Raw genomic sequence first — 72,089 nt, 5'->3', positions numbered from 1 at the left:
ATCTGGGCCAAAAGAGGGTTTTATTTCCCAGGTGGGGCACTGTTGTAGCTGTACCTGTCAACAAGGCACTTAACTGGAAAATGAAAAGCCTAGCAGAATCTCCCTGGGAAGGGGTGTCTGCTAAATAAATAATAATGCATCTGCCAGTTGGCAGAAGCCGGAAAAAACAGCCATTCATTATTGTTGTGCAAATCCACTCACCCACTTTCAGGGTTTACACTTTGCACTCAACACTACCCTCTCTGCACCCCTGCTTACTTTCCTGGTCAACTTTTGGCAGTGTGGCTGTGTAGCCTATTAGACACACACACACACACACACATGCACACTTCTGAAACAAACACACCTTGCTCACTAACATACTCACCTACACATATACATTCTTCATACACACACATAGCCCACCCCCTGTGTCAATGCTCCTACACCACATTCTACACAATTAATATTGGCCAGCACACTGACTTTCTTACATGGTATACAGCTTGTTAATGCTAATATGTGTGGGTTGGAGAAAATATACTTGTTATTTTAAGACGGGCCAGCAATGGACCTCAGGGCACAACAGAACAGGAAAAATACATTAATTTGATGTCTTTCAAGGGAAAAATTATGGTAGTCAGGTGGATTGGCTCTGTACTGTCAGGTTCCAAAGTCAACACTCACACTACTAATTGGTTCCAGGTGTGATGGGAAATTGTAAAGAAGGGGCACCCCCAGCTCGCCCAACACACACACATGCATGTACACACAGACACACACACTCACACACAGCAAGTAATTTTCTTTTTCTTTTTTATTTAATTTTTTTTTTCCATACATTGATACATACAACACTGATTGCCCAGAAAAAAAAAGAAAAGAAAAAAAAGAAATAAGTCAGCAAGTCATTTTCAAATTGCTTACCTATATATAAGTACTTTGATGCAGGGACACCAAGAGAAGCTCAGCAATTTACTAAGGTCTATAAATACTCTATAAATTCACTGCCATATGTATCAGCTGGAAAGCATTGAGAACTTGGCTTCAGATGATTTTCAGTAGAGATGATAAACTGATATTATCTTAGCTAATACTATCTGGTGCATATAAATCTTGTGGATTATCTGCCTGAATTAGTGTCATTTCATTTCTGTAACATTGATTACACATGCAGAGGAGGCCAGTGGCCAATAATAATAATAATAATAATAATAATAATAATACTTTTGATTTAAATAGCACCTTGTCATATAACTCAAAGTGCTTTATATCTTTATATAGCATTTAAAAAGACATTAAAATGCATATTAGTCTATTATAAAACTGCAATAACAATAATTTACAATAAAAAGCCAACAAAGGGAGGCAATAGAGTGGCAATCAGAAATGTCTTGCCGAGGGACAGGAGGGATAAAAGTAGAGAGAATGAGCTGGGAATTAGCCTTCTGTTAATTTGTCAGATGTATTTTCAGGGTGGAACAACCCAAAAGGAATTCCTGCTTGTCAAGTTTAAGGGAATTCATTCAAGTCTAGCATTCAGCATTCATGTCAGACTTGTCAACTATCATGGAGCTGAGAAATAAATAAAAAACCTGACTTCCAAGGGCCGGGCTTGGGCAGTCAGCCAAAGCACAGAGGGAATGAAAGAGGGTGGCTCTTAATGAGAGATAGATGAAATGAGCTTCCCCCTTTCTCCTATTGTTCCAGCGTAACCATGGTGTTAGTATTAATATTTCTCCTGCCACCCTGAAACCTTGATAAACCTCCATTCATTACCCTGTTCATGGGAAGCATTTGAGGGGACTGTGGGAATCAGGGAGCAATGATGTGAGTGACAGGAACAGAATGACCCTGGACTCTGTAGAGAGAGGAGAAAGTGGAGCCAAGGTTTAAATTCACAGAAAGGTGCCATTTCCAAATAATTTCGGAAACATTGCCACTGGCCATGGGCCCTGAAATAGGCAGGTCCATTCTGATTTCGTTTTCCCCTTACCTATTTGGTATGTCACTGTTCTGCTAGGAATAAGCAAAAGATTGTAAAGAAATTGTTTAGAAAAGTTGTAAGTGCAAGTTTGCTGGAATTTGCTGTTTTATTTCCTGCACATTTTTTGTGTATTACCTCTTTATGGTTTTTTCATGAACTCATATCATTACATTTATTGCATCTGCAGATGGCGGTAGGATGTTCTCTAATCATTGTGTACATAAAGGTATCTTAATCTCATTTTAACTAAAATTTTAATTGCATCTTAATGTCAGCAGGAGATTAAGAAACATTGTTGTCTCATACAAAATGCATGTTGCTGCCTTTTGGCTTGACCCTCTATGGTTTAATCAAAATAAATTGAAAAAATATTTAAATGAAAAGGTATTATAAACACACTGAAGACTCAGCTATTTGGTAACACAATGATTCCTGCTCATTCTCCAGGATGGACGAGAACTACAACATCATCCCTCATGGTGTGAATTTCCAGGACCCCATCTTTCCCGACACGCCAGAGAACCACCGCATGTTTTCCAGCCTCTTCCAGTTTTCCAACTGCACACCAGGAACCCAGGTGCACACATACAGCCCAGAGTGGGAGGCCCAGGAGGACAGCCGGGTAAGACCCGCCCACCCAAACAGAACCACCCCTACAGACATTTACAACCAGAGGTCTGTGAGTGTCTGTAGCTGAATAATTAATTCTGTAGCAAATATAAATAAATAACTAAATAAATAAATAAATAAATAAATAAATAAATAAATAAATGCGGCCAGTTCTCTGGCCTTCCCATGGGTGATGTGGAAGCAAGAGCACACAGACAGGGAATGGAGTGCAGTATAACAAATAGGCTATTTATATTCACAGCTTTGTTTAGTTCTGCATGGTTTCCCTCAAACTGACATATCACACCTTGATCTAGACCTCCCTCTATAGACATAAGGACCTGCGAGAGGACTTTCATTTAGGGTTTATTTTCAGCTACCTGTGTGTGGCCAGGGTAGGGGGTTTGGGGGGGGTTTAGGAGGGGTGGTGAGGCATGTTGCTATGCACACCTGGTGAGACCTCTATTATTCTCAATCAGGCAATCTATTATTCTCAATCTGGTCTGTTATCATGAGATGGATCACGATTGAAACTCCAGCTGTGTTCTAGCTATCACGGCCCACCATAAAAGAACATTCCACCGAAGGTGGCTTTCATTTAAGAAAACCACAGTCTTCAAAAGGCTGTTTAGAAACTTTACACGCACGTACTGTAATGTGTTCTTATTGGCTTCGGACATTAGGAATTTGGGTGGCTAAAAGGTCTGAAACTATTTGGCAGGGAGAGAACTCCATTGACCAGTGCTTTTTTTTGGTTGGTTTTTAGACCAGGATATGGATGCTAGTCAGTGGAGAGGCAGTGCTTAAGGGGTGTTCTGAAGTACTGGTGATTCCCCATGCCTTCCAAACTCACCTTTCAACATGAAACAGATACACATTGTGGGTTGTTGTTTATCTACTGCAGAGTTTATATTAATATTTTCAGATACTGCATAGGTATGTCCTGGGGTCACTTCTGTACTTTAGGCTCTGGGTAGGCTTTGTTGCTGTACATTATAAGGTAACGGTGGAGGTTATTATTTTACTATAGTATCCCAGATGGTAATAATTTTACAGAAGTACTGATGTAGTTTCATGTACTTGTCACTTCTGTGTTGCAGGGTTATATATGCTGGTATTTGTCCATGTGGATAGCGTTTAGTGTCCTGTGCTGTTAATTGCCATAGTGTTAGGTTGTGGGTGTTGATCATTTTTTCTGGTTTAGGGTACTGGGTGGTTGTCATTGGCCTAGTTCAGTGTTGTTCATTTTAAGTGTTTCCTTTTCGGGTTAGTGGTTGGGGTCTTGTTTCTCTAGAACATACAGAGTAGGAAATCAAGAACAGTTTGCATCTCCAAAGCACTAATTAGCTAAAGCATTTTTGTATAATTCATACCATGCTCACAGTATACATGTGCATAATGTAAATGACATACCTTGATTTTGGATCACTTGTGAATATGCTTCTGACCTCTTGGTACGCTTCAGTACAGTTCTGTGAGGTCAGTATGTAGCTGCATTTATCATGGTTCACTTTAAAGGCCGAGTGTCCTATTGCATTGTCAACACTGGAGTCCATGCCTTGGACGTATGTATTTGTGTTGAAATAAACAAAATCAGCTGCCTATTTTTGCTTTGCTCACTCAGTAACGCTCAGTAATGTCAGCTTCTGCTTCCAATCAAAGGTTGACTGCACATGAAAGAACTCTCATGGTAATAGGACCAGAAAGGTTTGCATTTACATAAATGACTGCATTTATTTTCAAAGATTTAATCAGAGGTAATGCAGCTCCATGGCAGCAGAACCCTTACCTAGAGCTCAATGGCGTACTCAAGTTCAACCCCTGGACAGCTGGAGAACATGCTCATAATTACTGCAACAGAATGGGAAACGTTATAAATGCATTTATCATGCGATGACATCAGTTTTACATGTGCAACATAATTGCATTTACATACGAAAATGGTGATGTGTGTACCTTAAAGTCAACCTTAAAGTTTTTTACCGGGCTAGCCTGGATATGTAAGTGATCTGCTACACTTCAAGGGAAACCCTCATATGTCTGTCAAACCTCATTTGTATTGGTTTTTTCCATAAATGGGGGGTTGCCTTGCAAGCATCTGAAATCTAACGTGAGACATGTATCTCCAGTATATAGAATATGTACTCTGCTCATCTTTTTCCTGTTGTATGGGATTTGCAACTCTCTAGCACTGCATGCATGTCCCTCGGATTAGAAATGCAGCTCCAGTATCTTTGGGATAGATATGTTCATGGTTAGCACAGAAAGCCACAGAATGTTCAGAGCTAATTAACTGAGAATGTAGTTAATAAGGGTGCTTGTTCTGTTATATAAAAGCACAGAGACAGGAACAACGAGATGAGACAGAACCAATAAGATGAGATGCTGCCACATCTGTTAGGTGAAGGTCCCTCACACATTCTAAAGGCCCCTTCAGTTGTCTGCTCCACTTACAGCACACACTTTCCGCAGAACCTTCAGTTAACTGTCGCACATACCAGCGAGCAGTCGGAATCTAGATGTCTAGAGGGGTGGAAATCTAGGTTGAGAGACATTTTGACATAAACGGACAAGGTTAACCCCAATATAGCTCATGTTTTACCTGGATATACCCTGGATACATCCTAGTCAGCTAGAAAACTTTCACTTTTCAACTAAATATAACTGGGGTTTTCACCTGAACGTCTAGACAGCATTTCGCCACAAAAATGTTCACTGGGATTCTGTGTGACAACTTGTACAAGTTGATTGCTTATCATTGCTTTTCATGTTAATTCTGTCCCCTTTTATTTCTGTCAATATTGTTTTATTATGTTCATCAGTTACCTGCCTATACCGATCAGTTATAGTGAAATGCCTGTACTGTCTACAAAGGACATGACGCTACGGAGTGCATGAAAGAAGCATTTTAATTTCCAGTGACTTAGCACATGGTTACAGAATTCATTATTTTATTTTTATATTTTGTATAATATTTAAATATTTTGTACAGTGAACTCTACATGGCACACTGTGTTATGTGGAAACACAGAGGTCTGTCATGGAAATTTGTGCTTGGTCAAATAGGCATTTACAGTGCGCCACATCATCTGTGGGCAGTATTAAGATCTGGCCTTTACTGGAAAAGATTATGGCTTTGCATCATAGCGTCGCGGTGGCAGCCCACAACATTTCTCTGGACGTTCTCAAAGCACGCTGCTGTGAACGGTTACCATGGTTACCAGGCACCCTTTTGCTGTTGACTCGTTATTTCCTCATTGACTTTGGATTTTCATGCGCTAATCATACAGCCCGTGTAACCCCCGGCCACAGGCACGCATATTAGAAGGAAAACACTTAACTGCAATTGCGTAAAAAAATACAGCCATGCTAAGAAGAAATATGAGGTGGTGCTGTTGCTGGACAGGCCCAGGAAGGTTCCATAATTCCAGTGCATTAGTCTAAGCCCCTGTGCTTGTGGTTTTTGCTGCTTATCAAAACCAGCGGGAATGATAAATTGCTCAGGAAATAAAAGCTGTTTACACACATGGCCACAAAGAAACATTAAAACAGAATTAAAAACATAAGCCAGATCCTCCACACAAAGTGCTCTCCCATTACCTTTCTAAAGAATGCAATCATTTTCCCACACCCCACCGACACCCTGCTATGCCATCTATGTCTGCACATTTAGAAATATTTCAGAAAAGGCGAGTGAGACATGTTTCCTGTCATTTTTTCTGTTTATTATATTTTATACACACAGAACCCTCAGTCAGAGAAAAGTCCTTACTTTTATAAACTTTTATAAAGTTGTAAACAGTCTGCTAAAAATATACACCAAGAAAAAACAGTCAATCTGTCATTACTAACGGGACAATCAATAAACAAGCTCATTCACAAAGGTTTTTAAGATTCCAAGTAAGTATATCCTGAAAAGAGAGCCATGCATTATGGGACAACTTGTCCAAAGAATATCAGTGTGTAATTGCCTATCAAAGGATAAGTAATTATACTCTGATAAAAGTTTTATTTTTCTCAATAAATGCCTATTGGCAGACGTTTTACATTTTGCATACGTGTTATTTTTACATATAAACTCACTTGTTGACAGTTGATCTTGTATAATGGTGTATCCATTCACCACCCCCTTCCTGTTTCTGTATGTAGCTACTGTGCTCAGCAGTGCAAAAGGCCCTGTTTGAAGAGGAGGAGAGGGTCAAGACCCTCTCTCAGAAGGTGCGCTTCCTGGAGAAGGCTAACAACCACCTGCGGGACAAGGTGAAGAACATGAAGCGACTCCTGAGGCAGGCCAAGCGTGAGACCAAAGAGCACACCGTGAACCTCAAGAACATCCAAGACCCTGCTCTCCCACAGCCAGACCAGGCCCCCCACCCACAGCAGGAAACCACCCAGGACCAGAAGAAGCCTCTCAGGAACACCTTTGCCAAGACGCTGAAGAACTGAGCCTGTTACAGGAATGGCCTAATCCAGGGACAGTGCTGGACCCACCGCTAAGCTTGGGAAAGGTAGAGCAATAACATGCAGACAGGCTCCACATATCTGCAGCAAACAGTTATAAATCAGCTAGGTTTGTTTTATGTGCCAAGAGATGATTCCTGGACTTGTCTGTCCATAGTACCATTGACATTTTGTCTTCTACCTTATTATTGATACAATTTGCACTGCAAAAAAGGTATTTGCACACAGAAAGCATATATGGCCCCCCTATATAAAGTCCCCTTCCTCAAGTGTCCCAGTGCATTTGCAATTATGTCACTCAGTGTAACCACTTCTATAACTCCATAAGTTACATACATATTTTATGTCTTCTAGAAGTGTGCTTTAAATTTCTGTAAATCCACATTACTCTCTTCCACAGTTAATATAGAGAAAGTAACAGGAGCTTTTTATGAAGTTATGGGCTTAGAATAAAATGTGATTTCTAATTGTTGTGTCAAGCAAGGCCTCTAGCTTATTCTGACACACTGGTAACTTAACTTTCCTCTCATTAAAGAAATGCATGATGGGGATGTTGCAGTCATCCATCACTGATTTCCTTGTATGTATCACAAGCATAAATGGCTGCATGGTGTCCAATGCCGGTCTCTCCTCTAGCTCAGTGAACTTAGGTGTTGAGACTCAAGTGGAGGCCAGTAAATCACTTCACTGTGGCAACATTACACAAATTCCTCGCCAAGACGAAATGTGAGCTTGCTGACAGGGATTTCTCAGAGCACGATGAGGTGATGTCTCTCTGCTAGCCACATCTTCTTCAACACATTTTGCCCCTGGGATAGCTTCCTCTGACACAGCCAAGACTGAAACCTGCAACTTCTTGGCTGCTGTGTATAGTGTTACGGCAACTTTCAGGCACTCGCTGTTGTTCAAGAAAGTGCTGTCCTGAGGAAACATTTTACACTGGAACTGATGCATAATACAGTCACTACAATTCAAATGTCAAAGTCCAAAAAAGAGGCTTTTGGGTTAAATCATTTCTACGTAGGTATTTTTAATATATATATTATGGGATATATATATATATATATAAACTTTTTTTTTGAGGCGGGAGGTTGACTTACATGCATATGGTACATGAGAAATACATTTTTATGTTTGAAAACAGAGTGCTGAGCACCCATTAAAAAACACAACCATTATTCATTAGATAAATCGTGTTACAGTTGTATCTATTTCTGTTTCTGTTCAGAACAAATTGCTAGTGCTTCTGATCACTGTGATGTATTTTTGGCTGTTTTATTCTTTTAGCTTCCCATTTAACGGCAGCATGTGCACTGTTACAATGCATGATGGGTCATTCAAATTTGGAAAGTATTTTGCACTTCAAAGCTATTACACTTTTAGACCTTCTGTATGAGCAGATGAAGTGCATTTTTATTGCTTTCAGTGCAGTAGAACACATAACATAATAATCAGAATTTTTGTATTAAAGTATCAAAAATAAACTTTCATTTTTTATCAAGTGGTTGGTACAATTCTGAATTTCTACTCACTGCATTAGCACGTTTCCACATTCCACATTCTTCAAATTATTAATTTGTCATCTCATAAACATAAATGGTGAAAATATACTGGGGCTCCCAGTCAGTACCAGGTACTGTATACTGTGGTGGTGCTGACCTGCTGTCTGCCAGACACACAATCTCAATCAGATATACAGGCTCTGTCTGTCTCTGAGGATTACTGATCTAGGTCCAACTCTTCCCCAGTGTCCCACACCAAATCAAAAGCATGAAGTAGTGCACCCCCAAGGCCAAGCCTCTCTCACAGCGCAGATCCAATCTGTGTTCCAGGCCACTGGGTCCCCACCTTATCCTCATTTAGATTGCGACTCTCACCCAGTGTCAGTAAAAAATGCCAGATTTTGAAGCCAAAGTCTTGCCTCTGGCTTTCTGGTGGCAAACAGGCTTCTTTCCGCATTAGTCCTCAAAAAGAGTATGTAGGCTGTCATTTATGACCTCACTGCTAATCTCTAGTTTAGATTTGCCTGGTCTCTCATCTGAGAGATTGTTATAAAGTAGTCAGTCTGCTTTATGAATGTACTATTACAGGTTGAGTGTGGTTATTTTCAGTGCCCCCCCAGCTCTTTCACCTCTTGTTATATTCAAAATTAAAGTCATTATTATTAATAGTGAATCAGGCCAGGTATTTTAGGAAGTGGAGTTCAAGCTGAACACAGTACTGTGGAGCATAACTGGCAACAGAGATGACCAGTGTCAGTGTTCATGTTCCTGGCATTTTAAAATCAGTATATATACAGTACTTCCTGCTCTTCCTCTTTGGTTGATCGTATTTATACACAATGTGTACAAGAGGATGTGTTTCCCCTAAAGCTAAGGAAATTACTCAAATATGAATGTGCTGAGGGCAGCATAAGAGAAAATTAGCTGGGAAATAGCAGTACACAGTGCAGGCCATGTTGAAACGCATTGAATCATGGTTAATGAAGCAGCTGTTCTCCTTGGGTACTACTGTTCCTGTGCTCACTGAATACACGATGGATTCCTTTTAGTGGGAACACAGAGGTCGCCATGCCTTGTGAACACTGTGAACTTCCTCATACAAAGGTTACAGTGTTTAAGCAATTGCCCTTTTTGTGATCCCAAATGTTTTTCTAACTGAAAAGAACATCACCAAATTATTTCCAAGCAGTTCTGTGCTCCTCTGCTCGGTCAGTAAAGGAGAAAGACCCACATGAAACTTCTGTGGAAGAGATGATCTTTGACATGCACACATGTTTAATGTTCCTCATGGGGCAGTCTTCCCACTGTCAAAAACAGACAGCCTGGACTTCACCACCACATGCAACTTAGCAGGGGAGATATCCAAATCCATTTTTCATCCTGCTTTAATTTGTAAGAGCCAAATTTCATTTATTAAGAGGAAATGTGCAGGGAAGAATTTTAAGACAAGGACACTTACAAAAATTAGGACATCATTTTTCAAGCAAGAAGGCAGCCATGCAAATGTGCACAAAGGTAACAGTTCAGACTAGTGCAGGGTTATTATAGTTCATCTCTACATGGCTTCTAGGTTCTGACAGAGCATTTCAGATCATGGTGAACAGACGCATATATATGAGCATAAATAGAATACTGTACTTCCTTAATGTACAGTAGTACATTGTGCATTATGTGATTAATAATCATTGGCATGTATAACTATGCCAACATAAAATAAAGCTACTGAGCCCTTACTTTGCTGTGAATAAGTACAGCAGAGTAAGAGAAATCATTAAAGGTCAGGAACGCTCTCCAAACAGTCTGGTCTACACCAATGGGTTGAGCTGCCGTACAAAATATTCATATCTGAAATGGTTTTGGCAAATCATTCTCCACATAAAATTTTCAATGCAGTTTCCAGAAGAGCATTGAACCCGATGTCTTCCATATGGTAGCACTTCAGATCATGGCAGAGAGGACTGAGGGGTAGGGGGGGAGGTAGAAAATAAACTTTAATACCCACATTCTGAGCACATTCATAACATGTTTGAGCTTCCTGATAGCACAAAAAGCAGAACTACTCAGAAAACCAGACAGGTATGTGTGGGAGACATTTTCACCTCTCTGTGTATATGTTATCGTCAAAGAGAAAACCGCAAAAGAATAACTTTCCTAACTCCCTGTCAAAAAAAGGTTGTACATCACATGATTGCTTCTCAGGAATCTGTCACTGCCCTATGGCAGCGATCCAAGGATGATATCTACACTGTGTGAAATTGAGAATATAGCCAAGCTGCAGTGCAGATGTCAGACAATATATTGAAATGCTGAGGCCTTCTGCTAATTACACATTTTTCCATAATTTTTTTAAATGAAAAGTGTATACATTTCAGACTGCCGTGAGTGGTTCTTTGTGATAATGAACTTGTTTCCAATGGCATGCTCCACAGTCTTTGGCCCTCTGATCGATCAAGTAACTTTAGTGTACCTATGCCAGCTGCACCTGAGGTCTACACCTCCAGCTTCTTCAGTAAGTGTGCAACTCACCTGATGGACTGCAGAGGGGAAGAAAGAAGAGGATGACAACAGTCTGTGCTCTCCTGGATTGTTGTAAGATTTTGCAGTGATGAGACAGATCCATCCTAACTTTTGAGAAAATAAAAAAAAGGATACAAAATTGATTTTAAAAAGTTCATTTCCTATTCATATTTATCATCTCATAACACATATATCATATTTACTTAAAATATCAACAAGTCTGTTACCATCAAAGCCTTTCAGATTGGTTATGGGGTCATGACAGCCACTTACAGTAAATACAACAAAGCATATATTCAGTCTTTTGACACAGTGAAACAGAAGACATTTGAGAGTTCAGCCAGGAAACTGAGAATGTCAACGCAACTTCATCCAAAGACACGTTTACTTGTCTTTCCTCCTACAGACTTTCATCCTGTTGTGCAAGTCTCTGGCAGTTCCTATTAAAGACATGTGAATTTATAGTCCAAGCAGAGATATAGTGAAGGCATTCCAACCACCAGTCCAACATGGCAGTTGTCAAAAGGCAGTGCTGAAATGGATCCAGGCTTTGGTTGCATCTGGTTTTGTTAGTAATTACTCAGATATGTAAGGAAGCGGCCAATGTTCTTTTCCGCCCCTTTGGTTTTTAATTAATGACAGCGTAATTTAGAGGTCTGTGCTTTATTGCTGCCAGTGGCATGCCAATGTCATATTTCCACATTCCAGAGTATTAGACACCGATGCGCAATATGAGTCCAATGGAAAACACTGAATAAGCTTTTTGACCCAATAAGCCTTCCCTGCATAAATAGAAATAATTACAATTAGTCAGTACCAGATATGATGCCATTCACTTTGCTCCTGGTGACACTTTACAATAATAACCAGTGTATTCATGTTGGTTGTTGTAGTTTTTGAGCAATTGCATTTGAAGTGAAATGTTGCTGACTGCTCCTACTTGAAAATTAGTTCTTCTTTTTTTTTACAAAGGGAGTGCTTCTTACAGATTGCAAAAATGTGTTTCCCTCACTTCCACTCTGGATGGTAACTGATGCATCACCTCTAGGTTGTTATTCAAGAGGTGAGATTGGAGGCCTCATCACAGTATGTGCCAAGGCAATACTGCAGTGTGTGTGTGTATGTGTGCATGTGTAGATGTGTGTGTGTGTGTGTATATATATATATATATTGTTATGCAAGTCAGGGATTTCATAATAATAAATGTATTGAAAATTTGAGCTGCAGGGGTGAGGGGAATGAGAGTACCGCTTTGGTAAAATGTAGCTGTCTGAAGAACATGGAGAACAAGCTCCTGCTTCAAGCTGTGCAAACAGACAGGACACAGACGGAACATCCAGACAGATAACCAGGGAAGATTTCATATGGTGTACATTTCCAGTGAATTTCATCAAATACACACATGCTTTCAAAAAATGTTTATTTCATTTTATTCACAAGTATATGACCAGAAGTAACAAAGAATGTGTCTCGTCTGACTCCGCCAGTAAGTCCATTTTGTCTCACAACTCATTTGGGGAACATTGAGAGTTGATTGAAAGTGAAAACGGGTGGCTGGGATGTTGTGATGTCATGTTTTTGCACTTACAACCTCAAGGCTTCTTTCCACTTCAACATCTAATTAAAAGAGCTGAGTACCAAGAAAAGCAGAGTGATTGTGTGTTAAATGTGAGCTGCAGGCATTAAAGTCTTAATGAAGGAATAATCAGAAGTTCATTAGTTCATTTCCAGCTGAAAAGAGCATGTATATAAATGAATAAGAATACTGCTGGTAGAGTAGACTAAATGTCTGATAGAAAGAGATACCTTTTAGTCTATTACCATCAGCTTTAACACTTTAAATGATATGTTCCACATCTGTTGGAAGGAAGAAGAGATGGAGGACAATTGTGTCACGGAATGCTTGCTACATATCCACAAATGTTAAGAAGAAAAATAAGAAGATGATGATGAATAACAAGAACAACAATAACAACAACAACAACAACAATGACAACTACTAAAAGAACAGGAACTAGAACAAGAACAATGAGAAATAGAGGCTTGAAGCCATGCAGCACGGTTATGTTTTGTCAGAAACCAATACTACAGCTCCTTGGAGATCATTTTCTGGACATCTACAGTCAGTTGAAATTTTTTAATGGTGCCAAACCACCTTTAGTTCTCCGCAGGGACTTGCTGCAACTCTGTGTATTACTTTAAGGTACCTTGCTTTGCAACAGTCTTAAGAATGTCTAGCAATGCATTTGCTGAAATCAAGAGCAAAGACAAGCAGGTTTACTGTGAGAGAACGACAGGCCTTTGGATCTCTAGAGGCAAGATCATGGATATAATTATTATCATATAAAATCCCTGTAGGGAAAAGTGCTCGAATCCATGCCCTGTCTCATTTGAAATGGAAGCATAATGCCAGCAAGCTGTATGGCCTGCATCAAGTCTCTGATTTGCTCTGATGAGCATTTACTAGATATTAAAATGATTATGACATGACAACTACAATGGCCGCTGGTCCACAATTCCTGCTTCTGGTACTTCAGGTGTGTACTGTTAGGGTACTCCAATTACACTTTCAACTCTTGACACATCTCGTTCTCAGTGGAAAGAAAAATTCCACCATATATCCCAAAACAGAGCTGGGGTATTTTTTCTCCAGTTTTTTTCCTGTGCCTAATTGCTACCAGTTGATTAGTTATTCGATGGTTACTGTACATCTTGATACAATTAACTTTGTTATCCTTCAATTCCACTGAACTTTGCTGCTTTGTGTTTCTTGCTTAGGGCCATGTGACTCATTCGATCAGCAGAAAAAGCCAGCACATGACCTCATCTATTTGCTGTTAGCTGTACTGTAATTGAGTTTATCATATGTGCAGGCTAGGGATAAATAATGTTTGCTTTGGTGTGTCTTTCTTTCTGTTGCCGTTGTTTAAAAGAAGTCAGGAGTAATGGCGCAGCTGGAACCACGTTGTTTTGATGTGAGTCGTTAAACTGGGGTTGACAGGTCTGAAAAGAGAAGCCCCAGATTGATAATGCTGTGCAGCACCATGCTCAGCTCTGATCTGTGCGTCGACCTTAACACCTTGTGCCACATCTGGTGGAAAACTAAGCCACACTGCTCAACATTCTATACCATCTCCACATTAGTCACAAATGCAGGGCACTAAAGGGCCCTTTGGATTCCAGTCGAATCAAACAAGGGTGACATTTTCTCCTCTATGATAATTTCTAAAGTTCCTAAATTATGAAGAAAAGGATTAAAATGAGTCATCATGTTTCCACATCATTCTTAGTGCTCAGATGCATAATATACAAAATAATATGTAATAGTTATCCATAAATAATAGACCAGATCGAATAGGTTCTAAAAACAAACAATAACTGTTTGCTATTTTGTATTCTAATATTAATGTGATGCATTCTGCAGAAACTTCAGCAGACTGTAATACACTGACTCATTAATCAAGAAGCTGGCCTTATTTTCTTGGAGCACTTCTTATTTCCTTTAAATTCTACAGTGAAAACCAAAGACAAATATTTTGTTATTTTTAGTTTCTTTCTCCATTTGGAAAATTGTTTTTGGAGAGCTGATTTTTTATGTGTTATTCAAGCCGATTATCTCAGAGCTCATCTGTGAGATGTTCCTCTCTCATTGCCATTGGCCTGCAGTCAGGTCTCTGTTATGCGAATCCCTCTAGCCAGGACAGAACATGAGGTTCCCACACAAGCTCGCTCCGTTTCAGAAGCATGTCCACAGAGGAGCCACGGGAAAAACAGCCCAGCCTGCCCACTTCCAGGTCAGGTCAGTCCACTCAACTGTGGAGAGGAGAGGATTGAATCATCAGCAAACATGTCAGACACATGGCATCCTGGGGGGTTGAAGAGTAAACACACCGGCACCTTGAATCCTTCCTCCAAAACCCTCTGCCAGTCCCTGGTTTCCTGCCTAGTCTTTCTACTTTCATCTCCTTCCTTTGTCCTGAAATCGTCAAAATGGAAAGAAAGCATTCACCCACAATTGAGTATTTCCTCCACCAAAATATGCGTTAAACACAAACCATAATTCCTTGTTACTCGTGGATCATCACAGCTTCTTGTGATTCATTTCAGGTGAGACCTTGGAAAAGGAAAGAGGAGAAGCAGGGCCTTCTGGGATAGAACACCTAGACCTCCCAGCTGAGACTCACTGCTACCCTTCACAGACTTTCATTGACCACATTCACAGATACCTCATGCACCAAAAAGCTCTTCTTCAGTATCCCCCAGCTCTGCCTATTTATGGGTCCTTCACAGCATTCGTTTTTCAGGTCTACCTGACAGCAGCGTTGAGACAGCAGCCTCTTTTCCCAGGCCCTTCGGCAGCTAGGAACCAGGACAAGTTTAGCTCCTTCCCGCGCCAACTCCTTCACCATCTGTCTGTTTCACATCCGTGAACAACAAACAGACTGCCTTCTGGGAAACGCTCCCCAGTTTCTCGCCACCTTGGTCGTTAAAAAAAGCAAAGAAGTGAACCCAGATTGTTTGGAGGAGGCAGTTAAACATGAGCAGAGACAATAAAAAAGGGCCATTTATTTTCTGTTGGGCAGATGTGGGATATCATTCATGGACTTCACATGATACAATAAAAGAATCACACTGGATGCTTCTGTCAAATAGTATGATTTCTTTTCTCCAGTATCATTGATTGAAAAAATATGTAAAAGACAGGGTTGTGGTCTTTTCAGGGAAAATAAAGCATTTTTATAACTCAGCTTAACATTATTTAGGTTTTAATGGTCCATTAATCTTCACATTAATCCTTTCGTACCATCAGTACATTTTGAAAAGTGCAGACCAACTCATTTTACTACATTTCAACCCAGTCATGAGAAAGCCCCTCCATCTGTGTGTGTACATGCATGTGTGTTTATTTAGTGGGAGCCCCTGTGCGTGTGTGTTTCACACAGAACCTCCAATCATTATGTGTGTGTGTGTGTGTGTGTGTGTGCGCGTGCGTGCCTGTGTGTGTTTAACGTGCTATTAGCATGTCGGTGATTTCACATCCGAGCCTAGACTCCTGCCATTCCTCTCTCTCTCTCTTTTCCTTTGATCAATTGTTTAGACAGACCATGCTGAAATGTTGTATTCTGAAGGGATTGGTAGACTTCTGGGTGAGTAATTACCTTTGTCGGTAAACTTTCTTTTTCATTACCTTTTCTGTGTCTCAGACACATTGGGGAACCTCATCTAACCACTGGGGGTTTCCTCATCCCAAATCACTTCCATGAAGAGTGGGTTACCAGGCCTTTAGCATTAACGAAACGGCTCAATGTGTCAAAACAACAGACAAGGACAGATTTGACCTGACAGGACCCAGACTGGATAAATGGGAAACATCCCATTCTGAGCCACTGAGTCCACATTTCCCCTATTCCTTCCCTCCAATTTCTACTCCTCCTCAACTGTGATTCCGCTTCTAGTCTACTGGCAGACAAAGGCAGCTCCTTCCCTTCCCAAAGACTGACCTTGAGACCAGTTTGTCTGGCGTGCTCGTGAATATAGATTTATTTTGGATTGTGCATGGACCCCTTGTAGAAAAGCTTGCCAAAATGCTTTGGGAAGAAAGGGAAAATAGAGAAATTAACAAACAAGCAAGCTTTTTTCCATCACGACATTGAACCTTCCAGCTACCTATCAGCATCTAGGATCTTAAAAAAAGACAGCAATCACGGAAACAATGATTTTACTCATGTGCTGTATGTATTTTTGTTTCTCAATAGTATGGCTATGCAGTGCTCCTTCTGGGCCATAATCTGGTTTGCATCATGATCCATTCAAGAATACAATCCAATGCACATACACATAAAACAAAAGATCTTACAACCTACCCTTAGGTGCCAATGGGAAGAAAATACTCTGAGGAAACAGCATCCAAACCTCTCCCTGCTAGATGTTTCCTTTTTTGTAGTGAGCTGTTATGAGTCCAGAACACCAAGGGAGGCTAAATGAATTCCACCTGCTCGGCTGCACCCTGCCATGCCTAAGGAAAGCCCTCTGCTTTGTTTTCACAGTATTGTGGACATACAACATATAATTCTGCCCAGCTTCACATTTCAGTACCCCATGTTCCATCGAATTACAAGATTTGTGTAAACCAAGACCCAGTCCTGTTTGAAAACTCCAGGGAGCACATGCTACACACAATGTTGACTTCATTTCCTCAGGAGGTTGGGGCAACAGTACATGTGTTCAATATTGTTTCTGGGCCTTTGTATTCAGTGAATTAAAAAAGAAAGGTAAAGGGAGTGAATGACAGGTTTGTGTGGGCTCAGCCTTGTGAAACCTGGGTCGAGCACGCTGTCAGTTAAGCCATGTAATTAGGCTCCTTGGTGAATGAGCATGCCTGTTTTCCTGTTGATCAGCAGTGTTGTCTTTGTATCTCTTCAGTTGCTATGGAGAGCTGAACAAACAGCAAAAATGGGCAAATGAAATCACCCATATGCTTTCTAAATCTTTGTAATGGAATTCCTGCCAAATGAAATCCTTGGATGAAACATTAACTTCTTGAGAATGATTTCTTTTGGATTTTAATTTGTGCTTTTTATGGAAAATAACTATTTATTTCCAAGTTGAAGCTTTTTTAATATTCTAAATGCCAGAAAAAATAATTTCAATAAGAAATATCTGAATTGCATAAAAAGCCTTGGTTCTATAAACAATTTGGAATCACCAAAGCCCATCTAAAACCTTTTTTTTTTTGGGGGGTTTTGGTGTCAAGCCAACCCATACTTCCAAAGATAAAAATATACCACTGCAGAGACCCAGGTTCAATCCCAAACAGCGGAACGTCCGGCTTGGTCAGACATTCCTACAAACAAAAGCGGGTGGGAAGCCGGTGAGGCTATGACTCCTGATCGCATTAGCGACTCCTACTGGTTGGTTGGGGCACCTGTCCAATGGGGAGGGGACCCAGGGGAGATAGCGTGAAACTCTGCACGCATTACGCTCTCCTCGCTGTCAGGTGAAAAGAAGTGGCTGGTGACACCACATGTATCGGGGGAGGCATGTGGCAGTCTACACCCTCCCCAGAGGATAGCACATCAACCAGGACTGTGGCTGGTCCACACGGGGAATTGGTATAACGACTAAATTGGGGAGAAAATGAGGGGGGAAAAAATATATATTTTTTTGTTTATATATATATATATATATATATATATATATATAATGTGTTCACACTGTCAATTATTCACAGTAAGCGTACAGTGCAACACATGATTGTTACTTTTACAGAGGCGTATACATACCTATACATCAAATATGTAGGCAATGCAACTGTGGCATTTGGTCCATTGAAGAAGCGGATTGGTCTTGGCTGCGCCGGCTGGTGGAGAGAGCACACACACCTGGGTTGTGTTAACTATCCAGCCCAAGTGCTTAAAGGTGTGATCCTCTCCACAGTTTGGGGCCGAGACCAGGAGCTCACACCAAGAGCACGTTTTGATTTTAGTTTCATTTTGGTTCATTTTTCTGCTCATTAAAAGACAAAGAAATTGGTCAACTAAAAAGTTGGCTAGCAGATTCCAGCGGCGCGCTAAAAAGCCATCCTGGGTTTCACTTTCTTTTGTCTTTATTATTTAAGTTTGTTGTTTTAGTTAATTGTTTTTGCCCGGAACCCGTGAGGGACGAAGGGTGGAGGTGTTTATTTTATTTCGTGTTTGTGTGGGTGTGCTCTCTCTCTCTCCATGCTCCAACCATCAGTGTTTCCTGGAACTGCCGTTCCGCATCTCCCTCCCAGGGATGACACGCTGGCATGTGACAGCAAAATGTGATCAGATTTAAATGTGAGGTTTCCAAAAGACCTTAAAAGAATAATCATTTGCTGGGTCCTCTTGTAAATATACAGCATAGTATCATTCCCTTCACAGAGGAAACTTGCATCCTGTGAAATGGGGATGTGGCATGGCAACCCATGCTTCAAAGTAAAACATTGCAATGTAATTTAATGCAATACCCCACCACCCCTCCACCTGCGGCCAGCTTCTAAGAATACCGCCATTTGTTTCTTGTCAGTATCTGTGACGACTGACTGATGACCCTGCACCTTTTTGCAGAAATCACCATCCACCAAGTAATGTGAACTCAGGACAAACATCTGCACATCTGCCAGGCCGATACACTCAACCGCTTGCCCCCACAGAGGCCCTGACGGACACAACGTGCCCCCATTGCCCCTGAGCTGCTGAGTAACATGGAGACAATATGCTCCTGATGACAGCTGCTAGGCTACTTGGGTAATGAGCTCTCCTCCCTCCCACTGTGGACCAAACCATGAAATGTTTTCATTGAGAGAACAGAAGTGCACCAGCTACAGCTACATTACCACACCACAACCTGAGCTAAAACAGTGGACTTTTTGTGTATTTATTTTGTATCGATGATGCAGATTCACCATAAGTTCACTGATGACAAGAGGGATCATTATAATCACTATATTCTATAGCCATCCATATCAGGCAATTCATAGACTGTAACGCTCTGTGAATTTGAACTAAAACTGCACTATGACTGTGTCCTTCACTAGAGTTTTTAAGAAGAACAATTTGGGAGAGAAGTTTTTAGACCCCTCAGGCTAGTACCTTACACCTGCAAAGCAAAATGCCATCCACCTCTTCTCATTATGTGTCCCCTTTTTCAGAAATCCCCGTCCTATTGCCACCTCTATTTCATGTTCTTTTCAGTTTTTTTTTTTTTTTTTTTTGTCCAGAGGTTGTCAGAAACCTTGTCCTATGGCCAGGGGTGACCCCTCCTCCAGACTCCTAGCACAAGATATAGTATATCTGTTTTATTATTCTTATTTTTTAGCTGCATAGCACAAGGAAGACTTTTTTCCCCCAGGATCCAAATGATATTCTGATGCATTCAACCTTTCTGCATCTCCCTCAGTGCAACGTAGAAAGACAGATGAGGGAGAGGTCACAGGTTGGGTCTCAGGTGACAGCCAGCATTCTCTTGGCAGGAATAGTTCCACAAGCAGGCGGGAATGTCACCCTTGCTCCTGTATGGGCTGGACATTTAGTATTTGAAACACTGGAATCGACCAGTTAATGACCAAGTTTGAGAGTCATATGTACAAATCATGGCAACAGCGATTTAAAAAATATTAACACCATACTTATTTTTCAATCATAAACAATTAAAAATATTTAAATAATTATCTATCTGCTGTTATTAAGAGGCAAATGAGATACATTTTGAACTAATATATCCGTGACCATATTTTATTAGGAAAAGAGGAACAGCATGTACTAAAAAGAAACAGATGAATCAAAATCCTCATTTGGATCTTTAACAAGAATATCACGTTGCACAGATCCATGTTTGCTCAGTTCATCTGTTCATGAATAAGCTGTTTTCATCACAGTGTGGCAGATCCTGCTGATGGCACATAGTGCTTTTCAACTAATGCCACTTCTCCATGCCCAAATAGAAGGCATGCATTGAGCAACCTTTAGGCCTGTGTTGATTCAATTGAATTTAGGGTATGTTTCTCTACCACATTGGTATTCCATATTCCACTTAAGCACAAAAGTTGGATTCACCAAGCACACCACGTACTAAAGTTACTTGGCTATGGATGGATTAATATGGACAGAAATTGCATTTAGTTAGCCCTTTACAGTACCTGTTTAATGGCTTTTTCCAGAATAATAGTCAGAGAGTGGCCTTGTGACTGCGGGTGCATTTTAAATCATAAGAGAAGCACTACACTTGTACCTTTGGGTAAATAATGTACCCTTAATCGCTACAGTGTATAAGCGTAAATGGACAGCACAAACAATTGTAAATGTTCTACCTATGGATATGTGCCAAGCAAACACATCCATGTAATGCAAGTTGAAACGAAATATTTCTGCAAAACAATGTTTGCTTTCACACTGCTGAACAGTTTAAATACTGTAAAGGTCAGTAACAGACCTAGCATATACTTCTGTAGGTATATAGATTTTAAGAGACCAGACCAGTACTATGCTTTAATAAATAAATATATAAAATGCCAATGGGCCACATAAATCATCACATTTCCACAGGCACGCAGTCTATCCCTTTCAAAAGACAGTGAATTTTCTGTTGGCAAATGTGATGGTTGTGACACTTCTGTTAGATCCTGTCATTATGAAGGCAATTTTTTCAGTACTGAGATAATCAATGGCAGTTAGTGTAGGGACAGACTAATTTTTGTCTATGTATAATACATACATTTAAAGACTGGTAATCATGAAATATTGACAAACCTACAAATTCTAATATCTTAGACATCTATTTGTCATATCCTCAGGAAAACTTGTCATAAAGCTTTCCAAGAAATCTCCAGGAGGTGAAAGGAACAGTTCAAGATTTACTGCTACCTGCTTTTCCCTGATAGCTCTCTCAATACTGGTTTAAAAATAGAGAGTGAACTGGGAGTGGTAGACCTAGGAATAAATCACCGCACCCAGCCCAGTGGGAGAGAGTGCTTCTGGAATGGGAATGTCTTCTGCTGTTCCAGTCTTCATATTTCAACCACAGAAACGAGAGAGGGACACATGTGGTCACATGGTGGTGAGGCTAAGGAGGTGGGGCCAGGGACTCCTCCGTGGCCCCTCCATGTGGGCTCAGTAAGGAAGGTGGAACGGACAGAGAACGCTCTTATGATTTTGTAGTGAGTTCTTTCACGGGAAAAAGTGAAGATCTCCTGTGGTCTGGTAGGAAAGGAGAAGCTGGGTGGGAGAGGGCTTCTCATGGTTTCACTGGCAAGTTTAATTTAAGTACGGTCCTTCTACGGTCCAGCTTTTGAGCCACAGACAGTGTTTTCCTCTCATCAGAGATTTACCAAAACCAGGCCATCAGGACCCACCATTACCCACGCCCCACATGCCCCCACCCTTGCCTCCAACTGCACACTAACACAGGCAAACAATGTAACCATTCCTACCTTGCAGAAATTACATTTGAGCTTTAAAACAGATTTCTTTCTTGAGGAATCCAAAAATTGGAGTGACAAGCATTGCTGTTAAGTCTCCTCGTCTGAAAACAAGAGGAGGAAGGGTCTCCTCCCCAGAGCTGCCAACTGAGGTTTTTTGAAAAGACAACAAAAGGCACAGTGCATAGACAAGGAAGTTTTATTTTAGTGGCCGTTGACAAATTTTCAAAAGTACAAATCGTTGGCTTTAATGCTGAGCAGAACACCATTGTAATACTCAATGACGCACGATGCATTGCATCCATACATTTGTAGCTCAAAACAGCTTCTACAAAAAAAGGATTGTGTGTATGTGTGGTTGTGTGTGTATAACATATACAGACCATGTCTCATTTAAACTTGCTGAACAGAATAGAGGGAAATGATAAAGTGAATTTAAAATTATCTGAAATTATCTCTGAATTGGGAAAGCCAGATGGAAAATCATTTTCATTTTAAAGCACTGTCAAGACAGTAGATCATCAAATTCTGGCAAGTAAGCCTTTTAGTGAAATTATGCACTAAGGGCCAGATTTATGTACAAAAAATAGCTGGCTGACGAGGTTATGTTGGCGCCTTTGCAGTCTGCCTGATATTAACATCTTATTTACTAAGGCTAGAGCAAATTATGCAATCAGCAAATGGTATTGCCTACTCTTCGCATATTGCATATGAATCAGAGCTTACACAGCGTAGTTAATAAAAAAAACTGTTTAGTGCATTAAATACGCAGTAGAATAACTCTGGCTATAATGGACCCATATAAATTCTGTAAGAGTTGATTTGACACTGAACCTTGTACTGTGTATCTTTATTGGATGTGAGGAAATGTATGTTCTGGTGCTACATAAGAATGTATACCAGCACTAGGCATAGCACAGGACCAAAGGTGTTCTGTGATATTCCAGCTGTGGCGGCAATTGCCGTTTGAATTAATCCAGATGCCAAATACTGTGATGTGGCAAGGAACTTGACTATTGTCAGGATGGAATGGGAAAGTTTTTCAGTTTACCATGATTTTTGGGGCAGAATGAGTCATATCTGCATCCGAAAAGTCACAAAAGGCTTAGTAAACCTGGCCCTAAGAATTTTTCAAAGGACAACCTCCTTGTGTGCAAACATGCTCTGGACACACTCCCATGCACAACCGTGTATGTTCCCCTGTCGCAAACCAAGCCTACATTGCTGCCCATCTCCAACCATCCACACACTTTAGCCTTCCAACAGGGACAATCCCAGTCACCACTAATAGCAAACTGATACACTCTAGTTTGAATAGGCTTGTTTCAGCACAAAGCTTCCAAATGGCATGGGCAGTGAAAACCTGTGAGGTGAGGAGCAAGAGATAGGTAAGGAGGAGCCATTTCCAGCGATTAACATCACAACCCATCACCACACATTTTATCAAAAACATATCAAAGATAACACTTCACTACAAAACACTTTGTTCCATAACAGCTGCACAGAGAAAACAGATGGGCTCTTCCTCCCTCTTTGTACATGAACGGAAAATCTTTAAATGCTTCAGCCAAGCCATGGCTGCACATCGGGGTCACAGCTGTGATATCATGTGCCCTTTCTCTGACCCAGGGTGCAGAGCTCCAGAGATGGACATTCAGGAGAACACTATGCTAGAATTAGCACCTAAACACACTAGGTTAGGATCACCGCCTACAGGCAGGCCTGCTCGCTGTGGGATGAGTTAGCCGTGTGCTCCACCTTCTCTTCGATGTGCACAGTTAGCACAGCCACCAAGACTCATGGCAGTGTGGGTGGGGTGATTTCAAAGGGCTAGGGCAAATCATTGCACTTCTCAGAACGAAACAATACTAATACACATCAACTACAATGAACAACTTAGCATCACGCTAAAACCATGCATTACATAGACATGCTGTTGGTGTGCCATAATTTTACCACAACACACCACAGAAGTGACCTGTAATTAAGTGCAGATATTCTGGTGCAGGTTCAAGTTTTCTGTGCCAGCATCAAATATGTAATTTCCACAAAAGAAAAAAAAACTAAGAACAAATGTCTATAATGAAAATTCCCCACTGTTCTACATTTCTGAGAACAGAGCATAATCATATGTGCACTGTATATTTATTTATATATAGATAAATATTCTGCTGTTAAGATTTACATGTAGTAGAAACCAGGTCATGCAGATATAAGACCAATAACATCACCCACAAGGTACAGCAGAAATAAATCAAAAGCATAAAATGAGGTCACCGGCAAATTTATTACAGGCGGGGGGCGGGGGTACCAATTAGAACCAGTCTCATTTCCGGGTAGCTGTCATGTGAGGCTAACTATACCTCATAGATTTGCATATAAAAAAATTTCACACCACCAGCAACAATTAGGTTATATTGAAACAATGCTGCCCCCCACCCCACAGTCAGGCGACGTGCCACCACAGACTCACCAACAGCAAGGCCACAGAAATCTGGTTTTTACGTTACACAATAAACAGCAATAGAATATAAACTTTCACTGCATTTTCCCCCACGTTTTGAGTCTTACAGACGGAAACATGCAGATGCTCGAAGCTGGAACCATTTTCTGGACCCAGTCTGACACAGAATAAAGAGTCCAGGATATTTTGCCCCTTGAAGGGCGGGGCCAGCCACTCTGATGGTAGATCGCTTCTGAGGAAGAGGCCACTCTAAATGTGTGGTCAAAAAGCCTGCGCCATGGACAGCTTTGGTGACTGTACCGTTTCAAAACATTTATCAAGGGAAAATCAATGATCTGCTGTGTGTATCATCATGTGTAACACCAGTGAATTCTGCAAGGTCCTACTGTACGTGAAAGCAGAGTGGTTGACAAGACACAGTCATGCCTCACCTTAGAGACTGTCCATTCATGATAAAGAGGATATGTTAGATATATAAATCAAGAGAAGTGATTAAAGTGGCCAATCACATTTGAAATGACTTGTGATTTTTTGCACAGGAGACAAAAATGAAGGCGTGAGGAAGGCAGGAGCGTGAATGAAATGAAATGAGGAGATGAGACGATAAGACATAAAAATGATTTTGTTACATTCTTTAATTCAAATAACATCTGTACAGCTGCAATTATGCAGAGGAAATAAAGAAATAACAATGGCAATATATCAATGTAGGGTCTACCCCAATAATAAATATTACCAGTATCTGGCGAGTAAAATGTGCCTTCTTAACCTGAATTTCAAAAGGTCGGTGTCATGCAGTAATTTCAAAAAAAGGGCTAACCTTCCACCTCCCATACAATAGGTGTTTTCAAGTGCAATAAGATATTCTCTCATCAAGCACTTTCACCACCATGACCCATGAGTTCAAATTTTTTGCAACACCACATGTCACCAGGAAAACATTCAGTACCTTTGGAATCATATGGGACGGCATGTGCTAACAGCATGTAGCAAAGAGCATAAACCATATTCAGATGCTTCTGCGAAGATGCACACAGCATTAAACACCAACCCAGAGCTTCAGGCAAGTGCCGAAGCGGTGAGAAAAGGGAAGGGGCTGGCAGCGACACAAAGGCAAGTCTCTCTATCTGTCCACGACTGTGGTGACTGACTGTCATCTTATGGGCGCTGATATATGGGCTCTGGAACAATTTCACGCCGCTATGACAGAATAATGAGTAGCAAGCGGTCACTTGGAACAAACAGAGAGGCTGGACGACAATGACACGCTCATGTTCAGGTCATGGAGGGACTGATACTGATAGGCGCCGATGGCTAACAGACTTCAAAGGGCTGCACTGGAAAGTGTCTTATTACTCACAGGGACGGTAGTAGCTGCAAAAATTAGGGTACTGAGGAGGAGGTTAAAGTGATGCTTTGCATTTATATGTTGCATTTGCCACGTGGAAACATTACAAAAAACTGAGAGGAAGGATGATTCTTTAAAAAGGCCAATAAGTATACATTTTATACACAGGCAGAGAAAATATTTATCTTGATTGGAAAGAAGAGGAAAAATACCAGAAAACAATCACTTGATACCACAACCCTCAAGGCACTGAATAATGCGTCATATCTGCCTTTTATCAGTGCCTTACTAAGACAGCATGATATCATTAAAATCCAATCAAAGCTTGAAATAGCTAACCCACAAGCCCAAGGGGATGCAGCGATGCACCTAAACTGACATTTAGTGAACCAAGCTAGCTGTCCGGTGCATCCGATTAAAAACACAGGACAGCAGAACTCTTTTAGATTTTCCCTACAGGAGTGTTCTTACTGACCTATGGGGTATAGCATGTGCATCACGTATGCTTACTGTCATCTGTGAGGGGACTGAACTGCTTATTGCAGGACAGGACTCCTCTGCTAAAGTCATTCTTCAGTAAACACTTCAGGGAAGAGTCACAGGGTTCACCAGCTCAAGCATACATCTCCAGGGACTTGGTTTTGTTTGGAAAAATTTTTAAGTAATGATAAAAACCCATACATAATTAGATGAAAACAAAACAGATCTACATTTAAAAATGAAAAACATTGTCTGAGCTCCAACTCCCAGAGAATTACCCATGATACACCTGGGAGGGGGAATGTTCCTCTTCCCCTCTGTATCAACGTTCTCCTAGTGACTCCCTCGACTGGCACAGAGTCCCTCCCCACCCTGGATTTTTTTTTTTTTTACACAGCAGCGCACCCTGGTGGGGGCAGCTGGAATATCTCAGTATTCCTGGCCAGACTGGGGTTCTGGGCTGCAGTGAAACAGGCTGCCATGGTGACGTGGTTCTGCTCAGACCCGGCTGGCTGGTTGGCAGTGGTATGTGCAGTTCTGGACACCATCGTGTTCTGGGCTCCCACCATCGCTCTTGGGACAGTCGCCAACACAGTCCGAGGCTGAGGGAACATAGCACAGCAGGAAAGCAGACAGAGTTCAAAAGAAAACCAGTTTAATGTAGAGTGAAAGTATGGATGGGGGAGGGGATTGAGCGTGTACAACCAATCAGCAGTAAGTAAGATGATTAAGTAGCCTGATTAACAGAGACATTTTTCTGAAATCAGACTATGTCACTGGGGCTAGCATTCGATTGGCATGCAGTTTTGACGTCTTGGGCGGGGAGCGGTCAGGGACACACTCACAGCCCTGCTCTTCATTTTCATCTTCTTCAGGCACAAGCAGGTTTCCGTGGCAGGGGCTGGTGGGTGTGATCTGGCTGGGGCCCTCCTGACTGGTTCCCAGCTGTAGTCTCCTCATGTGTCTGACCACCGCCGTGGCATTGAAAGCTTGCTGTACATACACATGCCGCCATTTATCACATGCACTTCCCATACACACAGCACAACAAACAGCCACCTGCTGCATGATCTCTATCGCCCTCCTTTGGCAGCTAGCCTAAATTACAATATGCTCCACCATTTGGTTGAAAGACATTCATAATACATCAGACATTCATAAATAAGCAACAGTCAAACAGTAGCACTGGTCCACTGGTCAAATTCTCTGCTTCCTCATTATGCCAACTGCTTAAGCACAGAAGGTGTTTCTTCAGTCAGAGCTGTAAAGAAGGGGAAGAGACCGGTGCTCACCTTCCACTTGCTTTTGGCAAAGTTCTTTTTAATCTGTGCGCTGACAGATTCATGGATGTTCTTGTCCAGGGCAGTGTCTCCAGCAATCCTGGAGGAAAGGGAAGGAGGATGGGTTCAGATAAGGCTGGGCACCTGGACCCAAATGCCCCAGTAACCTGACGAGCTGAATGTACACTGCTACACTGCCTGCTGAAACAACTGCTGCTGCCTAAGAAAGATATTGTTTCAGCGAGGAGCACATTCTGCTGTTTTCTTATCTTATCAGCCATTTATTTCTGTGCTTAAACTAATACGTGCTTCACTGGAAACCGTGTGGAGCAGTGGTGAGGGCATCAGGGTTTGCCAGTGGTCATAACCGGAAGATTGCAGGGTTGAATCCTGAGTAGGGACTACGTATGCGACCCTTATGAAAGGTGTTCGTCAGAAATACTTTAGTAAATATCCATGTGGTGCCAACGATTAATATCTAACCTCTTGCACACATTAACATGCCAAGCTGATCCTGTGTGGCCACCACCCAGTTTGTAAATAAAAGTGATTTTCAGGCTTGTGATAAAATAATCTAGCTAGTAGGTGATTCTAATCAAATAAAATAAATCCTTGCTGCTTAATCTTCAGATTAAAGCCTTAAGTTTTTTTTGTCATTATACACTTTACATTTGAATAATGCTGACAAGTAGCTCTGCAAAGTAAGTGACACATCCTTTATTCAGAAAAATGTTCAGTGTCTGAGGAACACTAAGATGTTAATCAAAACTAAGTCCTATTGAGCAAAGCATGAATAATCAGTGATTAACAGGTGGCCCCACTCCTCCAGAAACAAGTGATATATACACCAATATATATATATACACCCCAAACTGATGCTAACTGTTCAGGAGCAGGGATAGGGACCCATGATCTAAGAGAGTATATGAAATAGTGTTTTAATAACAAGGCATACCAGGGGTGCTGCAGTGCCTGTTCACACGTATACCGTTTCCTGGGGTCTTTCTCCATAAGATGAACAATGAAGTCTTTGGCTGCAGACAGAGTAAAGTGGTCACAATCCACAAATTTAAACCCTTCAGTTCCCACAGTGATGATTTACAAATATTTACCCTTCATTTCAAAGTGTCAAGTTAGATTTAATATTCACAAATGCAGCAAGCACACATCCAAATGTCAGAACTGCCAGCCAGAACACGCACAGGCCCCAGGCTGGGGTCGGAGATCCAGAATAAACTCCTCTGGCTCCATTTTACACTGCTCCAGGATTCTGCTTAGCACCATCCCGGGTCTCTGATTATGTTTACAAACTGCAATGCTGCATCTTAATCTGACAAACACACTGAGCAGTCTGGCAGGGCTTCCAGGCTGTGTGGCAACAGATGAGACATTTGTAAGGAATCTTCAGATTGAGATAAACACAGACAGAGAAAGCTTTAAAAATAGCATAGAATAAAATCATTGTGTTCCTCTTTCATACTGTCACACACCAAGAAGGTCTGCGTGGTCAAGACAAAAGCGTTGTACCTGAATCTGAGATATCGTCCCAGTACGGAGAGTCAAACTCGTACTCTGCTTTTAAGATCTGCTCGAAGAGCTTGGCATCGTTTTCATCATAAAATGGAGGGTACCCGCATAAACTGTGTGGAAAGGGATAGACACAGAGAGACAGAGGGACGGAGGGAGGGGGGAGAGAGAGAGAGAGAGAGACAGAGGGAGGGGGGAGAGAGAGAGTCTTCAGCGATCACCGGCAACCAAAATGTAATACCCTTTACACCCTAAACCACAAAAAATACCCTTCAATAAAAGCTGAGAATCTGCACTTTAAACAAAAGTGAATTGTTTGATTACACATCTAAAACTGTGAGGTATAGCCAAATCAAAAAATATATATGTCTGTTCCAAACATTATGGAGCTCCCTGTATATCACCACAAATAATGGAGAGGGGGGGCTCCAGAAAGGCCAGTGAGATTATAGCAAACACAAAGTCATACTTTGGACTACATCACTTGAAAGTTTGAAGTCTACCACAAAAACCAAGGGGTGCGGGGAGGGAGGGCACAGTCATGATGCACAGAATGGAGATTAGCACCCAATTTACACAGGCAGTGGCGGTCACCCTGAAAGGCCTGTCAAACACAGGATATGCCACTATGGATTATGAACTGAATGACAATCCTAGTCACCAAGAATGCAATAACAGGACAAAAAACTGGAAAGTGAGGTATGTAACAGCATAAGAGTGTACATGGAAAAGATACTGAGAGTGGGACCAAGGGGGGGGGGGGGAGCGGGAGAACGAAAACAAGAAAGAGAGAGCGAATTTTGGAGTGAGAGTGCGACAGAGAGAGAAAGAGATCAGATAGGCCATGGTGTGAATACAGCTCATGCTGCTCCAGACTCACAGAATGTATGCGATGACTCCTATGGACCAGCAGTCCACCGCCTTGCTGTACGGTTTCTGAGCCAAGACCTCCGGAGCTGCCAAACACAACCATTCAGCACTGTTTTCATTTCTCCAATTCATCTCCTTCATATCAGAGTGCTGACCAGAAAAACAGCAAAAATCTGCCTCTTCTCAAATAATAACAGCTGACTTTATGGTACTGTAGGACACACAAGACCAATCAAACACACACAGCGCTGAGTAGCGCATTATTCTTAATATAAATGGAATAGTTAAATGGAACCATTTAGCACTGTTATGCAACTGACGGTGTTAAGCGCTATGTATTCATTACTGGAAAGGGATCTAGTTTATTTTGTTCTAAACTGCATAAATGTCAAACCAAAACCACCAAGGATGTTCTACATAAAGCATACATTGTGCATAATATGACAGTGCTACTTTCACAAAGGCCAAAAACTGTTATAAGGTAAGGCACACGTAAATAACAGCCGAAGACACACGTCCCTGCCTCCGCACCTACGTATCCAGGGGTTCCGCACGCAGTGGACATCACACTGCCTGAGCCCTCGATCTTGGACAGTCCGAAGTCACTTATCATGATCTTGGAGTCTTCGTCCATGCTGTAGTACAGCAGATTCTCTGGCTACAAGAAAAGCACATGACCCGGGTTACTGCAGAGAACCACACGCAATCGTGAATATTCATAAGACGCATCAAATAGGCACCATTATAGGTTCAACAGTACAACGACAGAACTTGTGGTTCCAGTCACCTGCCTGTGTTGCACCAAGGACATGGCGCTATGGAAACTGGAGCCACTACCCCAGACTGCAGTTCACCTCACATGAGGGAGACTTCCTCCTCACGCACTCTATGAAGGACTTAATTATCTATCTAAATAAGGATCAATCTGTATATGCTTCACCACACTCCCTGCAAACAAATTAGCCAATTAGGGACTGAAAGTGATAAGGGTAATTTAGACTGGCTTCGTATAGTATGCAGTACACAAAAAAAGCACTGGACAGAAACAAAGTCAAGGCTTTCAGAGCTGCAGGGAATCGACTTGCAGGGGAAAGCAGAGCTAAGAAGGAAATTAAAATCAAGGGCCATTGAGACATGTCTGTTATAAAGTCTAAGCCACAGTTATGACCTTATTTGAGCAAGGCAATATCCCCCTCAGAGTGGTTTGACGTGCACCATGGAGACAGGTGACAGTAGTGTTAAGACTGGACAACTCAATTATGTCCTCTCAAACGTGCTCATGGTGGCCAGGGATATCAGTTAAAAATTCACAAAATCTGAGCAAAATAGCTGAACTGTATTGTGTTAAACACCGACTGAACAGCTGCTCTCACTGTTGGAAGGTATATTCTGATTAGCTTGAGACTTTTAGAGAATTAATGGTTTACAATCTGAACTGCTCTTTACCTCAAACTACTCCATCTCCACCCCAAACACTCCACTATCACCACCTCCACACTAGTATCACCCACCACCTCTTAACCCACCACTTCTCTATCACCTTCCCCACCACCTCAAAACTGCTCCCCTGACTCGCCCTCCTCCTCTTTTAGCCCCTGTCCCTTCTGTTCCCAGCTCCTCCCCCCAGCTCACCTTCAGGTCCCGGTGCACGATGCCCATATCATGGAGGTACTTCACAGCATCCAGGATCTGTTGAATGAGCTTGCTGGCATCCTTCTCTGTGTAGAAGCCCTTCTCCACAATTCTATCAAAGAGCTCCCCACCAGACACGCTGAAGGAGAAAAAAGACACCCGGTTCAAACATATAGACCCTCTGGAGTGAGTCTGTATATCACTAACAACTATATCTCTCTGGACAGACTGTAAATCAGATTTAATCACCTATACCTCTCTGAATAGAGTCTGTAAATCACATTTAATCACCAATACCTCTCTGAATAGAGTCTGAAAATCATGTTTAAACACCTATACCTCTCAGGAGAGATACTGTAAATCGCAATTTATCACCCACACCACTCTGGAGAGAGTCTGTAAATCAAATTTTATCACCTATACCTCTCTGGAGAGAGACTGTAAATCACATTAAATTACCTATACCTCTCAACAGAGAAACTGTAAATCACATTTAATCACCTATACCTCTGGAGAGAGCCCTTTAAAATTGGGAGTCCTCTCCAGAACCACAGGTAGCATTGGCCCACTGTGCCCATTCTGAAATCTCATCACTGCTGTGTTTCATGACTTATGTCCAGGCGACAGAGTTATCGCTGGGAGCGTAACCATGCCTACAGTATCCTACAGTAAGACTGCTGCATGTCTCTCCTCGATGTGTTAATGATCCTCAGTCTGTGACCACAAAGTCATTTGAGCCCTATAACCATTAGGAGTCACTACTATGCAAATGCAAGAGAAATAAAAATAACAACTGGCAAAGGCTGACACAAGCAGTGACAGGCGATGTGCAACATTTTACATCAGCCTGCTCGGTGCCAGGGACTCAACAGCAGCACAGCGCCTCACAGAAAAGACGTTCGCTTTTGCACAAGGCACATAAAGCTCAAGGCACATAAAGCACAAGGCACATAAAGCTCAAGGCACATAAAGCTCAAGGCACATACACCCAGCACTAAAGCACTGCATCATAATATTGCACTTAATGTCACCATGCACACATAAAACCAATATTCTGGCTGCTGACAGTTTGACGTGAAAGTTGATATTAAACCAGAGGGTGAGACAAGGGGGCTGAAGTACTAAACAGGATCATCAGAATCAATAATAGCTGGGTGATGCCAGACATGCCCAACTGCATGTTTTATTTTCAACATGAGTGCAGAACTTCAGAAGAATAAAAATGACATTCTGCCAAAGTCCAACACATATTACTGCTTAAACCAGTGCAGACCTTTCTAACAGAGGTGGAATGGCACATGGTATTTAACAGGTAACATTTAATAGGTCAAAGCACACACTGAAATACTTAAGAGCACCAGGATCTACTATTTTTTAATTTTCGTTTTTAGCTATGACAGTTCGATGCTTTTAACACTGTGTCCAGGGGTACAGCATATTCTATTACCAACATCCAGTCGCCTGTCTACACCATGACTAATTTTAATCCTGTGAGTTCTCTACACTTTATTTGTTTGACGGCAACAGGTTTGGACACATCCTAATGAAAATGCACTGCGGGCATCAATAGTCCCCTACCCCCTCCTGTGCAAAGGAGAACAGAGTAGGAACGAGGGAGTGAGAGAAAGAAAGAAACAGTGTGGGGGTGGGAGAGACAGACAGGGCTCCATTTACAAATGCAACATTCTCTGACTCATTCTTGACAGCTGAATAAAATGCCATTGGTTCTTTTCAAGCTCATTTAGGTAATGTTCTGGGCACTAAAGGTAAAATAACTCAAGAAAAGAAAATTTCGCAAGTACAATTTTCAAATCACAATTTATTCTAATGTGTGATTTAAAAAAAAAAAAAAAAACAATTCTCATAATGAGTGTATTTCAGTTTACAGCCTTAAAATGGCTGGCTTTACTACTGGGCTATGTCATTAACCAGCAATGGCTGGCAGCCTGCATGGGTGGACACAACGGGCCCACAGGGTAGGTTTAAGCCCATGAGGGCTGCTGGGATTACTGCTGGATTAGCTCATCCCAACAGTGCAGCTGGCACACACCGGCTACCAGCACCATGAACAAGAGCTATTTCCAGATCAGCACCAGCACTCCTGCCTTATACTGTGTGACCAGTTATGTGTACGATATCTGAAAAATGGCCTAAAAGGTCCTAGCATTATATCAGTCTCTTATATTTATTTCTTTATTTCTTCATAAAGGTCAGGACTGTTGGATACAATTAAACATACAGTGAGTTCGCACAAATGAGCAGAATATGAAAGGAAGCCATTTATGTATGTTAAAATCGAAACCTGTAACTGTGAAGGCAGCTAGCTAAGGGGCAGTGCTTCACAGAAGAAAAGGAGAGGGTATGTATGTGAGAGAAATGTACTGAATAAAGGAGTACGAAAATATGGGAGAGATATTGTGCGGATGTGCCTGTTAAAATAGAAGGAAACTAAACAGACCACACTTCTGATTGAAGAATTAGACTTGTGACTTTTTCACTCCTTTTCATTAAATGCCTAATTAAGAGCAAGAGATGCTAAAGTCTGCATGACTAATGGACAGACTCTCCCCATACGCAGACAGCCTTACTGCCAGACCCTGTGGGACACCATCGACTCCCGCCATCCTACGCACCACGTGCGCTTGTTTGCTTTCATGGGAACGGCTTCTTTACACCATCTTGGTTTAGCCTAAGGTGTTCATTCAGGCTAGCTCTTCAAGCTGCCACTGTTTGCTAAAGGGAGAAGGGAATTGAGCTGTCCAGTCAACAGTGTTCTAAGGTGTTCACTTCATAAGGTTTCTTACTTTCATAATTAAGAATGACATTCAATCCAATACACCTGTCCTGAAATTTGTGTTGATTTAGGCAACATATTACATTTATGTTTTTTTAAGGACCTGTTACAAACACTATTTTCTCTCTGTTCCTGGTGGAAACAGGCCTTTACAGACCACTAATTCAGGTTTGAGAGGAGTGAGATACTATACAAGAATCTAAAGAATGGAAGTCTTGGTTACACCAAGGTACTGTAGCTTGTGCACCAGTGTTATGGAGCAATGTTGTGACAGTTAGATTGAACAGCTATACCACACCTTAGTCCGTAAATTTGAACGGCGGTGTCCTTACCTTCGGTGAGACTGGGATGGCTGCATTTATGTAATCACGCAAACCAACCGAGTCATTCTTAATATTTCCCCGGCATTTGTGGCTAAAAATATTGGGTCCTGGCTCTCTCTAATGAAGTGCAATATGGGGATGGGCCATCTGCTCTCAGCCTGCTCCAGACGCTCAGCCATCTGTGACTGCACAGCATTTCTTTCCCTCTGAATTCATGTACCCACTGCCTCTTTAGAAGAATGGATCTCAGCAACTCAGAGGCCTTTGTAAGAGACCCAACCAGTCACCTCCATTTGAGTGTGAGATGGTAGACAAGATGCAAGACGATAAAATCTGGCTGCTCCGCTTTGCAGTACCCAGGCAGCCAAGGCCAATTCAGAATGAGATACCGTAAATCAACAAACCTTACCTGTTGCCCAAAATTGCACACGCCTATATAAATACTTCTTCCTCAAGCTGACAAGCTGTGTTGTATGAATGCAAAGAACAGAATGAAGAGAAGACTTACAGCTGCATGACGAGGTAGAGGTGGGATTTGCTCTCAAAAATGTCCTCCAGGGAAACAATGTTGGCATGCTTCATTCTGGAAGACAGAGAACACAGAATCAGATGAGTGTGTAGTCACTACACCGAGTGACAGGAGTGTCCTCTTTCACAGGTTAAGTCTCCCATGGCTACAGGAGAAAAGCAACAGCTCATAACAGATCTTGTAGGCCCTAATCAGCTTTGAGTCTGGTTCACTTGTGCTGCAAACAAAACAGATTCAAGCAAAACCGACTTGTTTCTCCTGCATGGAAGGAGCCTGAACTTTCAGAGAACTGCGGAAGAGGACTCGCAAGCTGCCACCTCCGCCGGTCCCCTAGACCTGTCACTGTGAAGTTACGGCCGAGGGAGAGGCGGGCGGAACGCCGTCTCTCTGCGACTTTACACACCGCGAAAGAGGAAGTACAGTCGCCCCGGGGGCACGCTAACACTTCACGTCCCTCTCTCTCCTGCTCTTTTACGAGCCATAACTGAACCCAGTAGACCATTTTTATGGTTAGACTGAGCGCCTTAATGCTGAACTCCACCTTAGGGAGGCTGCCAAGTTACAACACAACACGGCTTTAGTGTTTTCCAGGAAATCACTCTACATTCATTTTGCCCGGATTGTTTGTTTTACCATTACCCATTACCGTATATTTACCACACCGGAGTATTTTTACGAGCACATAAATATATAAAACAACATCCTATGCCCAATTTACTTGTAAGTACACTACAACACCCAAAACGTCACGTTGGGCTTGCGGAGTTGCATGCTGCAGGAGGGCTGGAGTGAGTTAGATAACACAGCGAGTCCTGACTGGCTGAACTGGCTGATTCCGATGCACCTCAGAGCCTCGCGCAGTCTTGGCGGGAGCCAACGGGCCGCGGGTCTGACTCACGGCCTCCGGAGGCGTCCCCGTTCGCCCTCGACCACGGAAACACGCACGCACCCGCTCGGCCATCTGAAAGGAGCTCTGCGGACGCAGTGCTGCGCGCGTCACAAAATGCGGAGCCGCCTACTCCTCCCCCCCCCCCCCCTCCTACCACGATCAGCTCTGTTCTTCGCTAGAATTTCTGAGGCATTACACAATGCCACACAAGGCCAGGCAGTCGCATGACTCATGCCACCGAACGAAAAGATGGTGAGATGCGGTGTGAAACTAAGGCAAGAGATAAAACTGGCATGACACAGAGGTACCAGCACCCTAGAGCACAAGCTGCTGCTCAGATGCACACGGGTCCAGCCTCTGTGCTAAGGGCATGTTAAAAGGTCAGTGGTTACAAACGAGGCACCACTTGCAGCTTATGTGGGTAGATTGGTTTCTGCTGGGGATCCCTGTATGATGTCAAAGCATCTTCAAAATGCACCAAGCAGTACAGTCTACCTAGAGTTCCTTATTTTGAGAACGAGAAGCAATTTGCAAAGGGCAGAATCATGTGGGCAAGGGCTCCCAAGTCTCTCTCAGGAAAAATGCAATCATGGACACAGTTTTTCTTGTTTTCTTGCTACAGTGGGGGGAAAAGTGAATGGTTCCAGAATTTCTCACAAAAGAAAATTATTACAAGCAGACAGACACACGGCCCATTGCCTCCCGCCAAGGCTGTGTGTGGTTCAAATTATTTATTTTTCTTGCAAATACATAAAGTATTTGTCTTTAACAAATATGGTCTTACAATCGAGTGGCACACAAGTCAGTGAATCAGGTTGCACCACACACATACACCACCAGATGTCAGCAGTACCATGCACAGCTCAGCCACTCAGACCAGTTTGGGGAACTATCTTGCAGCAGTCATATCACCTTCATTCATACAAATGTATTCAGTTGCACATAAACTGAATGCACACACCTATAATCAAAAGGTGCATTTAATCATGCTAACAGAAGACAATTATGAAATGTGCAATCACAGAGGTAACAGATGTGGGACACAGTCATAAGACCATGCGTTTGTATTGCAATGCTTGAAATAAGAGGGGGGGGGCGCAATGTTTATGAAAACTAGCTGATAGAGAAAACTAACTAAATTTGGGAGTTTGTGAGTTACACTCTATAGAAATGCTGATATAAATCCAAGAGTCACAAATTTGGTAGACTGAAATATACATTTCAGTTAAGAGAAGGACAGAGCTGATGTATCATAACAAACTGAATTCTGCAGTATCATGCAGGAGGGCAGTTCTGGTGTGAACTGCCCAAATTCCCAACCAATGTGTGAAGAGGGGGGAACCAATGTGGACCCCACCCGAGACGCACACAGTCCTTACTGGATTAGCTTCACATTCTCCAAATCAAAACAATATTACAGCTGGAGCTACAACCAGAAGGTTACAGGTTTGAATCCTGGGCGGGGGGAAAACAGTTTTTACCTGACCTGTATATCTTAAGTACAATATCCAGCTGGGTAAATTGAGTCTCGGTGACATACAACCTACACAAGTCCCCCAGGATGAGAACATTTGTGCCGTGTAAATGATCATGCCTGAACAAAGTTTAGTCTCATGTTACCTCATGTGCATGAATGGGACAATGTTGTGATAGGGGGAGACAGCTCTCTCTCCTGATCAGCGTACTGCAGGCAGAAAATGGCCACTGGCTCACAGGTGAGTAAATGGGGTGAGGGCACTTGCTTCACCTGCAGTGCTCCTTGTGTGTGGATGGCTTAGAACCAACTGCAGAGGCACAACTGGTCATTCCAAATAAGGAAAGAGAAAGCAAAAAGTAATTTCTTTTTAAAATAGTCAAAAATAAATTATAAAAAAGGGAGTGCTTGGGTGATCCAGAGAGCCTCAGAAATCAGTATTGAATTATAACCAAACACTATTTGATCAGAGTTATGCAGAGCCCCTGGATTTAATTTTAAAAATGTAGGGCAGGTGATTAGAGGAAAATAGTCATCTGGAATAGGTAACATTAAATAAGAATAAATCTGCTGCGTTTCGGGCCCAACGGGGATATGCAGTTAAGAGAAGCACGCACAGGTGACTGAACACTTCCCGCAAGTGAAGGATTTCACACCTCTGGGCAGGCTTTTCCTTCACTCGGCATGTGATGGAGAGAGCTGTTCACTTCAACAGCTCCTGCGCACGGCACAGTAAGCACACAAGTAACAATGAACAACAGAGCCCAGCCAAACACACAGTTCCTACTCCACTTTAATCAAATACTGTACCATCGATTGACAGGAAAGCAGAGTGGCGGGGGGCTTGTAGTGCTCTAATTTTATGTCTCAGCCACTTTCGTCTAGGATTGGGGATATTCTCACAGATAGAGAGAAGAGAGGGAGATACGGAGAGAGAGAAGAGAGAGAAAAGTGAGGAAGTGGCAGAGATAAGAAGGGACAGGAAAGAAAAGAGAGAGACAAGAAAGTGTGAAAGAGGAAGGAAAGCGGAGGGTTTTTTGTCAGAAAGGAAAGGCATTCTCACAGAGAGTGAGAGTGCCTCACAGATCTCTCAGGGGATAAAAATGCTTTAGACTATCATTAGGTTATCACTGGCAGAAGGCCCATAGTTTACGATTGCTAATTTTTTTCTAAAAGATTAAAATTTAAATTTAATTATGCCTGTGCCAAAATGGTTTTGAATGACATGACAGAACGAGCACGGGTAAATGAAAAGCCTCAGACAATGCAGGCTCTTGGCTCAGCACAGGAACCAGAGAGACGCACACGCACACACAGAAAATCATGGGGGTCCAAATCACATTTTTGGCCTCTTTCGCAAACTGATACTAACTACCAGCAATCTTTTTCTGCCCTTCCAGTCTGATGTAACCAGAGTGACCAGGCACAAATCTTCCAGGGGGCTGTTCCCAACGTGTGGCCACGATGTGCTTTAGCAGCTGGTGTGTACATTAATTAAGAGACTAAAAAGCTAAGGGAAATCTAATTAACCAGCTTCTGCTGCTCTCCTTACCAGTCCCCTCTCATTTGCTCTGAGTTACGAGGGTATATTTATAGAGGAGGGCAAAGCAGAGTTGCTCTCTTTTTAACTAACTGTGTTCGTTATAGATTAAGCTGCAGAATTTTAGCACAAAGTGCAGAAACATGCAGGACTCAGGAGAAGGCAGAAGCAATCGCACCCTGAGAAGGCTGCAGTTTGGGGAAGAGGGTAAAGGCATTTTGGTCATGTGTTTGTGCTACAACCTTGGGAGCCTAAGAAGGAAGCTCAACTGTCTCTCCCTGTTCCTTCAGCACACTGCTGTACAGCTCGGCCGCTGTGTCTGCCGTAACCCTGGCAACAGGGACACTAAAAATAGAAATGGCTCCTTTAGTTCTGACATTTCCGGTACATAATTCCAGAGATTTTAACAAAAGATAAAGACCCTATCATTACCATAATTGCAGTTATTATTTTTTCTTTATAATCACCAAACTCTTCCATGTGCAGAAGGAAGAAAAATGAAAGAAACTCATCCGCACGCATTTTCGACGTGCTTGTATGTTGTGTGAGCGCATGCATGCATGTGGGTGCAGTGTGTGACAGAGTGAGAGAGTGTGGGCAGGCAGCAAGAGTAGCTTAAATGGAGCGCACAAGAGTGTGGGGGGGGGGGTGAGTTTGTGTGTGTACATGTGTGTGCAGTTGTGTGCAGGAGCAGTCGCACTCACTTGTGCAGGACAGCAATCTCATTCTCAATGCTGTTCTCCTTCCCCTCTAGAGCTTTCTTGGGGATGCACTTTATGGCCACCAGCCTCTGGGTTCTCTTCTCCTCGGCCAGGACGACCTCTGAGAAGGCACCACTGCAAGACACACATAGCAGCCATGAGGACAAAGGGACAGTGCTACTGGGAACACAGCTATGCATAATCGGGAGAAAGACACAGGAAACTCAGTACACAATCCTTGGAGATCCCATTTATCATTCACTGGCGAGAGATGACATCACATCTGACGATGGCTGCACAGCCAAAGTCTCACCCGACGTTGGCTGCCCAAGCAGTAACAGCCGAGCTGTGGCTTCTACCTGAAGGAGGAACGCATCATGGGCAGGGCTAGGAGGAGAACAGAAAGCTACCACAGATCTGAGGGGGAAATGCGCAGGAACCGAGAAGCAGCGAACAAGTGAACCGGTTTCAGCTCTGATAGAAGAGAGACCAGACAGCACAGGGACTATCCTAAAACAGGGAGACCCCATAAGCCACAAAAACCTCAATACCACACACTACTTTGTAGTCAACACTATATGATTTGGCTGTTAACCCCCCTAAAATGTGTGTAGGGTTGGGGAGGGGGCAGTCATACATCAAAGATACACCCTCCAATGCCTGGAACTCAGGACTGCTTAAAAATCGCAAATACACTCCAAACGTATGTACAGTCTATAAAACACAACACGTGCAGTTAGAGTTGGAGCAGGGGTTGAATGCACAAGTTTAGAAATGAGGGGGAATCACCAGGAAGAGTCGCCTCTGTGGGATAGGACTATAATTATTATTATAAGAATTAACAAGCTTGTTGTTTTTTGATTCTTGCTAAGAGACCGTAAGAACAGAGACAGAAAATCACCTCACATTACCAGCTACCCACTCATCTGTTTTTATCACATGGCTGCAGTTTTTTATGGCAGAAACAGTACTTTTCCTGATCAAATAAATGGGCCAAAGCTGGATAAGATCCTGACCCAGGTGTTTTTTCTGCTTTGGAGCTCACAACTTGTCGCCATGGTAGTGCTCTTGCCAGAACATAGCTTAGAAGTGGCACCTTGTTATTGGCAAAACTCCTTGTGAAACCTGACACAGTTTTGGTAATTTGGACAAGCTAGATGTTTAGAAACTAGCAGGGTTGCTGTCAGAATTAAAATTTTGACAGAGGGCACATCACTAAAATGAGAAACAGTATTTTATATGGAGTCTTTATGTCCGTTTTGTTGGATCATTATATGGAGATATTTTACAAGGTTGCTCTGGATCAGGTGATTAATATTCTGAGAATAGATTCAACAATCATCACTATGGAAATGGAATATACAGCAATTCCACATATTAACATTGAAAATACAGTAATTATAATCATTGCAGTAACCGAAAGCAGCAGTAGTTTGCCCAAATATTATGAGGTGTGGCAATATCTTGACATTTAATTTAGCCTATTATTTAATTTGAATATTGTATTATATGTATATTCCATGTACATAAGAGCAGATGAATCCCCCATAGGTGCACACAAACAAATGGAAAGCACTTTGTTTCACAAAACACAGATACAGATTTGACAGCCATGACTGTAATCACCATAAATAATCAATGAAATCACATCAAGTCACATAAGTCATAATTTATCTGAAAGAGTCTGATGAAGTCATACGTTCTCATTTGACATGACAGCTAGGCGTGAAGCACTCCAGTCCATTTATACATACAAGGAATCTGACTTAACACAATATGTTCATTCTCAATGAATGAATAAAAAGGTTTAATTGCACAACAAACTAACAGTAGCATAGGACCACCATCATCATGTCATACAAGAACTATAAGGCATAGTCATCATATCATACAAGAACTAAATAAATAAATGACGGTTTGATTGTGTCTGAAAGGAAACTATTTAATGATAGGTATTGGGTTTGGGAAAAGGGAACCTTCAACACACTTATAATTAATGGCTATATTTTTCTGTTTTTAATTGTTATTTATTTTACTGGTACACTCGAAGTGCCACATAATACCAGGATATACCCATATATACTCATTTGAGCTAAATCCAGTTCCAATTTACATTCTTGAATGGTCATTTTTAGATGTGAAGCACCTTTGTGACCGTCAATGTCACTAACTCACTCAGTCAGTAACTCAGTCAGATAATTAATGGTTCTTGAGGAAAATTTGTAGAGTGAGGATGGATGGATGTCTGTAGCAAGTTTTGTGTAAATCAGACTCACGGCGTAGGAGTTATGACCAACCTTTTCCCGTAGACTGGTGGAGATTTCAAAATAGTTTTACACACATGGTTCGACTGTTATGAAACATATCCTGCGAGTTTTGTAATGACTGGACAAACAATTTTTGATTTATAGTCTGATTTGTGTTATGCCATGCCCATTTTGTGCATTTGTAGCACCCCCTAGTGGTCGATTTGAATGAAACTTTCAGGGTATGTTTCAGGTACTTATATGGACATATCCTGAAAGTTTTGTTATGATTGGCCTAACGATTGTTGACTTTGGTCTATTTCTGTGCTGAGCCATGCCCTTTTGAAGTTCATTGGTCTATATCTTCAAAACGCAACAAGATATCAACTAGCTTTTGCTAAATTTTGATAAGCTTGGTCCAGTAATGATCCACAGAAGATTTGGTAGCAATCAGACCTATGGTTTAGGAGGAGAGGTCAAAAATGTGTTCTTCAAAAAATTTAAAATGGAGGAAAATCTAGTAGACAGACTTTAGTGGCTCTTGAGGCAAATTTGTAGAGTGTGAATAGATGGATGTCTGTAGCAAGTTTTGTGTAAATTGGACTCATGGCGTAGGAGTTATGACTTTTCAAAGTTCAAAATTTTGATCTTTGATTATAGCGTCCCCATCAGGCCGATTGGGATAATATTTCTTGGGCAGGACTTGCACGCAACTTCCAACCAATGGGCAGAATGTCATGTCTCTATTTACCATCTCACGGGAATTTGCACAAACATTTCTGAAGAAGATTAATAATAAACCAGCACAAAAACAATAGGGTTTCAATCCCGTCAGGCTTGAACCCCTAATAATTCCATTGATATGAAAAAAGCATAGCAGGCAACTAACTGAATCAAGAATAAGACCAACGTGGTGTCAGTACAGCCAAAAAGGGCAAATGCCAGGATAAAAAGAACTCTAGATCCCCCATGCAGATTCAACAGCTGCCAAATGCAGTTGTGCAACCTGTCCCTGCATGTGCAACTGCTCTCCATCTACCATACCTGATAGGCTAGATGCAAATACAAAGGCCACTGTTGACAAAAACATCTATGGTTACCACAGTACACTGCTTACAAAATGAGAAATACAATTACCACAATGAGAGATGTGTCCCAGAGTGTGTGCGTCTGCGTTCGTGTGTGTGTGTGTGTGTGTGTGTGTGTGTGTGTGTGTGTAAGAGGGAGGAGACAGAGGGGAGAGAGAGGAACAGAGAAAGACATAAGAAGGAACAGGGAGAGGGACAAGTAAGGGGAAGAGATGTGTGTATCACTTCCTGTATTTAACAGGTCACGCTGCAGTTCACGCAACAATATGTGGCATTTTCTTCCCTGAACAGACGTAACCATTTAGCAGCCATTTAACTGAAGCGAGAGAGACAGATCAGTGAGATGTGTAGGCTAAAAGCACTGGAAATTCCCCTGGTGCTCTATCTGGAAAGGGAAGATAACAAAGTGGGCCTACAGCAGGCAGTGTGCTGTACTTGTGCCCGGGGGCGCGGGGTTTGTGGGTCTCATTCCCTCCAAGAGACACTGAGCAAGAAGTTCAACTAGGTATCCAGGGACCATGCTCAAACTGGCGCAGCACTTATTTCTCAGATAACCATCTGACCAAGTGACTATGACACCCTTATTCTTTTATCGTGTCATCTCCAGTTGTGGCCCAAAGAGGAAAACAAAAAACACAAGAGAAGACAAGAAAAGAACAGATAATTTTGGTCTGTTTCATACCCAGAGAAGAGAGCACATTCTCTTCAAAAACAGAAGTGCTCTGCCTGAGTGCTCGATATATCACACATAACATCTTAAGTTCTTACCAACTGCTTTCCTGCTATCTACACTATTCTTACAGTACCTTACTGGGGATTCGGTACAGTAAAGAAGGGCAAATAGGGCTCTGGGCACAGATCCAAACAGCTGCAGGTCCAAAGTTCCACAGAAGAGCTGCTACTGTGAATGGAATGTGAATCACACCACAGAAGGGTGAGGAACAGTGCTAGTGAAGCCAGTCGCTATGCTGTCCAGCGAGCGCGTGCTTCTAGATAACAGGGCAGGCCCCTGTGCGCATGTGCACACACACAGACGCGCATGCACGCTCGTGAAAACGTGCACGGCCCACACGGTTCGACAGGGTGGTTGGGCAGAGCCCAGACAAGCTCCGACACGATGTCACGGTGCCCGAGCTCAACGGACTGCTCTCTGCTGGAGAGCGCCGCTGTTGCTTCCCCTCTGGATTCAGGCCAAGTGTTTCACAGGCCTCGCAAAGAAAAGGTTTTCTTAATTCAGGCAGCGAACTAGACTGAGCTGCGGTCCAGTCAGAGTAGTCCCAACCCACATCACCAGAGGTGGCTTAGACGAGTAATTTGTTGGAATAGAGCAGGCAGAGGGGGGACATGCGTGATGTTTTGCCAGAGGAGGAACGTTGAGCAAACTTTTCTGTTTACTGAGCTGCTCCCAACAGGATACGTACATCCTGATCAGGAGACCAGCCTCTGGGAAGGCCTGCTGTTATCATAACAGGGCTGGCGTAAGATCTGCGACGCTAATGATCACAGCCATTAGATCTGGGTGAAAAAAAATAAAATGTACCTACTGTCAGTGCAGTGAAAAGGAAAGCAAAGACAGGACCACACCAGTTTATGACAAAGAATCAATTACCAAAAGAACCAGCGTGGCACCGCAGTTCTGACCACAGAAAAAATACTTTCTTTTTTTCTCCAACATGAGCAAGCCCTGACCAGATGGGTGTACTGAAAGACTCATAATCCACCATGAAGATTTAACCAACACCAAGCATAACTGAACAAAGAGGTGCTGCTCAGTGGGTGTCCACATTCAAGTCAGTTCACTTCCTGCACACTGCTCAGAAAAACCAAGTGATAAACAGAAAAGTACTAAATATAGTTATAAGACAAGTGTTAACTGCAGGAAGCATTCGGTTTTTTTCATTCAGGAAATCTTCTCTCAATGTGGAGTCCTCTCGACATGGACATTAAACATCATTATTTTCACCAAATCGGTGTTAGGCTATTCGATAAAGAGGCCATTCATTCCGCTTATCGCTTAGCCGTTTGACTTCTTTATCAAATCGCTCTTTCGTTTTGAAAGCAACGTAACAAAACCAGGCGTTGCTCTGTCTTCGTCGCACGCGGTAACCCCCAGGGGCAGAAGCTGCCTTCTCTCGCCAGTGATTTTTAATGACTGCAGCGCATCAAAAGAATTTAAAATCACACCAGAGGAGGGGGAAGATCATCATTAACGAGTCCAGTCGCTCTCCAGAAACGAAAGGCCGCATGGGGCAGCACAGGACTGAAACGTGCGGCAGAGGCACTGTGTGTTTGCAATCCGTTAATGAAACAGAGAGGAATATACTGGACACAGAGCAGAGCACAGCCTGCTTTCCTGCACAGAGACCCGGGATCATCCAGTGCTTTCACAAAACAACGTAAAAAAACAAAACAAAAACAAAAAAATGACGGATAATTCAACGTGCACACCTCCACTGAAGAAGAAAATTTATGGATGTTGAAGCTCATATGGGGGAGAATATAACAGACATTAGCCACCATCATTCATTAAATACATATTTATTAACATCTTCCCCTAGCAAAAGATAACACGACATAGCATGGCGTTGTGGCATTCCTCCTACAGCTAATGAGAAGAAGCTGCAAAATCGGCACTGAACATTTCCTTAAAAAAAAGAAAAAAGATCATTATTTAGGGGTTTTCCCTGCGGCCTTCTGACTATTAAACATTTCCATACTGGCAGGCTTACACTGAAAAATTATCATATCCAAATTTAAACTAGCGTAACCAAATGACCTCTGCCACCATTAAAAGCCATGGTTGTCATCATAGCAAAACAATGGCACTGGTGCAATGAATAAGCACGGTTTTATACAAAGGCGCTGGCGGATATTTACCTACACATTATTACCTATTAAAGTGCCCTCATCCTGGGCTACTTACAGTTCACAGTGGAAGTAAGTGCTGAAAAACAAATCCATTACAGTGCAATCACTTAGCAGACACACATACGGAAGCGACACAGAAGTGGAGAACAACAATTACACACAGCAGCGTATACTTAAGCATACTGCAGTATATTTAATATTTAATGCATTACATTTGAACATATACACAATCCAAACAGCACAGAAGAAATTATTCCAGTAAAATATGAGCTTATTGTTAGCAAATAATTCATGACGGAAAGATGGGAGGAAAGGCTTTGTGAGCAGGTAAGCATGGAAGACTGAGGATATTCAGGGATATGGGGACATCGCCCAGGTGGGTATCCAGATGGCCTGAACGCCGCTGGCAAGCTGTGATTTGCCCTCCTGATACTAGTTCACTTCATTCATTCAAACGAGCATTTTTGACAGTGCCATTAATGGCGGCTCTCGCAAAGCCAAAAGCCTCAGCCAGTCCGTCCGTCTGTGTGTCAGTCCTCAGTGTTCAAACAGAGTGCTCAAAAAGGCCAGCAGGGACTAATGCTAAGACATACCTTTCTTCCTACTTTTTTCCAGCATACATTAAAATGAATATATGGTCTACTTTACTGTAGTGCCCAGACCTTCTCCCACTCTAGTCCACCAAATTCAGCCACAAACTCGCCAATGCCAAAGGCTCTCAGACTTTCTTCGTAGTCACCTGCAGTGACTAACGACTTTTCAACAGAAGGAAGTCCGATTCTCAGCACTGCTACTTATCTTAATGGCTTGAGAAAACAAAGCAGCGAAGAGCATGCTAATTGACTGCTGAAGCATTTGCATGCGAGATTATAGTCTTTGCTCAGAAAAGACTTTAGTCATCAATCAGGGGAATGTAATCAGTCTGTGAAGACCTAAAACGTTACTGAACAGAGGCTGTATGGTGAGAAATCACCTCTTGGACACATTCCACAGTAATACACCTACTAGGGGAGAGGGATCTTTCACTCATGCTCCAAACTGTGTTATAATAAGCCCACTGCAGAAGATGCACACCTCTCTTTCTCCTCTCCTCAGTCACACCCTGCTATGCACCTCCTCTCCTTCTTCGCACTGGCTCTTCTGCGAGGGGGAAGGCTTCATCCTGCCTTCCTGTTCTCTGCCTGAGCGACCGCAGCACACTCATTTGTCTGTTCATTACACATTCAGCAGCTGGACAAACCTAGCGGGCGGAGAGCACTCATCTCTGGCAGAAGGTCACATGACTGTGACAAGTCTCCACCCACCCCTCACACACTCGGCTCCATGTCACACTTCAATAACGCACAACTTCACTGAAACTACACTACAAAAGACATTACAGACCAGGTACGGTCTACAGATACACTGGAGACCTGCCAGATCAGATAAAGTGGCAGAAAGCAGCGTCAGTCCCCTTGGGATTCACGAGAGCTCAGAACCTGCCATTGGTGAGTGCAATGTCAGGCCTGGCTCAGTGCTAGGGTAGGTTCAGTTGAGGACAGGCTGCAGAGCTGGAAGAGGAGGGTGTGTGACTGAGTCACTAGCCATGGAGCCCAAACCTCAGAGCGGGAAGAGGTCTGTAAGCTTCATGTTCCCAGTGCAAGGCTCCAGCACCTGCCTCGGCTCTTTACGTAAATCTCAACCCCCAAGAGCATCAACATATATTTAAATATCAAAGCAGTACTGATCAAGCACAGGTGTATTGGCACTTTGGAAATAAGTGACAGCTCATCAACCCAGATATATTAGGTCACAGTAAATATCACTTTAGCAATGGTGAAAATGCCCTCATACTTTTGGCAAGCAAGGAAAGAGTGTCGGCCTTACATAAGGCAAATAAAAACCAGGTGCAGACTGCAAACATTGGTCTACAAAGTGGATCAAGACTTTGCTGATGTTGGCAGGGCAGTTCTTTCCACATGTACTGTATTCCAAACTGTTTGATTGGACACGCCCTTTGAGCAAACATGGGGGGTGTGTCAGATGCAATTTTTGTGGAGCGCTCCACAATGCTCAACAAACTTTCACATCTCCCTCTTCTGTTTCTGAACAGCAAAAGACACTGATGAGATACTCAGCAGACACTCTTAATGCTCCCGTTGAGTTTGGAGGAGTGGAGATATGATCTGGGGAGAAACACATGGGATGAAAAGCAAACCTGGAGGCCTGGCTGACTTCACATCTCATTTAGCGGCCCTTGTGGGACCTGTGACAGTTACCGAAAAGAATAAGGAAACAATTAAGACATTTATTCAAAGCCACTAGGCAAATCCTGAGTCCTGTTCTGCACAATTTAAATAAAATAGGCCTGCATTCCTCTACTATCAATACAATTATGGGAAACCGTTTCATGCCCCTTCCGTAGGCAGTTATAAACCCCGCCTTGAGAATCCACGACATGATTCCTGTAAAACAAATACTGTTTATACTTAAACAGCATCAGCATTCAAAAGACCAAAGAACAGGCAGTTTTATCAATGGCTTAGGTCTCCTAGGCACATGGAGAGAGCCACCCTTTCATTGCGGGCCGGTCTACAGGATACAGCAGAAGGAGAGGTTGACATTAACAAATAAACTATAGGGCAGAAGAAAAAAAGAGGTTTCTTTGTTTTCCAATATAACGTTTCATATTCTACAATGTCTATAATGTTTATGAGAAAACTGTCTTTATGAGAATTGCCATATTTGATTTAAAGACGTGTTCCTATCTCACAGTTCACTTCACAGGTGATTTTTCTCAGGCAGAAGGGTGAGAACAGGCTTTAGTTGAGAGTGAGCACAGAGAATGCCATTTGGGAAGACTCAGTCTTAAAATCAAACACACAGGCCCATACCACTGTTTGCCAAGAGCTAATGGTCATAACAAATAAGGAGTAAAGTAAATAAAGTGCACCACAGAAAGCGGAATTTAAACAGCATCAATAGAAAACCAATTAAATGCTAGACATTTAGGATATAAAGTAACAATTAAACAAGAACATCAACAGCAAACTAATTAGGCTAAATGCTAAACCTCCAGTGATGTACACAAAAAAAAAAGACTACTCGAGCCATTTGACAGAAACTTTGTTCTTTATACAATATTCACGAATTCAGCTTATAATCAGAAAACTTGACACAGGCAGAGTCTGCAGGAGTGCGACGACTATCTAGTACATAGGCCTACAGCCTTAAAACCAGCCTTAAATAAACGCTGAGAATGTGCACTTTAAGCATATGTGAGTTGTTTTATTACAATTCAAAAATTGTAGAGTACAGAGCCAAATCAAAAAGAAAAAAAACTTTGTCCCAAACATTATGGAGCTCACTGTATATGCAATCCATACTATTATACAACTGTGCCTTTTATAAATTTGTGCCATTTTCCTCTATCCTGGTCTCCATTTGGTACATGATGTCTGATCTGGTGTTATAGTGTTTTGGAGTGAAAACACAAGGAGAACTTGTTTCCAGTGCAGCCAGTCAAGACCAAAACCTTCATTTGCACTATCCACATGACCTTTTCTGTACCAGCCAAAAAGCAATCCCATGTGCACACAGCTCTTCACTGGAAGAACCAGAAAATAAACACATAACCGATTCTATCTTAGCTGAAAATGTACCGTATCTTTCATATTGACCATAATTGAACATATTTTTCAGCTTTATCATCTTAGAGATGCTAGCGGTTACACTGCTTAGAGAAATGTGTAAATGATGTTTACTTTTTCAACCAACTCATCCCCACTGTTGACCAATAAATTCATATTTAAACTGGATGGTGACTTCACACTGTTCTTCATGTATGAGTATCTGCCATATTTATCAAATGCGCAAAATGAGAAGGGCTTGAAACCAACTCAGAACATATCTGCATGACCCCTAAAGCAAGTGACAAGAACATAAATACTTAATGGGGGGCAGGGCTGTGGGCTCCCTGCTCTCACAAGCTCACAGGGGTACTCAAGACAGTAGTTCTCCGAAAACACAAGCTTCGATCGTCACCCCGTCCAGCACAGCTTCACCACCCGTCCTGACTGCCGGCAGTGAGCAGGAGAGAGGCGCTTCAAGACCTCCAAAATCCAAACAAGGACACACTGTGCTGAGAGACATTAGGCCTCAATAGCTCTATTTACACCACACATCAATTACTGAAGTGAAATAAATGTTGACCTGTGGTGTTAATAATCTTTCAGTCACAAATATGAGAAATTCACATCCGAGTCACGATTTCTTTTTATCTCTGCAATGTATAAAAAGTTAATTTGGCATTCTGAATACTACTCTTAGCTGTTATGGTGCAACTCATCCCATGTCAGGAAGTTCACAGGAAATCTAGCTAGGTGTCTGAACAATGATGTGCCTCAAATGGTTAGTTATGAGCAGTGCCAAGCCATTTTGATTAAAAACTGTCAAATACCAAATCAAATTTATTAAAAGATTATATGTTTGTAAAAAAATATATAGCCTATAATGAGACCATTTGCTTGAGTGGTTTGGGAAAGTCAATAATCGTAAGAGCTCAGTGGAGGCCTGTTCCTGTTGTGTAATTTGCATGAAACAGACACTAAATCCACCTGCAGCCAGAGCCACACCCACACCCCTTCCCACCTGTCTGTGGGGTCACAGACACTAAAGCAGCATACTAAGCTGGTACAGTATTAGAAGTTGATTACATCTGGGTGTCCAGACATGACGTTTGTCTGGGCAGGAGTCCAGACAAGGTGAACATTTAGTTCTAGATACATAGCCTTCTGCTGACAGGATTTTGACAGAACAGCACTGGCACACAAACCTGCCCCCACACACACACACACACATTAACATTTTGCCGATGAGCTTGGACCCACAGTCATGTCCTGCTACCAAAACACTAAGCGCAGCCTCTGCGTCTCAGTAAACAGCCCAACCACTTCAGGTCACTCACGCTACTTTCTCTTTAGCCCTCTTCTTTCTTTTTCTCTCAACCACCCCTCCCTCTCCATCAACTTTTTCCCCTCCTTTTCATTCTCCCTCTCTCCAACACGCAGACATTTCCCAGCTCTGGTTACACAGCACAGACAGCTAAAACGAGAGTGACGGCTCTGGTGACAATATAGTGAAATGCGAGATGGGTGATACCAGAAGGCGGGACACTACTGCACAGACATTTTTACTGACTGACAGACAATCACAGCCGGGTCATGAATGGCTGGCCAAGGAAAAGAGGCTCACTACTTTAGAAAGGAATGTGTGTCACCCGAAGGAACGAAAGAAATGACACGAAATGTTGGACATCAATCAGCCGCAAACAGAGAAAATCTATTTTCACATTGTCGCTTTTATTTACGGGGAGGTTAACGGTAAGGACAGCTGAGGGAGGCGGGGGAGAGGGTATGGAGAAGGCGTAGACCAGGCCGGGAGCGGGGAATGGAGAGTGGACTGCATTAAATCATTGATGATGAATGGGAGAGGTCTCGCCGGATTTACAGCTGGGACAGTGGCCACATCCCTAGTGTCAGCACGCATTGATCAGTTCTGTGCGAGTGTGTGCCTCGGGGGGGGGGGGGGGGCTGGATCCAAACCTCGCCCTGCCAGTCTTCTCTGTGCCTTTGTGCCAGTCACTCCGGAAATGTTCACTGACAAACTTACTGGGTTTGGTTGGCATGTATTTCTTAGATAAAAATGATGAAATGGTCAATTGGAATTCCATCTGTGCGCGAGTGTAAAAAATGCTAATGAGAGAAATTAGCTTCAGGCAGAGACCCATATACAGGACCACAGCTGGTATCTGAGAGCCAGACCCTGTATAGTTTGTGCTATTTGTACTAAAAGTAATGAGCAGCATTGTAATGAAGGTGTCTCACCAGTCAACTAAAGCAGTTGGCCAGAAAAAGCAGGTGGAGGCAAGTGGAGTATACAGGCAATCCCGCTGCCATTCAGAAAACAGTGAGCATCCCTAGTCTTTCACAAACACAGAGGCTCCACCCCCCTCCATCTCCACTCACCCCTTCCTTCCTCAGAGGAGTACTCCATCTGGCCTCAAAGGAACGGAAACGACAGTGGCACGCTTGCTGCTCGCAGCAGGGTCGATAAGGATGGCTGGGTATGGAAGGGTGGGCTGGAGAGGGGGAGGGCTGAATAATTTAGAAGGTGAGACACTTCCATGCTTTTCTCCATGCTGAGACAGCATGCTGCTTCCCTCTCACCCCCCGTCCCCCCCTAACCTGGCACCCCCACGTGCACCTAGTCCTTTGGGTGGCTCTATCGGTCACAGGCAACAGGTCCAGCGATCACGAGAACTGCACATGTACACTGAACTGGCCTGTTCTCACCCTCCTCTTCTTCAGTACTCCAGACTGAATGTGGCTCTTTTCCTGCTGCGTCAATTCAGAATCAAAACCATTCCGCACTTCCCCGCGTATGAAAAAGCAGCCATGAATTCAGACCAATCGGCTGCCAGTGTTCAACATCGCAGCAGTGCTTACTTTATATCAGAGGAGCAATGACCCTTCCAAGCCAACTCCTCATCCCAGAAAAAGGGCTGTGTGCTTCATTAAACATTTAACACATCAAAGCTGGGCCAAAAATAACAATGTGAACTCATATGGTAGTATTTCTTAAAATGATTTAGGATTCATGCTTGGAGATAAAATATCTATGTAGTAGCTATTCAGTCTGTTATAGATGCAGCAGATGTAGATAACAAGTGTCCGGGTCTACTACTTGGAGCTATCAAGTTTTGGGAGCATGGTAAATCTGCAACCCAACAACTTTTGACAAATCCAGTGTCCCCAGTAGAGACAGCGTTTCTACTCCGAAAATGGCACATCGATTGTAGGCTCAATGCCAGCCGAGCTGACAAATACAACAGTCATTTTTCTCTCTCTACACTTTGATCATAAGTCCGTTCTATCACAGTCAGCACTTTCATCACCATTAAATGGCAGAGTCTGAGTGGGCCATCCGTCAGGCCATTGATTTTTGATGATTCCGGTTCCTTCTCTGCTGGGACGGTCACACGGCAGGGTGAAGCGCGCTGTTGTTGGGCCTGCTGTGCGCTACAAGGGCCCGCGGGCTGCCCCGGAAACAGAGGAGAAGCATCATCATTCACCATTACGGAATTCTCCCCAGTCTCGGCTGCCACGGAAACGGCACCAGCTGCTACAGTTTTCCCGGAAAGCAGAGCCAAGGATCATAGCAACGGGCTGCGTGAGCCCGTAGACTGCAAGCCTGGTGACCGCATGCTAAGTGGATATGAGATTTAATTTAATCACTGCTATACACAGAGAAATTCTGCACCCAACACATTCACATCAGGAAACATTGCATTTTTTTATGACCTTTTCTTTAGGAATACAATTTGACATCCAAGATACAATGAAACCACAATATGTGTTGGCCATCTACATATGCTCAACACACACCGCAACTATCATTATGAAGTATTAATGATTATCAATACTTCATAATGACGGCTTTATATGTCATGGTGTGTACATTGTTTGTATGTTTACTGGCTTGCTAGGCTCTGTCAATTCAGAGTAGTTTAAATACACTGTCAACCCAAGCCCAGATTAACAACAGTCTTCTGCTCCAGCACCCACACATGTTTAGGAGAGGCAGTATAGGAGATGCATTTGCGTAGATGTTCTGAAAAAACCACCCAATTAATTATTTTTCACATTCTGGCCAAGCACACAAAATCACGCAGTTAAAAAGAAAGACATAATCACTCACAGTAACATTAGTCTGTGAGTTTGGGCCTAGTCACAGACAACTGAATTTCCAAGAAATGCTTCCCTAAAGCACTCATTCTCTCAGATCCATAAAATAACTTCCATGAACGTACAAACAAAAAGCTGGAAATGGCCTCTTTAAAGGAGTTGGACTTAAGTGGCTCCTTCAGTAAGTTAGATAAACTTGCTGACATGTAATCAGTAGTTCACAGGACAAATAATTACATTATACATCCTACAGTATGCAATGAGTACAGTATCCAATAAATTATGATTCCAAAATGAAAACATGCTCTCATTAATTCTTCCATAATTATTTTAGCAATGCTTGCAACTTTACAAATAAGGTAGGTGTGTCAGCATGTGTGCAAGTGGGTAAGTGTGTCCTAATGTGCAAGTGGGCATGAAAGCATACACTTGGATTGTATTTAAATGTATGTATTTACATGGGCAAATTTCCTTGTGTAAATACATAAGCACACTTAAGTGTGTGTATGTGTATACCTGGACACGCGTTTATGATAAGTGGTTAAGTGTGTAAGTGGGCACGCATGCAAGAGTGTAAATGGGAAAGTTTCACAATAATGAAATACAGCAGGGAGAGCCTAAGTGGTGGCTACATGATTGATTTTAGTTTTAATAGCCTGCCAAAAAAACCTACCAATTATCCTTTGATCAACAAAAGGCTGTATTTGGCATTTAATGAATGATCAGGCTCAGTGCTCCCTATTAGCAAAGGAAAGAAAAAAAACAATGCAGCTTTATTACATAAATATATGCTGAGAGCAAGCTGATCAGCAGCCTATTGTGTTCCGGTGTATGGAGCTCCGGATAATTTCCCCAACATTAGTAGTAAACACAAACACAAAAAACAGAATGTGGCTGCCATAGAAGCACAGGCCCAAGGGAGCGAGATAACTGACTGAGATGAGTGAAGGAGGGGAGAAGTGAAGGAGGCAGGGTGAGAGGGAACTGGGAGGGAAACGTTTGTTTTGACAACTCCATTATACTGTACCTCAGGAAGAAGTGTCACCTCCTCTGCTCCCTAGCCCCTCTTACCATAAAGCACAGAGGATTAAAAAAACAAACAAACAAACAAAAAAAACTATGGAATTAAAGAAATTCCAATATATCGCTTTTGTGGAAAAGCGAAATAAAAAGGGGGGCATCAACATCATTGAAAAGCTGATACATTCACCTAATTATCAATAGAAAAAAACAACTTTGTTTCCATAGTGACTGTTATAGTCCATATGGAAAGTGTCTCTTCCTGTTGCCAAGACAACCAGCCCACTGTAAACTCCAAGCTATGCAATGCAAGGAGCCAGTGTTCTTTCCATAAACAAGATGGACAACTCATTGGCTGGAAAAAACTGATCTTTCACATCTTTGTCTGAAATCAGCGCAAAACAAGAGCCTTGCATCTTTAACAAATTGATCGCTGTTCTGAATTTTCACCAAAAAATGATGATTTAAAACATTTCACCACCCAATAGATGCAACTTACTGTAGTCTATGTTGCAGCTAGCAATATAAATATGGTTAAATAACTGTGCTGCAAGTTTGACTCCCTGTGAAGGTATTCAACCTGAACGGCCTCAAACCTGGTTGAAATCTGAATCGTGCCAATGTCAAAGGAGGGAGGGTGGCAGCTGTGTGAGATTATGATGTGTCGTTGCAAAGAGGTCACCCCAGGTGATCATGGTTGGACATGGTTGGGCTGCACATAATGCATCTTCTGACTCATGTCTGTGCGAACTTGTGGGCTGCAGTGTGAAAAGAAGCAGCAGTGATATCACATGCTTTGGAGGAGAGTGTGTGCTCGTTTGCACTCTCTTGAATCAACAATGCTCAACTGCAACAAGTGCCGCAGAGTGAGCATAAAAGGAGATAAGCATACAAAAAAAACCGGTTTCCGAAACAGATACAGCTCAGTAAGCCACCCTCGATAAAGGCAGCTAGATAATAATGATAAGTCATTATTATTATTATTATACCCATTTAAATTCTACTATTGGTAGGCCCCTTATTTTAAAAATATTTTAAAAATACATAAATATTTTATTAGAACTCACAAGGCAGAAAGGATGGGGTCGACATCCTGTTAAACGGACTTGGCAGCATGTAGCAACCACACAGGAAAGCCCATCTCATAGCAGCATGAGGGCTATAAACAGAAACCTCAAATTCAGCCCTGTAAATGACTTGTGTACAACACAATGTGCTCTATTAGATGCACAGGAACATTACACATGAGAAACACTAGAACACAAAAGATTAGAAATGCCACAGGAACACACTGTGGGATCAGCAAACAAATTTCTGCACACAAACACACACATGCAGCCACACACACACACGAGCGCGCACAAGCAGCCACACACAAATGCACACACGCCAGCAGACACCCGAACACACACACACACACTTAGGTGGAAGCTTTTCAAGTTATAATACACTTACAAAATTCCAGGATTACACATGAAAGGACTGTACATTTACCACGTTAAATGAGTCATTCAGTGCCAGCCAAAATGACTTGTGAAAATCCGTTAAGCCTAATAATGACATGAGCGCTTTACTGCCACTAAATGAAAATAAAACTAAACACATGAATTACTGCAGTGGGAGGCACAGAGTACTGCTCTTCAGAAAGACAAGGATACACATAAGCCATTTAAATGTCTAAGTGAGATAATGGGTTTACCCCGATTCCATTAGCAAGACACCGCAGAGAGACTTTACTTGAAATAAAGGGTAACTAAATAACACTGTGGTTAATTCCCAGGAACAAATTGGATGGCATCCCCAATCAGTTTAACTACTCCATCTGACAGTCGGCCAAAAACTCCTCATCCCCCACTCTTATCCAGGCCAAACTATGTACTGAGGGCTATATTAGTATAACCATTTTAACCATTTGAGTTGAGGTGTGAACTGTACTTGCAGCGGAACAGTCTTCCTTTGGGCTTCATTCATGAATAGGTTATCGCTTGTTAAGGCAAGCCTGATATTCATCTCCCGCTGCAAGACAAGAAAAGAGTGCAGGGTGCCCTTAGACAGGGCAGGCCATGGAACTGCAGACTGGCAGGATGAGATTATACATGTGATAAGAAGTGGCAGAATGAATGGCCAGTTCCTTTAACAGGGCGAGGCCCTGCGGATTTGCATTTCTCAGAGGAGGACAGGGCTCCTTTTAACTTTCGCAGCTGATCTGGAGTGGCTTCTGAGCACAAGGTGACTGGAGTGTGAAGAGAAATGAAAGTAACACAATCATTTCTAGAAGAAGTGAGGTTTTGCAGCTGCCTAGGTGTGATCGTTCCTTAGAACAGGGAAGTCCTCATGAGTAATAGGCGAGTAAGGAGCTGGCTCCCTTTATCCAGAGGCTTTCTTCAATTCACGCGGAAAGATGGCATACAATGTATGCTTTTACAGAGCAAAGCAGAGATCAATGAAGCATGTCAGAGATTTTTATTCATAGTACTGAAAACACAGCATATGAATGTTTTTGCAAGTCAAGGGAAACTGGACTAAGCTGTTTATTATCACACAATGCTTATTATCAACATTACAAATAACTGGTTATAGAGGATTCCCATTTGTGTCACTAAGTTCTTCAGATGGAAGACGTGGTCATGTTAGGAGTCCCCACCCCCACTTTCCATCTCAGTAGCAAGCTGCCTTATAGGCCTTTATGAAGGAAGGGCCAGAGGACAGAGAGAGAGAGGCAGCAGTATACCAAAATGGTAAGGCAACTGAACCAATTCCAAGGTTGTGCATTTCATTCTGAAGTCAATGCACTCCGAAGATACCCTGGTCAGGGTAATTAACCTGAAATGCTTCAGTAAATACCCAGTAAGGAATTATATGTAAAGAATGTATGCTGTGTAATTCCCTTTAGTTAAGAGCTTCCGCTACATGCCTACAATGTTATATAAACACGGGATAGGTTACTGAAACTGTCAAAATAAATGTATTAACGTCAACCGGTGAACTAAACCAATTAACCCAATTTGTAATCTTCTTTTAAAAAGTAAGGAATTTTTTCATCAACACATTAATCCATCAGATGTCAGCGCTTTTTAAAACTGAAACGATGCGCTATTGTTTTGCCACTCGTTGAAGACAAAGCATATCACTCAATATTCTAACAAATGACACCGAGTACGCATGGAATCCAGTTTTAGCTTCCACTCACTTTCAACCAGTATAAACAGGTTTAGGTCCATAAAAAGTATCAACATAAAAATTATGCTTTGCTAACCATGGGGTTTATAAATGCACATTTATATCAAAAGGCATACCTTCAAAATAAATTATACATTTAATTCATTTTTTCCACATATCACCAAAATCTCCAGCTGTTCAATCATCAGGCCAAACGCGGTCTGCCGGCACTTTCATCAGCTGACTCAGGAATTCCGCATTTTGAAGGGGACAGAAAGCATACAGAAGCAACAAAGGCACATATGGCGTGTTTTCAAAATGTTCAATTCTCCATTGATATACAGCTATCAAAAGCCCAAACGAGCAACTTAGGATACTCACCGAAGCAGTTCAATTTATTCTTATCGTTAACATCATTCATATATACAGCACTCCTTCATGAAAGAAAGTGTGTTTCTACAAGCACAGTCAGCCTTTCACTACTATGTGAGACCGGAAGACGTATGTTCATGGTGTACAATAGTGACAAATCATTATGAAATTATAGCGCTGTAGAGCCACAAACTGTTATTTTAACTCAATGAACGGAAAACCTCGAGAAGGAAAACAACTAGCTACTGTCGACAGTGTATACAACATCAAACATCACCCAATGTCACACAAAATCAACAAACCTCACCCAGCACATACGTCATACAACGGAACACTACACAATGCAACACAAAGGCGCCACGCAGACGAGCTGCAGGCCATTGTGCCTTTTCCACACTCTGGAGTCCACCCCCCCTCGTCTGGCACATCGTCACGGAGCCCGTTCAAATGGAAGATTTTCTTTCCACATGTTGGTTTTGCGCAGTGTGGCTACACTGCAGATCCTTGGCGGCAGAATGTGCTGAGAGGTCCCGTTGTGGGGGTGGGGGGGATTAAGAGTGGCTTGGCGTCTAAACTCCCTGAGCTGACAGACCTGGCTGAACTATGCTGGCTCTACAAGCCAAACTCATACAGCCCTCAGCCCTGGCTCATTTCCCCTGTTCTACAGGGAGATGTGCGGAATCCAGAATTCCCAACAGGAGTGGGCTGTGTCCACGTGCACCGAATTCACATTAATCTCAGCATTACTGCAGCTACGGGGCCCTCTGGCTTTGGGAAAGACCAGGCCTGGATCCCAACAGCTTTTCCTACTCAAGCCTGGTGGAGACTTGTGCTGCATGCCAAACCCAAGACCAAACAGACAACATCCACCAGGAATGCTTTCATTTCCTGGGAAAGCCACACATAGGACAACAGGTGCCAGGGGCCCACCATTTTGAGTTTTTCGCTTTGAAAAAGATCAAAAATATATTTTATGCATTACATTTATTAGACTTCATTTATTAGACAATAAGCCAGAACTACAACTACAGCAAACAATAAAATTTGTATGAATCACAGACAAAAATGCAAAAAATCTAATCAAAATAAAAGACACACATTTCAACATTTGCTTGAGAATGCACTCATATCTTAGATACATGGAAGATAAATTTATGAATGAATGAATAAATAAATAAATAAATAAATAAACTGCCGGCTTAAAATGAAAAAGATGTTTGTCTAGTTCTAAAGAAGCATCACACTATGTTGAAATGGATTTCCTGCTTCATATGGTGCAAATTCTCAATCACCTCGGCCGTAGAGGTATAAGCACTCGCCTACCACCGCAGAGACGCGGTTTAAATCCCTGGCAGCGGTACTTCCGGCTTGGTCAGACGTTCCTACGAACACAATTGGCAGTGTTCGCGGGTGGGAAGCCGGTGAGGGTATGAGTCCTGATCGTTGCATTAGCGACTCCTACTCATTGGTCGGGGCGCCTGTTCAGCAGGGAGGGGATCTGGGGGAGATAGCGTGAACCTCCGCACGCGTTACGCTCTCCCAGTGAAACACTCTCCTCGCTGTCAGGTGAAAAGAAGCGGCTGGCGACTCCACATGTATCGGAGGAGGCATGTGGTAGTCTACACCCTCCCTAGACCAACAGAGGATAGCGCATCAACCAGGACCGTGATTCACACGGGGAATTGGTATAACGGCTAAATTGGGGAGAAAATGCGAGAAAAAAAAAAAAAAAAACATTTTCAGTCACCTCACTGGATCTGAATACATCATCCACTCCCGGAACTTAACGCTGTTATTCTAACATGAGCAAACAGCAGCAAGACAACACCAATCAGGTTGTGAAATCAGAAGCAGCTCGACAATGATGTGCTCTGGTCACCACACCCGTCCGCACACTATATGGAATTAATCAATGGGGAGTATGAAATTTGTGTTAGCGTGATGATCAACGGTCATGCCTAGACACCCCAGTGCCTAGGGAGGTGGCTGTAATCACCCTTTTTAGACCTTCTGAAATGACAACTGGCTCTCGCTGATGAGTTATTTCCTCCGGCCACTGATGCTGTCCTTCGCTCTGTCGTGCCGCATCATCAACACCGCCTGATGGTAATGATGAAAAAGCACCAGTCGCCACAGACTGATAGCAACTGGTGAAAAAACGCCGGTCCCCTAAGGGTAATAATGACCATCAGAAAAGCGCCTGTCGCCAGCGAGCCTGGGAGGAGGAATTAATAGAAAAAGGGTCTGATGGCTGAATGTGAAAAGAAACCCTTTTTTTGTTTCGGTTTTGGCACCTAGGCGGAATGTAGCGGTCCGTGAAGACCAATTATTCAAAAGACACTTACGTCCCCAGAACTTCTTTGAAGTCGTAGATCTCCTTAATGTCTGAAGTCTTCTTTTTCCAGGCATGTCCATCATCTCCCAAAGGCATCTTACTGTCGTTGCGCTCGGCCACAGGGAAACTACCAGAGAGGAGAGATGGATCATTCAGCCAGCGAAATTCTTCTTACCACCTCAGAATGCCTCCAGCTCTACAGAGAATAAGCTGTAAACTGATAAGAGATTGTAAAAAGTACATGCAATCCATAACAAGCTATCCAGGAAAAAGTAGAAAATAATAATAATAATAATAATAATAATAATAGTATCAGTTATTGAAACATTATTATTATCAGCCATTACATACTTCAGGCCATGCAGCCTCTTGAAATGTCGTGATTGTTTGAATGCATACCTAATTATGTTGTTAGCCTGTGATTCAGCAAACAGGCAGTCACGATCAATATCAGTCACTGCCAATATGGTAATATGTTGTTACATATGTCATATGGATCAAATAATCACCATAATCTAATGCAATATGCCATTATGGGCAGGCTCTATGTTCACTTTAATGCAACATCATATACAGCTGTTGTTAATGGTTTGGTGCTCTGCATTTTACCCTTTGTTTTATTTTTTAATAAGCCTACAATTTTATTTTAGCCCCGTTTCCATGAATCACTTCAGTTGTATTGGAAGTCTTCTTTTTCCACTGAGGTCAGAAATGCATTTTCAGAGAGAGAGAATACGATCTTTCTAAGATACAGCAACAACCAGAATCTGGTGGCACAGGAATGCAGACCATCCAGTTCTTCCTTCCCTCCATAAAATGTTAATCAAGTAGGCCTAATACAGGTTTTCTACTTGTGTGACATTGTTCCAACCTGCTGTACTTAAGATCCATGCAGCTCAAAAGCCAGACCACCACACGGGCCCTTATGCTACTCCAGGCCACTGCAAGGTAACCTTCAGACAATCGGGCATGGACCCCCCACCTCTCACCTCCCACCTCCCATACAGACAACAAGAGAGGAAACAAACACTTGCAATCCGTTACAGTTTACTTTCTTTTCATGTTAGCTTGTGTATTTTCCTCAACCCATTCAGGAACAATTCCAGGGCCTCTTCTAAAGCTAGAAAAGGTGCATGGTAAACTCCCACTTCCCCCACCCCTCCAAAAAAAGCTTCCTGCATTGGTTGCAGATGGCACAGTTATGACTTGAGAGGCATTACTGGTCTTCCAAAATTAGGGAGAAAATGGATAAGGAGAATGATTGTACTACATTTGCTCAAATCTCAAATGCCTCACACTCCGCATACAACTGACTCTTCTGCCGCTCCATTCAAGCAACAGTCTTTCGGTTTCTCTTCTGCTCAATTTCTTCCTTCCTCTTTCAAGATGACGCATCATTCATGTTCCACAGGGCTTCTGTGCATATATATGTATGTATATGTATGCATATATATATATATATATCTGAGGCTAAACTGGTCTTTGGGCTGTGTGGGGTAGACACGACTGTTTCAGTTTGAAACCAGTTGGGAAAAGCAGCATGACTCAGACAGAAATAACACTGCTTGTATCAGCCCATATTCTGTGATTTCTCAGCATTACTACACTGAAGACTGTAGCATATGATGGCAGGGTTACTCAAGCAATGACATAATCGTTTATTTTTGACTTGACTATTTTCTCTTTCTTCAACAACAAAAAAATATGTCAGAAACAAGGAAAATCAGCCTGTCGTTGTGGCATTACCCCTGACTTTCTGACTTTCTTTCAAACAGAATCAGACAGAGGGCAGAGCTGTTGACTCATCCCAGCTTTTAGAAACATAAGTCGACCGCATTTCCCCCTACTGCCAAGCCCAGCCGCTACTACTCAGCCATTCGACAGAAGTGGACCTACAGGCTAAAGCTACAGGCGTCTAGATCAAAAAGAATTTCTCTAACCATATTCCAAAAACACCCAAGGTATCTGAAGTCTCCAGTAAAAGATTTCCATGTCTCCATTAACTGGCTTCCTCGGTAAAAGCGTTATTCTGCTTTAAACCTATACGGACCGCTGAAATATCCATCCAACATGACACTTTCCCTGGATTCCGTTGCTTGGGAACACCAGAGGAAGGTTTACAACGAGCCATGGAGACAAATGTACAAAATGAAGAACTGTACAGAGTTCAGGTAACCAGGCAGACAAGTCTATTTACTGGCAGCCTCCTCATAAGCACACAAAAATGAAGGTGAATCAGCAGGTGAATATACAAAATTCCCCAATAACTACAAATGACCTCCGTCAAAGTCTCATTGGATTACCGTGACCAACTGGCCTCTATCATTGAAGACAATGGAACTTGCCATCTGATAAATGGGGATACTAGTGAATGACGATCATTCCCTGAATCAGTCCACTCTGGTGTGGCAGTGCTGCCTCTCTCCTCTTTAAAAAAAATACATTGCTCGCTCCCCATTCATATGAGTTTAGCTGTGCAGTGTGCTGTCGCACGCCCTTGGAGGTCTTCTGCCTCCTTTTTTTGTCCGGATTTGGTGTTGCATGTTTCCATGGAAACATAAAGGGGAATTATGGCTCCTGGAAAAACCAAACTGCAACCCCAGAATTTTAGTTTTAGTTTAGTTTATTTATTTGACGATTCACTTTAAAAGGACAATTGCATGGTTGCAAACACCAATGTACATGCACAATTAAAAGAGCATCAAGGATAGCAAAAAAGTCACAGGACGTATTTCTATTGTGGTCCTTGGTGCAGCTAGAAGGTGCAGAGCATTAAGGTGCAGAGAACACAATGTTTGTTTTAGTCCTTTGGTTGGCAGTAAATTCAGTGCATGGCAGTGATTCCAGGAAAGCTGTGTGTGAGTGTGTGTTGCTCCTGAACTAGGCCAACAGTACTGACACGGCTCATATTTTGTCTCTGAAAGGCAAAAGCTCTGCATGGAGCATTCACATGCTCAATTAGGAAAGTAGGTAGGAAACGGCCTATGCGGATGGCTTGTGGCAGTTATTACAACTTGTCCTTTATTCTCAACACAGGAAGTCAAATACAGAAGTTGCAACATCCTCATGACTTTGTGGGCTTAAGCAAGCCTAATGGACACAAAGCACTCATATTTGGCCTCTGACAATAATGATATCAAGCCAAAGCTACTGTATGTGATACCAGTAGGCTATAGCATGAACGTTTGCTCATTGCATGAATTATGCCGTCATTCCAGACCGAAACTGCTGGACTTCATCTACAGTCCAAAGTTAAGGTTTTCCCTGGAATGATTGCTGCTCCTTTCTTATCCGTTTAATGTTGACATCATTGAGAGCCATTTACTTTCACATCTTACTGACCTATTAAGTAATGCTAAAAGGGTGAGCTGATATGGGTCAGCATGACAAACATAAGAAAAGCACCCAGAATCTGTGAGTCAGCCTGGTGAATAAAACTGTTGAGCCACCAAGGAATAAAACTAAAAGTGGATAATGTAGCCTACACCATGTCTGTTGTTTGATTCAAGCTTGACCCATGTCACTAAGTTACATTTACCATTAGTTTCACAGGTCTGAAGCCTCACACATCAGGGGTGAAACAAAAGCATTGAGGCCCAATGTCACACTTACGTGGCTAGGTTTGAAAATATCACACATTTCAATGAAAATATCGTGCGGGTTTCAGACAGCAAATTTAGGGTAAACCGTAAACTGGTGAAATGGATACATTTTTTAAAATAAATTAATGAAATTAGAGAGAGATTTGTATGAGTTCACAAAATTCTTTAAAAAAAATTATATTTTTAAGTAGCCTAAATGAGGTTCAGTTGTCCAAGATAGAGCAAAAACCTGCTAATATTTTTTTAAATGATTGTAAACAACGCCCAGGGAAGAAAAATGACATGGGAAGGATCACAAAGCATGAAGAATGTAGACTTTCTGATAGAATTTGAGCTGTCATGTCTACGCTATTTTGCAATATGTTGCTGTACATACTCACAATGTTTTAAATCCATTAAAACAGATTTTTGCTACTTCTTCAAGGGTGGCATTCCAATGGAGAAGTGTACAAATAGCTAGTGGCCCTGTGTGTAGCCAGGGTCATATTCCAGCACAAAAGCAACAAATGTGAGATTTTTTTAAGTGAATGTTTAGCCTAGGCCTATATGAATGTGTTAATAATGAGACACTTCTAATTTACAGTCATTTGTCCATTTTCGTGATTCACAGAAAACATAAAAATTAATTAAATCAGATTTTTGTCTTTTAAGTTTACTACACAGTCATTTATGTGCTCATTCTGAGACAGTGATGTTTCCAAGAAGGGCCAATACTGCAACCAAACCTCCAAAAGGGAAATAAAACAACAGATGCACACAGTATGATGCTCAGACTGCTGAGCCAGCAATAAGAGAATTTAATTACATAAATCATATTTCCACCAAGGTTGTTAAGGGTTTAACAACTGCATATTCTCATTTGAGACTGAACACAAGCTGACCAGAACATTTCAAGATCGTGGAAAATGTGTTCAAATGCAAGTCCATTCAAAAAAAAAAAAAAAACAAGCCATGGTTATGTACACTGAAATATGCCCATGTTAGTCAGAATATTTCTCCCAAAAGTTATATTATATGTTAAATTATATATTAATACATATCACTGTAAACAAAGTATTTGAAAAGCTTGCTTAAGACTATGTTACTGAATGTTTGCATGCACGTCGCAAATAAATGACAAATGGATATAACACTACGGTTATCCACTGTGCATGTATCTTGGCAAGCAAAGATGATGGACTGATGGACTGATGAGCTAATGGACTGAACAAAGTAAATAATATATAGCATATAGGAATAAAGCATCAAATAAAAGCAAATTTCACCGGAGAAGAAGAATCAGATGCATGCATTTCACAATGTAGCCTATGTCACGCCAGTTGTACAAATCTCAATCTTCAATCTTGTCTTTTGTTATTCTAAATGTGCTAAAGACAAACAGATTCTCTAACTGTCTGAATGATAGCCTATTTGCATAAAAGTTACTGTCCCTCTGTTTGTGTGCAACTATAAAGAGAGTCTGACAACACGTACACAAACTATTTGAGTGTATACTGTAGGCCTGTCCTTTTGTTAACTTGGCTAACTATTTTTTAACTATTCATGCATGTAATCTGCCTTACCAAGATGCAAATCTCTGTGCATTTAACATTAATTACCTGCATGTAAACATGTTTACAAATGTGATCTGTATTTTTTAATCAGACATACAGAGCATAAGGGAGCATAAGCATCCTCAACATACCAGAAAAATTTCAGTTGTGGATCTAATCTCCACAACAACCCATTTAAGAAAGCAAAATGTAGACTATCGCCTAACTCTCAACATGGGTGACACTTTTTCAACTTTAATATAGTAAAGTAAGATGTTTACTGATCCAAACCATCAGAGATATAAATAAACAACTAAATAGCCTAAATGAGTCAAAAATAAAAATGAGCACATGCATGCTGAGCTCTCAACAAGACTCTACAAAGAAAATGGAACTACATTTCTATTTTCTACCGACAGCGCCTGCTGATCAGGAAATGCTCACCAGCACCCATTCCCTTTCAAAAACAAAACAATGTGTTGGAGAAAATAAAAGATACAGCAAGCTTGAAATAAACCATGTGTATAAACACATGGTAGTATTCATTTCGCATGCAGCATTTACCATGTAAAACATATAAATGTAAAAATAATAAGAACTTATTGAGTACTCACTGATTTCCCATGGCTGCACAGTGAACAGAAGAAACAAATACTGTGACATCACAGCCAATCAAAGGCTGGGTCAGGTTAATGCTAATATAGAGCAGTATGACGCAATGGGAGATTCTGCAGCAAATAGGCCTATCTGCCTGCTAAGAGCTAGGGGTTAGGTCCCCCTTTGAGTGAAACCCACCACCCCACCTCCCACCCAACCACTTCAGAAATACAGGAAGTGGGGACCCTGCTCTGGAAGAGCACTCACTAACCAAACTGAGCAACCTATAATAGGCATGACGCTACACAACATGTAATAATGCACATGAACCATGATCATCCTTCTGCAATTTAGCATATCCTTTGCACAATACAGCAACAAGTTCTGACTGCGAGGCAATAGTAGTGATGTATTTTCTGTCTTGTCTTTTCTTCAGTCAGGGTCATTTAGATAAATTGCAGATACAAATAAATTCCTGATCTTACGGAACAAACAAAGTCCATGTCCAATTATTTGAGAGACATCTGATAACAGTGGAAGTTCTGCAATACATCCGAATACCAAAGGGCACAGTGGGAGTGTCTGTTCATAGCACAGTCACAGCCAGGTGGCTTATCTCTAACCACTTACTGTATGCGTCAATCACTTCACAAAGATGCCTATTATGACAGTGGGCTTTCTGGTCATAGGACATTAAAGACAATTTTGTACACTAGATTATGAGCCAAACAGTGACTCAACAAATGCAAATGTACACACCAAACGGAAGATAATAGTCTCTGAAAGCACTATATTTAAATAAGACGCTTGCTGTCCAACAACGGCTCTGTACTGGCTGTCCTCTGTATTGTACCACGCTTCTCCTACACAAAAAGAAGCTGAAGCCCCTGAAGGATGAGAACCCCCTTCAGAAGTCTACAAGACATCTTGAGTGTCTGCAGTAATACCCATCCATCCTGTTTTCTGAGAAAAAAAGTGTTAATCCCTCTCAGTACAATATGAGCATCCAATTCCTACTCATTGTCAAAGATTATAAATTAATTTTTTGTTTATAAATTAAGAAAAACATATATATATTACTGATATCAAAGATAAATTGGAAATTAATACAGCATCTATCTGGTTCTCTAGAACTCATCCAAAGGACATATTACAGTGAGCTTGATAATGCTTGGGACAAACACATTTTCTTGATTTGACTCTGTACCCCACAATTTCAGATTTGTAATCCAACAATTCACATGTGGCTAAAGTGCAGATTCTCAGCTTTTATCAAAGGGTATTTCAACATTTTGATTTCACTGTGTAGAAATTGCAGCAGTTTTCAATGCACCATAATGTTTGGGACAAATGGCTTCACAGGTGTTTCTGATTAGTCATAGTCAGGTGTGTTCAGTTGCGTCATTAGTGCAAATGCGGCCTGAAGACTTCTCTTCAGACTATACCAAGACTAACCACCACCACGCTGTATATTTCACTCTAAATCTCCGCCCCCCCCTTTTTTCATGACACTTGTTACATGTTGCCACATCCCAGCACTTTTTGGTAATTTGTATTTGTCCTAATACTGTAGTTTATTCTTCTGCCTAGTTGGCTTTGCAGAGGTTAGGCTAGGTCTGAATAGTGTTCACTGTCTGAACTAAACTGTGTCCTTGGCTAGAAATAGCTGTACAAAATAAGTATTGTACCTTACTGAACCTGTGTTTAGCTGTTGTCTATGACCATGAAATGCACTTTTTGTACGTCGCTTTGGATAAAAGCGTCTGCCAAATAAATGTAATGTAAAATGTAATGTAAATATAAGAGTGCTTTCAGTATCTAGTCTTGAGTTGTGCCAATGAAAGTCAAAGTAGCCATTATGTGGCTGAGGAATCAGAAAAAATAGAGACATAGGCCAAGCCTTAGGCTTACTAAAATCAGCTGTTTGGAACATCATTAAGAATAGAGTACTGGTGAGCTCAGAAATCGCAAAGGGTCTGGTAGACCAAGGGAAAACCTCTACAGTTGATGATGGAAGAATTTTCACCATAATGAAAGAAACCCTCAAACACCTGTCTGACAAATCAGAAAAACTCTTCAGGAGGCAGGCGTGGAAGTGCCAGGGACTACTGTCCGCAGAAGACTTCACAAACAGAACTAGAGAGGCTACACTGCAAGATGCAAATCACTAGTTAGTCACAAAAACTGGATGGCCAGGTTACAATTTGCAAGGAAGTACTTCACAAAAGCCTGCAGAATTCTGGAAAAAGGCCTTGTGGACAAATGAGACCAAGATTCATTTGTATCAGATGGCAAGAGCAAAGTGTGGAGGCCAAAAAGAACAGTCCAATATCCAAAGAACCCCCTCATCTGTGAAACATAGTGGTGGGGGTGTTATGGTTTGGGCATGTGTGGCTACCACAAGTACTGGCTCACTTGTCTTCATTGATGATTTAACTGTTGATAGCAGCAGCAGAATGAATGCTGCAGTGTACAGAAACATCTCATCTGCTCAAGTTCAGACAAGTGCATCCAAACTCATTGGATGGTGCTTCATCCTACAACAAGACAATGATCTCAAACATACTGCTAAAGCAACAAAAGAGATTTTTCAAAGCTAAAAACTGGAATATTCTTGACCGAGTCATTCATGTAATCTGAATCCAATTGAACATACGCTTCATGTGCTGAAAAGAAAAGTAAGGCAACTAGCCTGGCCCCTGAAACAAGCAGGAGATGAATATAGCAGCAGTACAGGCCTAGCAGACCATCACCAGTAAAATAAATAAATAAATAAAAAACTCAGCACGTAGTAATGTCTATGGGTCACAGACTTCAAGAATTGCATTGCATGCATGCAAAGGATATAAGAAAGTAACATGACTACTTTCATTTATATACCATATGCCAAACATTACGGTGCCCTTAAATGGGGGGGGGGGGGGGGGGGGGGGTGGTGCTATGCATAAAAGGTGTGTTCCTTTCAATATGTTGGTATAAAAATACCCTTTAAAAAAAGGGTGTATAAAAATACCCTTTTAAAAAGGCTGAGAATGTGCACTTAAAACACATGCGAAATTGTTTGATTACAAATCTAAAATTGTGGAGTACAGAGCCAAATCACCAAAAAAAAATTTAAAAGTCTTTGTCCCAAACATTATGGAACTCACTGTATGTTACGTGAAGGATATACCAAGGTCTCATCAGTGCTCAAGATAAAAACACTGGCTGTAACCACACAAGTGCCGTTGTACTTAAAATTTGGTTTACCAATTACAGTACTTACAATTTAGTGGATTTGCAAGGCACAGTATGTGTTTTTGTTAGGACAGACACCAGCACTGCTTCATGCTGTGATGCGTCATTGTGTCCCTCCAAAATATAAGACTTTGGGCTTTTCTGTCACACAACATATACAATTTTGATATCCTTGTCACAGATAAGGCTGTTAGGCTACATGTGAGCCTGCACAATGTCATTGGTCACAGGTAACAAGATTTCTCAATGCCAGCCAACACTGAGACCAGCACTGTCGACATCGTAAAATCTCGATTGAAGCAATCCAACCACAGAACGTTGTCGGCTAAGAATATCCTTCTCATTTATCTTATTAATTGATAACCTGCAGGCGCCTTCTGGTAGCCAGCGCTGTAGATGATGTGTAAAATGCTTCCAGACAGGGAATTCCTATCTGGAGAGCGTCAATGCCTGGAACACGGGTAAAAAAGAGACGGGGTTCATTTTGCCTGTTCAATAATCTAAACGTCGATCTTGCAATAGACGGAAACATTGCATGCATTCTGAAAGCTAATGGTGCTGCAACTGGACATTAGTTAACCTTGGTTACTTTGCATGGTATTTCCTAAGCACTCGCTTTCCATAGACCCTTCATATCAATCAACCAATCAATCAATCAATCAAATCCCAACGTTGAGAGCTATATCCAACCGATAGGATCTGCTATGTGAATATAATTCAGTGTCATTCCTTAAAGACACAGCAAGGACTTGGAGATCAGTTGCGTTAACTTTCAAGCATATAATTCCAAATCAGTCAGATATTTTGCTCTAGAAATGAATCGTTGTAATTTTTCGTTTGCAAGCTTTCCAAAATTGTTCAAACCAAAAAATAATAACAAATGAATTAAAAAATAATTTTAAAAAATCCAATCGAACTATACATCACATTCATAGCCAATAAAAAATTTCGCCGTGCCAGTTTGCTTCGTTGCTCACCAAAAATAGCTACCAAGAAAAGAAACTGACGTCCATGTACACTCAGCGAGACGCAATTACAGTAGACCATGCAGATGGCTGTATAGTTAATTATGTTCATTCGCTTGCGTACTTACTTGCTACCTTTCTCTTCACTTGGTGCCGCCTAACGTCACCCCATGTGGTACACTATAAAATCCCTAAAAATTACTTATCTGCCTGCAAAGATGCACAGTGCACAATTATCCAGGCTACCCATTTCATCTGCAAAATGACAGCTAGGGGATAACTCGTACTACATATACGTTAACCATAGTTTTGATTTTCGTTAACGTTACTGGCTGGCGAACAAGTGATCTCGATAGTATGAGTGTAGTTCTGACGACACAGCTACCTAGTTTGTAAAGGGGTACAGGTTGCATTGACTCAATGAAGCGAAAGGCTCAATTATCAAACCATCTAAAATACCCATAGCAAGCTACTTAACAGTTTAGATAAGACACATTAGTTATTCTAGCTAGCTAGTCCGTAACATTACATCCCAAGTTTCACTTAATAAATTAGTTACCTAAACAACTAACCATTAGACACAGCAAGCCGGGATTCCAAAAAACATCCTCACCTGTAATTGCACGACCTCGAAAGTATCTCCCTCTCTGTCTCTGCAATTTTGATCTTCGTTCGCGAAAACTGGCTCCTTTGACAACCCTCCAACACTTTCCTGACGTCATATTTATTAGCGGAGGGGTGGCCACCACGCAAAGAGGCGAGTTCCTTGCAGCTCTGAACCAATCTCTGGCCTCCTTGTGGCACCAGGTAACTGTGGCGCTATTTATGATAGGTCCATTTTTAACTTTAGCGCCTTTCCCTGGAAAAGGTGTGCACATCCATTGATAAGCAAAGCCAAACAGGGAGCAGTATTTGTACGCAGATTCTTTAGCTACATATTTCTGTATTAAATTTAGTCTGTGTCTTATAATGAAGTAAATTAATTCGCGAGTATTGCATATGTCGTATTCAGGACCGTCATTTTGTTAGATAATTATAAAGATGGTGTTCACATAGAAAAACACGTGTGTGAGGCACGTCGTACTTTAATAACTCGCAATAAATGCTATATATTAGCGTTAACGACGAAACATGAACCTACATTTTCTTTGCGAACGTATATGACGTTACTACTGAGAAAGACAGAATTTAGTTTGGGTTTTTTCTTCATAAAACAGCATGAATAAAATGAAACACATTTTCAATAAATTAATTTTCGGTGTGTCTTGTCCTCTTGTCTGTATGTCGTGGATAGGTTTCATTTTTTCTTGCGTGCTGAAAACGAATTGCCCCTAGGGGGATAGCCTGTCAAATGCAGAACTGCTTTCAGAAAACCCCATGAGTAATGCAATTGACCGCCACAGTTTTGTCTTGATTACGCCATCTGGCGATCTAACAGATGCAGAGTTTGAATGGAGATTGGTATTCAAGTTATTTGGTTAACACGGCGTTTGAAACAT

General features: G+C 41.9%; 2 protein-coding genes across 3 annotated transcripts in view; one reads left to right on the top strand and one right to left on the bottom strand.

Moving 5' to 3' along the window:
- Window positions 1-8,540, top strand: part of ccdc3b (coiled-coil domain containing 3b) — a 13,964-nt gene extending 5,424 nt beyond the window's left edge. The window contains exons 2-3 of the mRNA XM_035387093.1: window positions 2,414-2,588; window positions 6,725-8,540. Coding sequence (XP_035242984.1) covers window positions 2,414-2,588; window positions 6,725-7,021 — 472 coding nt within the window. The 3' untranslated portion in view covers window positions 7,022-8,540. The remainder of the gene's footprint in view (window positions 1-2,413; window positions 2,589-6,724) is intronic.
- A 16,529-nt stretch (window positions 8,541-25,069) lies between these two features.
- camk1b (calcium/calmodulin-dependent protein kinase Ib) lies at window positions 25,070-71,327 on the bottom strand. 2 transcript variants are annotated; one of them, XM_035388316.1, is made up of 13 exons: window positions 71,204-71,327; window positions 66,406-66,418; window positions 60,668-60,784; window positions 39,849-39,980; window positions 35,221-35,295; window positions 31,596-31,734; window positions 30,495-30,621; window positions 29,974-30,049; window positions 29,094-29,206; window positions 28,522-28,600; window positions 27,579-27,666; window positions 27,132-27,279; window positions 25,070-26,888 (listed from the first exon to the last, which is right to left on the bottom strand). In XM_035388316.1, exons 1-13 carry the CDS (start codon window positions 71,310-71,312, stop codon window positions 26,785-26,787), a joined length of 1,320 nt encoding a protein of 439 aa, XP_035244207.1. In that variant the 5' UTR covers window positions 71,313-71,327; the 3' UTR covers window positions 25,070-26,784. The 2 variants fall into 2 exon arrangements, with proteins under 2 accessions (XP_035244207.1, XP_035244208.1); XM_035388317.1 differs by lacking the exon at window positions 66,406-66,418 and having other exon boundaries at window positions 71,204-71,322.
- Between the last annotated feature and the right edge of the window lie 762 nt (window positions 71,328-72,089).

The sequence above is a fragment of the Anguilla anguilla genome, chromosome 13, assembly GCF_013347855.1.
Source record: "Anguilla anguilla isolate fAngAng1 chromosome 13, fAngAng1.pri, whole genome shotgun sequence".
NCBI lineage: Eukaryota > Metazoa > Chordata > Actinopteri > Anguilliformes > Anguillidae > Anguilla > Anguilla anguilla.
The sequence above is the reverse complement of the archived record's forward strand: the minus strand, read 5'-3'. Positions and strand labels throughout refer to the sequence as shown.

What these genes read in the sequence shown, in the direction of transcription:
- camk1b (XM_035388316.1), bottom strand. Translation starts at nt 71,312, where the DNA reads ATGACGTCAGGAAAGTGTTGGAGGGTTGTCAAAGGAGCCAGTTTTCGC. An exon ending in GGACGATATCTCAGATTCAG is followed by an intron (nt 28,601 to 29,093) that starts GTACAACGCTTT and finishes CTCTGTCTGCAG; the next exon opens with CCAAAGACTTCATTGTTCAT. An exon ending in TGAAAATGAAGAGCAGGGCT is followed by an intron (nt 26,889 to 27,131) that starts GTGAGTGTGTCC and finishes ATGTTCCCTCAG; the next exon opens with CCTCGGACTGTGTTGGCGAC.